This window comes from Nicotiana sylvestris, chromosome 11 (assembly GCF_000393655.2).
Source record: "Nicotiana sylvestris chromosome 11, ASM39365v2, whole genome shotgun sequence".
Lineage (NCBI taxonomy): Eukaryota > Viridiplantae > Streptophyta > Magnoliopsida > Solanales > Solanaceae > Nicotiana > Nicotiana sylvestris.
In genome coordinates, this window is record NC_091067.1 from 57,862,147 (window position 1) to 57,934,235 (window position 72,089).

The 72,089-nt window shown below is 37.8% G+C and overlaps 2 protein-coding genes across 8 annotated transcripts; both read right to left on the reverse strand.

Moving 5' to 3' along the window:
• Positions 1–328: 328 nt before the first annotated feature.
• Positions 329–27,336, reverse strand: LOC104216226 (transcription initiation factor TFIID subunit 4b-like). Of its 3 annotated transcripts, none has more exons than XM_009766234.2 (16): positions 27,035–27,336; positions 25,430–25,535; positions 25,169–25,274; positions 22,440–23,017; positions 22,246–22,341; positions 22,093–22,165; positions 21,222–21,994; positions 5,110–5,240; positions 4,909–4,996; positions 4,666–4,801; positions 2,727–2,782; positions 2,592–2,648; positions 2,303–2,443; positions 2,139–2,204; positions 1,746–2,010; positions 329–673 (listed from the first exon to the last, which is right to left on the reverse strand). In XM_009766234.2, exons 2-16 carry the CDS (start codon positions 25,466–25,468, stop codon positions 528–530), a joined length of 2,751 nt encoding a protein of 916 aa, XP_009764536.1. In that variant the 5' UTR covers positions 25,469–25,535; positions 27,035–27,336; the 3' UTR covers positions 329–527. The 3 variants fall into 3 exon arrangements, with proteins under 3 accessions (XP_009764536.1, XP_009764535.1, XP_009764537.1); XM_009766233.2 differs by having other exon boundaries at positions 25,430–25,543; XM_009766235.2 differs by lacking the exons at positions 25,430–25,535; positions 27,035–27,336 and having other exon boundaries at positions 22,440–23,030.
• Positions 27,337–28,325: 989 nt separating this feature from the next.
• Positions 28,326–47,554, reverse strand: LOC138882191 (transcription initiation factor TFIID subunit 4b-like). 5 transcript variants are annotated; one of them, XM_070162615.1, is made up of 8 exons: positions 47,248–47,552; positions 45,640–45,753; positions 45,379–45,484; positions 42,650–43,227; positions 42,456–42,551; positions 42,303–42,375; positions 41,432–42,204; positions 28,326–28,559 (listed from the first exon to the last, which is right to left on the reverse strand). In XM_070162615.1, the coding sequence occupies exons 2-8, from the start codon at positions 45,676–45,678 to the stop codon at positions 28,548–28,550; spliced, it is 1,677 nt and encodes a 558-aa protein (XP_070018716.1). In that variant the 5' UTR covers positions 45,679–45,753; positions 47,248–47,552; the 3' UTR covers positions 28,326–28,547. The 5 variants fall into 5 exon arrangements, with proteins under 5 accessions (XP_070018716.1, XP_070018714.1, XP_070018713.1 ...); XM_070162613.1 differs by lacking the exon at positions 28,326–28,559 and adding an exon at positions 38,625–38,802 and having other exon boundaries at positions 45,640–45,745; positions 47,248–47,554; XM_070162612.1 differs by lacking the exon at positions 28,326–28,559 and adding an exon at positions 38,625–38,802 and having other exon boundaries at positions 47,248–47,554.
• Between the last annotated feature and the right edge of the window lie 24,535 nt (positions 47,555–72,089).

The following is a 72,089-nucleotide window of genomic DNA, read 5'->3' on the forward strand; positions in this document are numbered from 1 at the left end:
GAAATGAGAGGTTAAGTATAACTTATATCCCAACAGTCACATATTTACCCTGGCCATTTTCTTTTCTTTTCTTTTTTATGAATCAAAATTTTCATTACTAAACCCCAAGTCGGTGTCAAAGGAAAACAAGCATGTCTTTCTATTTACTGGTCAGAATAAAGTCGTCATTCCAATTAATATCTTCTTTTCTCGCAAGAAGCTTCTCACAGAAAACATGTTTTGAACGTACAACCAATCAAAACGGAAACACTATTGTTAATGTTTCTCTTTTTTTGTTGGTGGTCTTGTCGTGGGAGGGGGTTAATATGCGCTATTGTTAATCTGAAAATTACGTAAACTGTCAGCATATATTACAACATTTACTTATAAACGACCACATGGATATTGATTCACTAATACTTTCAACTACAGACATCAAAAACTGCCTCTAATTGAGACCAATTTTGTAAGCTCAATCCCCCCGGCCCCACAGTCAACTATCAACACTTGGCTCCTAAACGTACTAATTCAGCTGGAGCATCAGACCGTCATTTTTCATGGAAGCGGTATATCAATGTAGACTTAAACATTTGAGGTTCTCTTTCAAGGACGGCTATCACATCCTTGACAGTAATATTACGAGGAACCCTGGCGTGTACTGCAACTTGACTTTTGCCAACTCTTCTAACAGCACCTACACAGGACATGTTGATAAAAAGATACCTCAAATTGTCAAAGATTATTAAAGCAATGAAATATATAGCAGGAAGGAAATAGTGACTGCCTAAACCAGAGAACCACTCTGAATAAGAAACATCACCCTTTAAAAGGGCAGCCTGGTGTAAGCTCTGGCTATGCACCTTACCTTGTATTTCTACAATTGGACGTGTTTTCTTGAAACAATGACTGGTAGAGTGAAGAGCTATGATCCTACTGATCCCATAATAAAATATTAAAAAAACCACAAGAGAACTTTCCATGTCCTGAATCAATTTAGAAATAGAAAAGCACATCAAGCAGATATGCTTGAAGCCTTGGGGAAAATGTAACATTCTGATTCATTGCTTCCAAAAGAAATTTCATTCCTCTTGCTGATTCAAATATCCATTAACTCTTGTTCCACTATTTTCAAACCCCAACATATTTCACCCTCCCCCCCCCCCCCCCCCGTTTTCAGATCTAGTTACCAAGTGTTCATTCTTGGCAGAATGTCTACAGGTAGTTAGTAGGAGTTTATCGTCACGGAAATCTACTAAAGTTAGCAGTTCTAGATCAAGGGAAATCTACTATCAACATACCAGTTTACCAGTTTTCAATCAATACTGAGGATGGAATAATGATATCACATAAGGGTAAGAAAAACACAGTGCTAGTAGAATGGTCAAAGCTCATGCCACCGCAAATTGACTAGTGTGTCATCCTTTCTCAATCATCCAGATGCCCACCCAGTCATCAGGCTCCTCATTGACAGGGTTTCATTTACCAGAAAATGCCACAGGCCAGGAAACTGACAATTTCATAAGAGAACATGTGGAAATACAAGCATAGAAATGGCCCGGGGAGCAGGGCAATCAAGCAAGTTCTCTTGTGCAAAGGAAAGCTAAAAAATTAATTTCAGAGAGCTAGCCTTGGATGGGGAGCCACTAATCAGGCCAAGGAAGTCATCACTGCATCTAAATCACCTTGAGTATGAGGAACATCATCCATATTTAGAATGCTCTTGAGACGAGAAACTGCGCTCAATATTATACCATTTTCATACATACCAAGTGTAATAGGGGCAGTTGACTGGCTTCTGTTCTTAGCTTCTTGATTGTCTCTCAGATTTCTTGTGGGAGTTGATAAGGACCTCCACTTCACATCTTTACCAGGCTGTGAAGGAGACACCATGTCGAGTGCCCCTTCTCGCTTCTGCCTGGCCTGTTCAGCCATTAATTGCCACTTCGACATCATATCATCTCCTCCAACTGCAGCTCGAGCAGCAACATTTGCAGCTGTTGTCCGCAACTTGTCATCCTCTTCCTTGTTTCTCTGCGAAGGTCCAAAAGTCGGGACGACGGATTGTAAGGTCTTTTAAAGGAAGAAATGACCTTTGGTACCATTAGCTTATCTTGGAACTGCCCGTAAAATACAAATAGGGGGGTGAAGAGAGAAAGTACCTTCATTGACCTTATGCGACCTGCATCCTTCTCCTTATCACCATCATCTCCAATATCACCCTCCGGCTGATATAAAGGTCATCAAAGTTAGAAACTTTGTAAATGAACACTGACAAGAAAAAATTAGATGAATTAACCACCAAGCAGAAACAAGAGTAACTAACTTCATTTGCCACTTGTAATTTTTCTGCTTCTGCCTGCTTCTTTTCCCATTCTTCCCGAACTTTCCGGTTCATTAACATTATTTGTTGACCAACATCTGAGGTGACAATTGTTCTATGTCTTGACTTCTCAATATTGACCCTCTGCAAAAATAAATGGAACTCCATCTCATATTTTTCTGGTATAAATCCTATATTCAAAAAATTTCACATGTAAAAGGAAAAAAAAAAAGGTCATCCTTATAGACATTTTGTAATTAAATTTTTACCAAAGATAGGATAGAAAGTTAACCTGTTTCGATAGTCTGATGAGACTGCTCATAAGTCCACGCATCCTTTCCTCCACACACTAGAAGTTAAACATATAGATGTCAAGGATATCGCAACACAAATTAGAACAACAAAAACAAGAAAGATATAATCTCACCAATGATAAGCATCTTTCGACATCACTGCTCATATTCTTTAAACCACATTTTGCCACTGTCAGAAACACAGAGAAGAAGGGAAACAAAACCACAGATTTCAGTTCAGCAGCAAGACAACTTTAGCACCCCAGAAATTTTCAAAATGTTTAAGGCCTAATTAGAAGGTTATCAAGAGCTAAACACATCGTTTGACATGCCAACAATGGAAACCAAAAAAAAATGGGAGGTTGAAAATATGTATGCCGTGATTTCTAAGTGTATTGAACTGGTAAAATGACCAAAGGAACAAAAAAAAGATTGGAAATTTTCCCTGCACATGCTTTCAGAATGCACCGCACGCCCATAGCATGGGGGAGTTGAAAATTTTGGAAAGGGGTTCCAGGTGGAGGTAGAATTCTTAGCCTCCACCACATGCCTATCGCATGCTCGGTCACAGAACCCAGGGCAAAACTCATGCCGTGAGCACGCCATGAGGGAGGCCTATGGAAGCTGACTCCCTCGTACAATGGTCATGCGCCACATGGGTTCCTGCTTGGCCAGATATAGAGGGCATGCGATACTCATGTGCCACATGAGTACCGCATGAGGCCAAGCGACGAGGAGAGAGAAATGAAATACGCCTCCACTCCATTATGTTTTTGCACTATTTCCTTATTAATCCGTGTCAAAAAGAAAGACACATTTTTATATTTCTTTGATGAGAATCTTTTATAGCCATTGTAACATAGGATATCAATTAATAACATTTTGTCTCGTGCATCTCACATGGTATCAGAGCATTGGTGAGATAATTATCGTTGTGCGTCATTCCAACGACATTCGGGAAGAAATCAGTCGTCACCGTGCGATTTTCCGGTGACCTGAGAAGTTGTTTGCGTCAAAACCACTTTTTACCGGTGTTGTGCATAAACCAACACCACCAAAGTGTTCTCCATCCCCGGGCAACCAAACCCCATAAAACCCCACCGGAAAACACTCTCCATGCGCCCTCACGTGCCAGTCAAAGAAAAAATTCCGGCGAGATCTGCTCCAAGCGACGGCTCGTAGGGCCCTTTTCGGCAACATTTTGAAAATATTTCTTTAGGATAGCCTGCTCTCCTCACAATTCTGAGCCTACCCATCAGGTACAAATAAAATTCCGACAACTTTTATATTTTTCCGGCGTGAACAGTGATTTTTCCGGCGTGAACATTATAACGGCATTCGTATCACAAGACTGATTCACAATCCATTGGATCCAATGCAATCCAGATGGTTTCTTTATCGGATTATATTGAGTTCCTTCAATATAAAGCATCTAAACAGACATCTTCAGGGATAGCCTCCGTTGTTCAAACAAATAGTAGCGTGACTTGTGTCTCCCAATCTTCAACCTCTAAGTCTTGAGTCATTGATTCAGGTGCATCTGATCATATTTCTGGTAACAAATCTCTTTTCACTAGTATTTCATATTCTTTATCTCTTCCAACAGTCACAATGGTTAATGGGTCTCAAACCATTACAATTGTAATAGGTCAAGCAAGTCCACTTCCTTCCTTACCTTTAAATTCAGTTTTTTATGTTCCCGGTAGTCCTTTTAATCTCATAGCCGTTAGTCGATTAGGATGCGCCATACATAGTTGAGTCGAGTTGTAATTAAGGTTATTCACATTGCACGTATGAAAGCAGTACTATTGATATGTATATTTTCATTATATGGGCCAGATGAGCCAAGGCTTACATGTTTCATGCATGGATTTACAAATTGTTTTGAAATGGTTTAAAGTACATATGGTCGGGTAGATCATGTGGGTTGGTTTGCTCGGTAGGGTAGAGTGTTGAGTGTCGGTCGCGTGATCCCGTGGATTTTGGGGTGTGAAAACAGCTTCCTCTATCATCTAAATTACAATATTAAGTTGCATGTCCAGAGAACTGAAGAATTACAGAGAAGGATTTAACTTATTCCAGTCAATTTCTTTTGAAGCGGAATTTTCTGCAGAATCAGCCTTTCCTCTTCTTCTCGCACAGCTTGATGAGATGCTTCAGAAACTCGACTGTCTTCCTTGGGCCCAGAAAATAGTTGTTCTTCCTCCTCCTGTTGTGAGCATTACAAATCAATAGGTCATACTTTTTAATATCAACATTCAATAACTTGTGTGGCGATTAAAGAATGGTTTTCTCTGAACAAAAGAAAGGTATTACCTTTAGATTAACTCCACTAACAGCCGTAACATCATTAAGTTGTTCAATGCTCTGATCTGGAAAGGCTCCAGACACCTTTTGCTTCTTTCTGTGGACAATACAGAGATAAAAACAGGATAAAATTAAGTCAACGCTTTGAAGAAATAACACTAAGGTGCTACATCAGTAAATTGTCAGACTAGCTATAGAAAGTTTGTTTACCCTGAAGGTGGAGGAGAGAAACCTTGCGTAACGAGAGGCTTCTTCTGCCCGATAGTAGGCATTTTCAAGGGTATCTTTCCATTGTTTGCGGGCCCAATGGGAGATATCACAGAAGGTGTTCTAGAATTCAACTGAAAGAACAAAATAAGGAAAGCAGGAAAGACAATTTTATATTTTTGCCAAAAATACAAGCGAATACCAGATAGGCTAAAATGCTGCAGAAAATCGAGACAGGAACACAGAGATGTGCAGACCTAATTTAAACCTCCCCCACCCCCACCCACCTCCTACCTCCCAAGTGTTAAGTCTTTGTGAAAGAAATCAATAAGTTTATATGGTCAGTTAGTCTTCCAATGTCCAGCAACAACAACAACAACAACAGACCCAGTATAATCCCACAAGTGGGGGAGGGTAGAGTGTACGCAGACCTTACCTCAGCCTTAAAAAGGTAGAGAGGCTGTTTCCGGTAGACCCTCGGCTTAGGGAGAAAAAAGGGAAGGGGCAATAACAAGCAAACCAATCTGACAACCGAAGCGAAAATACAAAACTAACGCTAATTAATGCAAACAGAAAACCGAAACAAGGCAGCAATAAGTAATAACAGCAATCTAGGCATAAAAAGAAATACCTGAACGCCACTAAGAAATGTATCAAAACTACTGTGACAAACAAGGACAACACTCGGCTACCTAACCCTCTACCTTTATTCTCAACTTCCACACATTCCTATCCGTGGTCATGTCCTCAATCAGCTGGAGCAACGTCATATCTCGCTTAATCACCTCACCCCAATACTTCTTCGGCCTGTCTTTACTCCTTTGTTGGCCCTCCAACGCCAGCCTCTCACACCTCCTCACAGGAGCATCAGTGTCTCTCCTATTAACATGCCCGAACCATCTAAGTCTTCCAATGTCCAGCAAAAGAGAAAAACATCTCCCAAAGAATAAAAAGCCCAAGAAAGGAAGTGTTTCGGTTGTGTGAATTGACTAAGAAAAAGGAACTCATATCAATGTATAATTATGAAGTGAGGTTTGATGTATTATCATAATAAAAGGGAGGTTTTTCGAGAGATTGTCTTTCTAACGACATGAACAACGAATCGATTAACAAGGCCCTTGAAACTCATAAATAGAAAGATAAATAGATTCATGCAAGTCATCAAATAATGAGGTTCAACAGAGTTGAGCTGTTCGCAAACAACACATGCAATCACGCATTAGAATATAACAAAAGCAAGCAGTTTAAGAATCTATCGTGTAAACAATGATACTACTTTCTTCTTGTCCTTAGTTTTACTTTTTCCTTTTAGTGATAGAGGGGGAGGGGAGAGAAATATGCCAACTTCAATTCTTATTTTTATTAATCTAAGACGGAATGAAATGAACTCATATAGAGTGGAATGGTCAATGGTCATCCAGGCGACCCCAATCAATTTGGGAAACCAACAACAGCATGATGCCTCAGTCTCAAACAAGTTGGGGTCAGCGATACAAATTCTCCTTCCTTTCATTTAGCTCAACTCATCACCATCATTACCAAAATTAAAATAAAAGTGCAAGTAAAAAAGACAAATTTATATAAAAATAATAGGTAATAACAACAATAATAATAGGAGTTCTCTATCAAGTCTAAAACCTATTCCCAACTAGTAGGCATCACCTATATAAATATCTCTTCCATTGTGCCCTGCCTTTAGCTAGTTCTGCATTGATTCCAAGGATTTGTAGGTCTTTCGAGACAATTTCCTTCCATGTGATTTTAGGTCTACTCGATCCCCTTTAACACCTTCCCCCACCATAGTTTCACACCTATGGACCAATACATCTGTAGGTCGACGCAAGACAAGGCCAAGCCATTTCAAGCAACTTTCTCTCATTTTATCCTCAATGTGTGCTACTTGCACCCTCTGGCAAAATGCGATCATTTTTAACCTTATCTAATCTTGTGTGACCGCACATCAATCTTGGCATACGCATCCCTGCAACACTCATCTTGGGAAACCATGCATTGTTATTCATTGATTCTTTTTATTTTTACTTTTTTAATTGTGATAGGTAAAGTTTTAAAAGTTAATAATCTATTCTAATTGGTGGAAGAAATGACTTAAACTTATTCAGGAAACGACTAACATTTTAACAAGTTTAAATTGAATTCCACATGCATGCATTGGATAAACTAATACATGATTTCATAGTACGACTAATGTGAGTCTTTTCCCCTAAGTGTTAAGCTAGAAAGAGAACATTTTAAATCTTTGAAGGGTTTATGAACATAAGGGTTTTCTTGAAAAATACAAAAACAAAGAAAATGCTCTCAGGCACACTCCCCGAGGCGCCTGAGAATCATGAATCCTAGGATTTCACCACCACCATCCAAGAGCCAACCTTGCCGCGACAATACCCCAAAAAACATCTCCGGCATACGACCCCCCCACGCGCGGCAGAGCTCCGGCAACCTCTCATCCACGCGCCGGCGCTTGAGGCCTTTCCAGGCCTGATCTCAAGTTTTTTTCTTCAGACAGCCTCTTCACAAGGCTGTTCCGACCCCAACCATCCACCAACCTCCAAATTCCGATCACTTTTACTATTCTCCGGCGACGGGTGAGGCTTTTTCCGGCCAGATTTCACTCCCTCTTCTTCAGTCAGCCTCTTAGCGAGGCTTTTAGGGTAGCCGCATTTAGCTACGATGGACTATACAGAGAAAAGCTCCTATTTCTCTCTAGAATCTAGAAAACTGGAAAACATGTCTTTCATCAAAGCTGCCTCTTGGCCAGCCCTAGAACTTGGGGGAAGATGCCATCGAAAGCTCGACGTAGGGGAGGAGCCGTACTTCTCATTGTCCGAGGAGCACACTCTCAGGCGCAAGGGTTTCTTGGAATCTTTTCTGGTTGGATCTTTCTCCAAATGGGTTGGTTCTCTAGAGGGTGTTAGGAACTGGGCAGCAGAGGCATGGAACGTCAAGGACGGGCTGAAAATATCGCAACTTAAGGACACGCAATATCTCTTTCGATTTGTCGACGAGTCTCAAACTTCAAAAATTCTTGTCAGAGGAAACAAGTGGTTCGATGGGAACTTCTTAAAGCTAGACAGATGGGTGGAGCACGATCGGTGTCTCGACCCTCGTATCACCGGCGAAACATTGGTGATCAACATGGTGGGTCTCCCGATGCATCTTTGGTGTCTTGACCTATTCAAGAAGATTGGGGAAATTTGTGGGGGCTTTATTGATGTCACTTGCAGCCTACACAATCTCTCGAGAGTGAGGATTGTGGTGAGGAAAGGGGGTAGAATCCCTGTCTCCACTGTAGTGGAAGATGGCTACTTGAATTATAGGGTTTGGTTGAGCCCTGAATTTCGCCGTATCTTTATGCCTGTGATAGTGGCGGAAGAAAAAGGTAGGTCAAATAGAAGAGAAGGGAGGGGAAATCAGTCTTTGAGGGGAGGGGAGGGCTCACCGGATCAGTGGGCTAAGCAGGAATCAGAAGTTAGATCGAGAAGAGACGGGGGGTTTGAATTTGGGAGAAGAAGACAATTTTATCAGGAGGAAAAGACGTGAATGCCCTTGGGTTAGTGATGCGAGCTGCAAAGGCAAAATGGGCCGGTCCTCTTTTAATTATCATAGGGCCGGGCAAACATGGGCCCAGCAACTTTTCCCAATTCTATTAGAATTAATCCTAAGGGGCCCAAATTATTTCAAGTTGCGTCTAATAAGGCTCCTAAGCATATGGGAACAGTCGCTCATTCTTCTTCTGCCAATGGTGCTTCACACAGTGATATTTCTTCTCTGAGCTCTAGTGTCTTGTGCCCCTCTTTGATGGTCGTTGCTTCAGGGGCAGCACCGGCTAAAGCTGGTGGTGTTATTCCACGGCCTCCCGCCTCTGATGGACCCAGCTCCATCGCCCCCTCATCTTCTCCTGTGCTTAGCTGTGTTGAGGTTACACTGCAAGCTTCTTCTTCTTCTGGGGAGATTGTTGCGCATGCCCCAATTGATGTTAGTGTCTGTCCAACAATTCTAGTTAATATGCCGACAAGGGTTCCGTGTTCTTTTTCTTCCCGTTGCACTGTTGCCGTTTCTGGACATTCCTATAGCAGCGAGGTGTTAATCTCAGAGGTTGGTGCCTCTCAAGGAAATGGTGAGATCCTTCCGGCACCTAAAGTTTTTATTGCTAGCAATGTTATGGTCTTGTATTCCTACGGTAAGAGCAAGGAAAAGGTACATATAGAAGATACATGTCCAATTTCGTCACGGATTGGAGGAGGGGATATGTCCTTCTGGATGGAGGATAAACTATTAAACTTCGGGAAGTTCTTAGGTGTTTCTTTTGAAGGGAAGGAAGATGGGGTGTTAGAACTGTTGAGGGAGATTAAGCAACAGTCTTTTTATGATGGTGCAGGGAGGGAGTTGGGTCAAGGTGTTAAGCAAAATAATTTAGGGGATGTAGTGGTGTACCAGAGAAGGGGCCGGGTGTGTGACAGGGAGGAAGGGAGCTCGGCTAGGGAGGGGGTGGGAAAAAGGGGGATATTGTTACTTATGGAAGTTAAGATTCTTTCATGGAATGTGAAGGGGATGAATGACTCAAACAAAAGGGTCATCATCAAAGTGGGAGTTAGAGAGCGGGATACCAACCTAGTTTGTTTTCAGGAGACCAAAATGGAAGTTTTGTCGGATGCGATTGTGAGGAGTGTCTGGGGAGGTAGTTGGGTAAAATATGACTGGGTCCCAACAGCGGGAAGCGTCGGGGGCATTCTTCTTATGTGGGATGATAGAAGCTTGGAGGTAAAGGAGATTAAGAAAGGAGTTTTTTCTTTAGCAGCTCTTGTCAAAGATAGAGTGAGTGAGGTGGAGTGGGAATTTGGGAGAGTGTACGGACCGGTAGGAGAAGGGTCCAAGGTGTCTTTCTGGGAGGAACTGGCCAGTGTTATAGGGGAATGGGACATTCCATGGGTTCTAAAGGGGAGACTTTAACACTATTAGATTCCCGGAGGAGAGATTAGGGTGTAGCCTGATTTCGAGGACCATGGAGGAGCTTTCTGACTTCATCAATGATCATTTTCTCATTGACCTTCTACTGTTAGGGGAAAGGTTTACTTGGGCCAAGGGTGGAGGATTCCAACTCAAGGTCTAGACTTGATAGATTTCTGATATCGCCCTCCTGGGATGAGCTGGTGCTGAATGTGCTGCAGATTCCTTTACCTAAGCTGACTTTGGATCATTTGTCTATCTTGCTAGATGGATGTAAAGGGAGGGAGGTGCGTGCTCCTTTCAAATTCGAGAACATGTGGTTGAAAGTGCCAGGATTTGGTAACAAAGTGAAAGAATGGTGGACAAGCTACGGGGTATTAAGGACACCTTCACTCTGTCTTTCGAAGAAACTTAAATTGCTAAGGGAGATATTATTAGGTGGAATAAAGAGTTTTGGGGAGGGTAAAGGTTAAAATGAGGAAGTTTATGCATGAATTGGGGGAATTAGAGAGAGGGGAAGGGGTGGGGGAGTTAGATGAATCTGAGAAAGCGAGACTGTGGGAAGTTAAGAGGGAAATAGTCGAGTTAGCAATAGCTCAGGAGACTAGTTGGCGGCAAAAATCGAGGGCGCTCTGGTTAGAGGAGAGGGATTCGAATACCAAGTTTGTCCACAGGGTTGCGGTTGCAAATCGAAGGAGGAACTTCATAGAGTCCTCAGTTGTGGATGGGGTAAGGATTGAGGGAGAGGAAGAGGTAAAAGGGGCGATAGTGGGGTTCTATGAGAACTTATACAAAGAGGAAGTTAGTTGGAGGCCTACTCTAGGGGGATAGAATTCAACCACATAGGAGAGGGAGACAGTGAGCGGCTAGAGAGGGCTTTCGAGGAGGAGGAGGTGCACGAGGCTGTGTCGAGTTGTGCTGGTGATAAGGCTCCCAGGCCTGATGGTTTCTCTTTGGCCTTCTTTCAGCTCTGTTGGGACACCATTAAGGGGTAGTTGATGGAAGCCATCGAATGCTTCCACGTGAATGGTGTTTTCAAGAGAAGTATCAATGCTTCTTTTATTACTATTGTGCCTAAGAAAGAAGGTGCATCTTGTATCAGAGACTACAGGCCTATTAGTCTCGTGGAGCGCATTTAAAATATTATTTCTAAAGTGCTATCCAATAGACTCAAGAAGGTTCTTGGCGTGTCTGTTTCGTCTTCCCAGAATGCGTGTGTGGAAGGTAGGCAGATCCTGGACGTTGCTTTGGTGGCAAATGAACTTGTAGACTCTAGAAGGAAAAATAGAGAACCCGGCTTACTATGTAAGTTGGACATTGAGAAGGTTTTCGACCATGTCAATTGGGAGTTCCTGAATTTCATTATGTTGCGGATGGGGTTTGGGGTAAGATAGAGGGGATGGATCAAGTTCTGCATTTCCTCAGTCAGATTCTCTATCCTGGTTAATGGTAGCCCGTGTGGTTTCTTTGGCAGCTCTAGGGGTCCCAGGCAAGGCGACCCCCTATCCCCTATGCTATTCATTCTAGTGATGGATGCTCTGAGTAAAATGATGGATTGTGCGACTGGCGGAGGCTTCCTGAGAGGATTCTCAGCTCCAATCGGGGCGCCGAGTGCCCGAAGAGTCTCTCATTTGCTTTTTGCGGATGATACCCTGGTTTTATGTGATGCCGACATGGATCAGTTGACCTACCTGAAGCAGGTCCTGATGTGGTTTCAGATAGTATCAGGACTCAAAATCAACCTCGGCAAGTGTGAGATTTTCCCGGTGGGTGAGGTTGCTAACATCGATGTTGTCTTATGTTCTCAGATGTAAGGTGGGCTCTCTTCCCACTACTTACCTAGGTCTCCCATTGGGCGCTTCGTGTAAGGATACTAAGGTTTGGAATCCAGTAATTGAAAGGGTTGAAAAAGATTAGCAGGCTGGCAGAAATGGTACTTGTCAAAAGGCGGTAAGGAAGTGCTTATCAAAAGTACCTTATCGAGTATGCCCACCTATTACTTGTCCATGTTGCAAGCTCATGTGAGCATCACAGAAAAACTGGAGCAGATTCAAAAGAATTTTCTTTGGGATGCGGCGGGCGGAACAAGAAAGTTTCATCTAGTGAATTGGCAGACAGTCACTTCCCCAAAGAAGTGGGGTGGACTTGGAGTAAAGAAATAAGGGTATTCAACAGAGCTTTGTTAGGGAAGTGGCTGTAGAGATTTGGGGTAGACGAGCATGCTCTATGGAGGGAGGTCATAGTAAAAAAGTATAATTCCATGGGAGGGGGTTGGAGAACCAAGGCGATCACAGCACCTTTCGGGTGTGGCATGTGGAGGAGCATCATGAAGAATTGGGAAGCCTTCAATGGCAACATCACCTACAGGGTGGGACATGGAAGGAGAACCAGCTTTTGGAATCATAGGTGGTGTGGAAAGAATACACTGAGGGTCTCTTTCCCCCACGTCTTCAGAGTTTCAAACCAGAAGGAATCGATGGTTCAACAGATTCGTAAAGAGCATGAAGGGGGGGTAGTATGGGACCTTTCATTTAGAAGGAACATGCAAGATTCGGAGATTGCGGAGCTCCAAAATTTGTTGGCACTGCTATATAGGCAAGACAGGCCCCAGCCATCTTGTGATTCTTGGAGATGGGGGTTGCGTGGCGATGGTTTGTTCACCGTAAAGTCCTTTTACCAGAGTATGTTAGTGAGAGAGGTCACTTCTCCATACTACTCGATCTGAATTCCTAAGGCGCCCACGAAGGTGTGCTTTTTTGCATGGCTAGTGGCGAGGGAAGTGATCTTGACTTCGAAAAATCTACGAAAGAGAGGAATTACACTTGTTTGTTGGTGCTACATGTGTAAAAGCTCAGGGGAAGAAGTTTATCATCTTTTGTTGCATTGCCATGTGTCCTCGAGTTTGTGGAGGGCAATCCTGAATCTTTTTGGTATTCAATGGGTGATGCCAGGCACTGTAAAGGAAATGTTATATAGCTGGGCCGGTTTCCGTAGAAGAAGAAAGCAAAAGGCGTGGAAGTTCGCACCGTTAGCTCTTATGTGGATAGTTTGGGGGAGAGAAATAGGAAAGCTTTTGAGGGGATTGAGTCTCCTTTTCACATCTTAAGAATAGTCTTTTATCTTTGATCGCTTTTTGGTGCACTCATATAGCCCCTACTTGTATAGAAGATTGGGCGTCATTTGTAGAGAATCATGTTCTGATATAAATTCTCTACTTTTTGGTATACTTCTTGTATACGGGAGTTTCTCCCTTTTGATTAATACAATTTACCTTATCAAAAAAAATCTTTGAAGAACAACATTGAGCCAACAGAGAATAAGTTACCAGAAATAGATAAATTAGATGCATTAGACATGTTCACCCAGGCGTGCTGTTGAGTTGGGAACCCTATAGAAGACTAAACATTTCTAGATGAACAATCCACAAAACTACATGTACTCACAACCAACATATAGCAATGTGAACTAATAAAACAATTGGAAGCAATAATGTTAAATCACATGGTAGAAACTAGAAAGAACATGGCCAAGCATAAACGGATATTAGAAGTGTGAGGAAAATATAGAGATTAAAAGCATTATGATGAAGCAAAGGGTGTAGTGCTACATGACTAAGTGCTTATAAGTTGCATAAACTGAAATCACACCTTGTTTACAAGTGTGAAGAAGCTTGCAACCAAATATACTAACTTGTGAGCAACAGTCGCATCGCTTCTTCGACTCAGGTTTTCTTTTTTCTTCTTTTTTCTTTCTTCTTTCTTCTTCCGGCAGTAAGCCTCAATTTTCCGGCGCCTTTTGCAGCAGTAAGTCCTCTCTTCTTTCTTCTTTCTTCTTTCTTCTTTCTTCTTTCTTTTTTCTTCTTTCTTCTTTCTTTTCTTTTTCTTTTTCTTTTTCCGGCGGTAAGTCTTCTTTGTTCTTCTTCTTTCCAACAACTGGTTTGCGGCAAAAATATTTTTCTTTTCTTTCACCTATGTTTTCGCTCTTTTTTGCTCTTCTTTCTTCTTTTGTTTCTCTCTTTCAATTTATTTTTTTCAGTTTAGTACACAATTAATTGCATATTAACTTCTCTCTATTATTACAATTATAACTAACTGTTATTTTCTCTCTTTAATTACAATTAATTTTTCTATAAACAGTATATTGAAATATTTGCTTTATATGATTTCATGCTTTTTTCTTGGGCAGACAGCTTAGCTTTCCCCATACCTGCATTTTTCCTTCTTTTTTTCAGTTTTAGAGTAGAATTCTTCGACTCAGGTTTTCTTTCTTCTTCTTTCTTCTTTCTTCTTTCTTCTTCCGACAGTAAGCCTCAATTTTCCGACGCCTTTTGCAGCAGTAAGTCCTCTCTTCTTTCTTCTTTCTTCCTTCTTTCTTTTCTTTTTCTTTTTCCGGCGGTAAGTCTTCTTTGTTCTTCTTCTTTCCAACAACTGGTTTGCGGCAAAAATATTTTTCTTTTCTTTCACCTATGTTTTCGCTCTTTTTTGCTCTTCTTTCTTCTTTTGTTTCTCTCTTTCAATTTATTTTTTTCAGTTTAGTACACAATTAATTGCATATTAACTTCTCTCTATTATTACAATTATAACTAACTGTTATTTTCTCTCTTTAATTACAATTAATTTTTCTCTATAAACAGTATATTGAAATATTTGTTTTATATGATTTCATGCTTTTTTCTTGGGCAGACAGCTTAGCTTTCCCCATACCTGCATTTTTCCTTCTTTTTTTCAGTTTTAGAGTAGAATTAATTGCATAATGACTTAATAATTTTTTCCTATGAAGTACGAACAGTATTGAAATGGCGTCATCTGATGGAAATAAAAAAATGATATAGCTTGGAATTATGCTATACAAGGCTCAACATGATCCGCAATTAAATGTGTGCTTTATGAAAAAACTTACCATGGTGGAATAACTCGTCACAAACAACATTTGGTTGGTGGGTTTAAAAATGTAGTACAAGGTCCTCTTTGTCCGGTTGATGTTAAGGAGAAAGTAAAAGCATTTGTCGAAAAGAAAAATGTGGCAAGAACCCAAATGAGCTATAAATCATCTGTGAATTTTATTGATGAAGATGATGAAATGGGACCTTCCCACCCCACCCCCCACCAAAAAAAACTCAAAAAAATATCTTCAAATAGTTCTAGTGGATTATCCACGACGCAAACAATGACAAAAGGTCCTCTCAATCTTTATTTCTCGGCAAGACAGCAGGAAATGGGAAAGGGTAATTCTGATTCGGGTTTAGAAGCCAAGAAGATTTTAAGGAATCGCGTCATAAGTGCTTTTGCAACATGGATGTACGATGCAGGACTCCCTTTCAATTGTGTTAACTACAAAACTTTTGATAAATTCATTGAGGCCGTAGGACAATATGGCCCACGAATGAACCCTCCCAGCTATCACGAAGTTAGAGTAACTCCTCTAAAAAAAGTGAAGAAGATAGATAAGATTGTCGAGGAACATAGAGTGGAATATTACAAATTTGGATGTTCCATTATGATGGATAAATGGACGGCATGAAATAGAAAAATGGTCATAAATGTGTTGGTGAATTTTCCAAGAGGTAGTGTTTTTCTTGTATCTTATGATGCTAGCAACTCTTCTACAAATTCCACCAAAATGTACAACTTGTTTGCAAAGACTATTAAGAAAATTAGGAAGGAAATGTTGTATAAGTTGTTATCAATAACGGTAGTGAGAATGTTAGTGCGGGTAAGATGATGCAGGTTGTGTATCCACACATTAATTGGACTCCATGTGCTGCTCATTGTATCAATTTGATGTTTGCTGACATCTTCAAGGAAACCTCATATATTTCAGGTAACTTTAATATAATTGTCTTTAAAGCTTTAACTTTATTTATACTTGTGTCTTATTAACTATTAAATTATTATTGTTACTTTTACAGTTTTCATTAAGGTCGTTAAGATATATTCTTACATTAGTCAGAAGCCATTGTTGGTGAACTTGATGAGGAAATTTACAAATGAAAGAAATTTGGTGAGACTACCCAAGACAAGATTTGCAACGACTTTCTTGACTTTGCATAGTTTTTTCTTGCGAAAGAGAAAACTTGAGAAAGCTAGTTCTTTCAATCGAATGGAAAGAAAATAGCTATGCAAGGGAAGCTAACTTTGTCCGGACACTTAAAGTTGGTGGTCCTTTGATTAAGGTACTTCGTACGGTGGATGGGGAAATAAAACAACCAATGGGCTATCTTTATGAAGCTATGGATAGAGCAAAAGAAACTATTGAAGCGTCAATTGAGGGTGATTTGAGAAAATATGAGAAAGTTTTCGAGAACAATGATAGAAAGTGGTCGGATCAACCTCATTAATCTTTGCATGCAGCGGGCCATATTTTGAAGTCGTGATTGTTTTGCAAGAATAATAAAGATGGCACTTAAGATTCAAAAGTGTGGGTTGGATACCAAAATAGAATCGAGAAGTTGGTCCCTGATTCCGCAATAATAGATCAAATAAGGGAGGAGTTTGGTAAGTACACACAAGCAGATGGGTTATTTGGTTTACAGATGACTATTAGAGCTAAAGACATAAGGTCACTAGGTAACTTTAATATGGATGTCCTTAGAGCTTTACTTTAAGTTATTTGATTTATTTTTGTACTTATTAACTTTTAAAATATTTCTATAGTTCAATGGTGGATGCAATTTGGTTATCAAACTACAAACTTGCAAAAGTTTACTATCAAAGTACTAAGTTTAACTTGTAGCGCATCTGGATATGAAAGAAATTGGGGCGTGCTTGAACATGTAAGAAGCAGATTTATTATATTAATGTTTTCTATATTGTATTATTATTATTAGTATCTATTAATTACTCTCTACAACTTATCCGCAGATTCATTCCAAGAAAAGGAATAAGCTTGAGTTATCGCATCTCAATGATCTAGTGTATATTAAATACAATAGAACATTGAAGAGTCGTTATGACGCTAACGACGCTGGCGATACCATTGATCCAATTTTGTTGGATAATATTGACGAAGCAAATTAACGGTTAACTGGAGCCCCCCAAAATCATGATGATGAACAAGTGTGTAGGAGATGATCTCAAGTGGGGTACTGTTTTTATGGCGCCTGGAGTTGTGGAGAATATCTATGGTCTTCGGGGGAGTTCTTTAAGGCCTCATTTGCTTTTTTAAAGATTAAGACGTCTGAATCTGAATACACATCTGAATATCAAGATGTGTATTAAGATTAAGACATCTGAATCTGAGTACACAACTGGTTATTAAGATATGTATTAAGATCTGAATACTAATTAAGACTGTTTGATTTTTAACATCTGAGTATATAAAATTTATTTTTATTTAAAAATTAATAAACATAAAATTCATATGAAATACTAATTAATCTAATATTCTATCAATAAATATATCGTTTTTAAAATATAATAGTTGCTGGTGGTGATGGCTAACGGAAGTGCTTGTGAATGCCGACTAGAGGCGGTGGTTGGTGGTAGTTTTGGTTGATGGTGGTAATTCAAGGTAGTAGCTGGTGGTGATTGGTAGTGGTGGCGATTATGATTGAGCATGGTGGTGGTGGGTGATGATAGTTAATAATAGCGTATGGTGGTAGTTGTGATTGAGGAAGGTGGTAGTGGGTGATGGTAGTTTATAATGATGGACAGTGTTGGCTATGGTTGTTGATGGTGATGGGGTGGTTAACTGTGGTAGTTGAGGTGGATGATTGTTGGTTGTGGTTGAGAATGATGCTGGTGGGAATGGTAGGGATGGTGGGTGGTTATGATTGAGGATGGTGGTGGTCGAGTATGGTGGTGGTGGATGGTATAGTGGTAGTTGATAATGGTAATAATGAATATGGATGATAGCATCTTAATGAAATTAAGTCTCTGTTATAGATCTTAATCATACAGACCTATTCAGACCCATTAAGTGGTTGTGAAGTAAAAAAACAAACACACTTAATGATTAAGATCTGAATAATTAAGATTCAAACTTTAAAAACAAATGCACTTAATGTCTGAGATCTGAATGATTAAGATTCAGACATCCATAAGTGCAAACAAATGAGGCCTAAGTTCAAATAACAATGGAAAAGGAGTAGCTACAAGATCAAGTTGGTCCCTAATTGATAAAGACTCTGAGGATGAAGAAGATGATAGCCAATATAATGCTAACAGTTTTTAAATTCAAGAATTTGAAAATCTTGAACAAGAATAGATGTTGCTTGTTTTAATTTATGAATTTACTATGACTATCTATTGAGTTTTTGAATAGATTTATTTATTAATATGCTATTGCTGTTGAGTTATTTACAACAACAACGACCCAGTGAAATCTCACTAGTGGGGTCTGGGGAGTTTTTAGTTATTTATATATGCAAATTTAATATTTTATTTTTTTGTATTAATTGGCACTTCACATCAAAAAGGTGAGCACTACGCTTCTCGCTTCTCGCCTTAGTGAAGCGGGCCCTCATCGCTTTTTGTCGCCTCACGCTATCCAAAACACTGGTGTATGCAGACGTTACCCCTACCTTGTGAAAGTAGAGAGGTTGTTTCCGATAAATCCTCAGCTCAAGGAAAGCATAATCATAACAGTTTTGAAAAAGAAATACGGTAGTGGAGAAACCAGGGACAGAGAAGAAGTAACAATATCCAGAAACATAAGATAACAGAAGCAAAAGAAATAACAGGTAGTAATAGAAATCTAAGAATAGAAAATACGAGAATACTACTAGTTCTACAGGTATGGAAAGGAAATACATGTATGAAAAAGAAATACACTAGACTACTTACTAACCTACTATAATACTCCTTGACCTCCACACCCTCCTATCAAGGGTCATGTTCTCGATATGTTGAAGGTGTGTCATATCCTACCTAATCACCTCTCTCTAATACTTCTTCGGCTCATATCTACCTCTCCCTGGACCCATCAGAGCTAACCTCACACCTCACTGGGGCATCTGTGTATCTCATCTTCACATGCCCAAATCATCTCAGCCTTGTTTCCCGCATCTTGTCCACTACACAAGCCACTTCCACTTTGTCCCAAATATCTTCATTTCTAATCATATCTCTCCTAGTATGTCTACACATACGTCTCAACATCCTCATTTACGATACTTTCATCTTCTGAACATGAGAGGTCTTGACAGGCCAACACTTCGCCGATACAACATAGCCGGTATAATAACCTCTGTAAAAATTACCTTTAAGTCTTGGTGGCACATTCTTATCACACAAGACGCCAGATACGAGCCTCCATTTCATCAACCCCGCTCCAAAGATGTGTGACATCTTCGTCAATCTCCGCATTACCTTGGATTATAGATCCAAGATATTTGAAACTTCCTCTCTTGGGGATGACTTGTGTATCCAGCCTCACTTCTACGTCAGCTTCCCAAGTCACTTCACTGAACTTGCACTCCAAGTATTTTATTTTAGTCCTGCTCAATTTGAAACATTTAGACGGGTATGCCTCCAAACCTCTAGTCTAGTGTTAACACCACCTCACATTTCGTCAATCAACATTATGTCATCTGTAAATAACATGCACCAAGACACCTCCTGAATGTGTCGCGTCAACTCATCCATCACCAGGGCAAATAAGAACGGGCTGAGAGTTGATCCCTGGTGCAACCCTCTCACGACTAGGGAGTGTCCCGAGTCTCCTCCCACTGTCCTTACCCGGGTCTTAACTCCATTGTATATGTCCTTAATCGTGCATGCAACTAGAAACGCCTCTAGCCTCCAAACATCTCCTACGAACCTCTCTTGGGGCTTTATCGTATGCTTTTTCTAGGTCGCAGAACACCATATGTAAGTCCTTCTTCCTCTCCCTATACTGCTCTTTGTACACCATATAGCTAGCAGACATAGGAAAGGTAGTGATAACTAAGTGAAGGAATGCAAAGTACAAAAAACAGTTGAAACTAAACCACTAAGCTATCGAGTAATCGTGGAAGCTTCCAGATATCTTCATACCCTCTTTTTATACTATAATATAAATCAGTGCTGCATCATAACCAAGCAACATGAGCAAGGCAACACCATGAGAACCAATTCAACAATAGACAGTAAAACATGTATTAAACAAAAAGAAAGCAACTGGAAACATCATACTCCCTCTCTTTCTCTCAATTTCTTGCTCCCCCCCCCCCACACACACCCCACCCAATTCTTCTGGTTTTCACTAGAAACGGGTTTTGGTCTCGCTTCTTTAAGGCATTTTTTATCCCAATTTTCTTGGCAAAATCATTATTTCGTCCATTTACTTTGCATATTTAACTTTTTAACTTGTTGGATACTGCGACCATAAAATATAACATGCTTTCTGTTTGTTTTTTTTTAACTTTACTATTTAGATGACTTTTTTTTCTTTTTCTTGCCAAATTCAAACCAAAATAGTTAATTAAAAAGAAAAGAAATCGAGTGAATGACCTAGTTTTCTCTACCCTCGCCCCCTCCTCCTCCAGGAGACCTTGTCCATCACCACCCGCTCCCTAGCGCCCTTCCCATAGCACCTTGTTCTTTGTCCCCTGCCCCTCACCTCTCATGCCCCGCCCCGCCCAGCACCTGTCATCCCCCGCCACATTCTCCCTCCGCTCCCACCACCCATCCTTCTCGCCTATTCCCAGAAAAATCAGCAGTGTCACGGAAAAGCCATTCACCCATGTCCCTCTATCAAGAATGAGCCCCTCCTGCTCTCTTAATTTTTTCCCCTTCTCATTTCATTTTTCTTCCTCCTATTTTTGGGCTTCTTGAAAGAAAAATGAAAAACCATTTACACACTGCTATTTGTTACTAAATTAGATGAAAAGCCCCTAAGCCAAAAACTAAAAGTTTATGTGCAATGTTGGATGATAAAGAAATTAAAACTAGACACATTATATAATAAAAGAACTACCATTCTTTTTTCCTTTTGTATGAGAAAACTTTGAACTCCACAATTTCTTCAGAAACTATATTGAGCTATCGGGAGTCTAAAGCATGTTTTGCAGTAATTAAAATTTCTTGATAAAAAACAAAATCAAACATAGGACTCCAAGATAGACAGGTTTTTGGGTTTCTCTGTCCACGGATACAATGACTAAAAGCATATCAGTGTCATTAAAAAAAGAAGGAAAAAAAAAAAGCAGGATGAGGAAACAAGATAATTACCAATGTATTAGGGTCCATTTGAGATGACACTGAAGGGGAGAGTAAATTTGAAGGTTTGATGCTAGTGGTTGTTGAGATACCCATTCTAGAAGTCTGCATTTTAAAAGCTTCAACCTTTGAACTCACTGAGCTGGAATTTCCTTGTTCTACTTGAACTGATGCGAAGGATGCCAACTGTGATTCACGCCCCTGGTCATGCAAATGATCAATTGGTTCAGGCTTTAGATTGGTCATTGGTGTCGAAAGAAGAATTTTCTGCTCTTTATTGGTGGACCGTGAGCATTGAAGTGAACTCTGTTGCATTGTTGATGTATTTGACACATGAGAAAGACTTCCACCTGGTATTCTTTTGGGTTCACCAAATGAATTTTGTCTTTCAAGCTTAGGTGCCTTTATCATATTCACGGCATGTGTTGAGGCTCTTAATGGAGTTGCATTTCTATTTGGATAAGCCGGAATTTGCCTTATCTGTATATCATTAGATGGCTGTTTGACTGGTGTCCCCACAGATGAACTAACATTAGTTACAGAATATGGACTATAGGTGTCCCCAATATTTGCAAACTTGGGAAAAGATGCCTGTGAAAAGTGCAAATGCTGCTGTTGTTGCTTATTAAGACCCTTTACTGGGAATGCTGAACAATCTCTTTCTTGTTTTACAGCAAACAAACTAGAAGAAGAAATTTGGCTTCCTGGTGTTCCATGCAAATCTGCTTGGTTTTCCACCTCATGCAATTTTTTAGCATTACTATCACCTGCCAAGTTGCTTGAATCTGTGGATGTTTGCAGAGCAGCAGCACAATGATAAGTAGGGTCAGAAAATAAGTTGGAATCTTCTGATTTGTATGAATGTTATTGAGAACACAGTTACCATCAGTTCGATTTTGCTGGTGTTGCTGTGGTGAAGCCTGAGACTGAGGTACAGCCTGATCATTTCTAGCTGCCTGATTTAAGCATTCATGTAAAATAAGTGCACAAACACGGAATGTAATTTAATTATTAGGAAATGCTGCTTCTTTTGTACCTGAGATTGGAATTTGTATACAGCCATTTTGAGCATCTGCTCACCTATTATACTTCTCATGTGTCGTATAAAACCTTCCTTAGTGATTTCATTTTTCTGATCACATTCCAACATTACTTAAGAAAAACAAATAATACCATAACAAAAAGAAAAGGATAAATGATACAGAAAACTAGTTGGCTCTAACAAACTACCCTGAGTTTAAGGTAGAGAGTCTGAAGATGCATCGCCCTGTCTTTGTCGAGTTGGCGTTGTATGTGAGGGATAAGGATGGCAAAAGGCACTTGTTTGCCCTGTTTAACTACATCGATTGCTGGTTGGCTACTCAAACCAGTTGCAGATTTTGGTTGATTACTTGTCTTTGCTGCCATCAATTGCTGACCGCTAGTCCCTGTTGGAAATGACTGCATAGATTGTTGATTACTCAATCCCTGCAAGTTTAGATGCCGGGAATCTAAATTTTCAGGATTCTTTTCAGATCTCTTCAAATTCAACACCTCAGAGGCGTGAAGTGTGTTTTGTTCAGCCCTCAGTAGTTGATAAGCATCTTTGGCATGTATATGCTGCAAATGAAGGGAATTGAGCTCCTGTGAGGAATCATCTTCGTGTTGTTGAGTAGGAGCATCTATACCATGTTGCTTTAGTTCCATATCAGATGAATCTCCCTCCTTTTGCTGCATGTTCTGCGAATTTTGAAGACTCTGATGATCGGCATTTTCATCATCGCCAGAAGTTTGCCATGGAGCAGACTGATTTAAGGTGCAACAACTTCCTGAGACAATTTACTGCATGTTAACATTGTTAAAAGATGAGATATTTTTCTCAGAGAAGAAAGAGTAATGTACTGTTAAAGGGCATTAGCACCTTCATCTTTGTGTTTCCACAAGTCAAATCAAGAGGGACCTGATATCCCTCCTCTTAGACACTACCTACCCTAGCCCACTCCTATACAACAGGGGGAAAAAGAGGGGAAAAGAGAAATGAAGCAAGTGATAAAGGTGCAGGAGGATTCTAGTTCCAGCCACAAAAAGGAAATAGTTTTCATAGAAAGTGACTTTGCCAGTGGAATGTTTGTTTTGGTAATGCATGAACAACCTAAACGAAATTCCAAACTGGAACCACAACATTACTCTATTCAAATAGGCATCTTTAATACTGCATTTTAGGTAGAGGAGAAATCTATTTACGCATTATTCACAAAACTAAATCACGTCTTTTATACTTGCGCAACATTTTGGTGAACACACCAATAAGAATCACATATTATGACGCGTATACGGCTACATATATGCATGTAAAATCATATAGACTGACAACCTTTTCCAATCTTCCGTATTGAAATGGTTGCATATCCCTAGAGAACTACAGAACTCTCTCGCCTTTCTTGCCACCATTTCCCTTGAGGCCTTTCTCTTTTAACTTTGAGTTGATAATAATTTTGTATTTTCTCAAATATATACTCCTTCCGTTTCAATTTAAGTGAACCTATTTGACTGGGCACAGAGTTTAAGAAAAAAGAGGACTTTTGAACTTGTGGTGTAAAATGAGACACATATATTTTGTGTAGCTATAAATCATTGCATAAAAGTAAATTGCTTCCAAATATGGATAGGGATCATTCTTTATGGCATGGACTAAAAAGAAAATATGTTCACATAAATTGAAATGGAGGGAGTATTACTTTTCAATGATTAGAGAAGTAAATACCATCTATTCGTTGATTACCAGTGTTGAAGTGCGTGATATTTCCTAAAAGCTTAAGTTGTTAGAGGGATAACACTTTTATTTATTTAATTGTGTCTTCAACATGCCCCATCACGTGCGAGCTTGATCTTTTTCATGGGCCATGCACGTGGAAATTCTTAATAATGGGTGTTGGTGAGACTCAAACCCAGTATCTCTGCTCTAATACCAAGTTGAAGTGTGTGACCATCTCATTTAAAAGCTTAAGTTGTTATAGAGAGCGTACTTTTGTTTATTTAATTATGTCGTCAACATAGAAACATGGCCAATGAAATTTCTTATTATGACCTTGCTCTCAATCATTAGAAGTGACCAAATCCACAACTTTCCCAACACAGAATTAAGATCATGTTGACCTACTCCACAAACCAAATTTTACAAAAGGAATGTTTAAAATTAAACAAGCCATAAAAAAAACAGGACTGACTAGCAAACCCTTCCCAAAAGTTGTTCATTACCCACGGACTACATTTTACTATAAGCATGGCTGAGAAATAGTAGGATCCTTGGAACTAAACAGACACTACTAAAAAAAACTGACATTGCTACTGTAATCTTGAAATATGGTAACCAAGCACATTAAGAAAATGTAGCTGGCAGAAAAGGAACAACAAGAATCGTTCAGATGGCATGTGGCATGCATATAAATCCTGCTTAATTTTACCTTTTACCATTCAACTACTAGGGTAACCCTCAAATCATTTCTTTTTTACTGCATGCCTTGTGAGACAACCACACATGTTAAGATATCATTTCACCGCATGCCTTGAATGGTTTAATTAACTGACATCTAATTCCTGGAGCTTTGTCCAAGGCTTATGGGCAAAATAAGCTTTCTTTCTACCGTAGAAGTTATGTGTCATCATTTTCTATTATTTGTAGTATTCTCTAATCATCACTCTTCAATATTGATACATGGACTCCCCCCCCCCCAAATTCCACTCCCAAACACAAGCCGATATATCCCAATCTTTGAGAACAGAATCCTCCTAAAATAATTTTTATACAAGTCTATATCTGCTAGAGGTAATCTATCGCTCGGATTCGCGAATGTTGATCCAATCTTCATAAAAAACTCTATCGAATTAAAAATACACCGTAAATTATATAAACCATATTGGTAAATTTAAGAAAGATTAATACAACATTGTGCAAAGAAAAGCCAAATGATATATGATACCTCTACCAGAATCTGATGGCTGAGATGTTGAACTGTCTCCTTTAATATTCTTATTTAAGGCAGCAGTGAACGCCTCCAAATCTGCCTCCGAATGCATTGACTCATCCTGCGGACATTATTCAGTATGAATTTGCTCCCCGGCAATTATAATAAAAAGGAAGAAAGAAGATCCAGAAATTGGAATTTTTAATGCGCAACTCTTTTGACGAGTTGAGTACTACAGGGATAAGCTAAATATAGGATATGGAAGGAAAAGAGGACCTCATCTTCCTCAAGGAGCTTCATCATGGAAGGGTCCATTTCTGCAATTATGCAGGAACTTTTGTGTATGTTTGAGGTAAATGAGCTCCGTTGGCTGGGCTTAAATCTGCAGGTCTTTGATGAGGAAAACTGGTTAAATATGTCAGTCAGAATAATTCATGCATTTAAAAATTAGGGAGATTTCTTAATAGCTCATTTTACAAAGTGTATGATAGTCTTAACAAGAGAATCCAGAAAGAAGAAAGGATTTTCCCATCTTAATAGATGAACTGCCTGACAAGCATAATCTTTATGGCTTATGGTTTTTAAATAAGATTTCCTGCGGTTAATGGATAACCATTTGTTATCAATGGAGAATTTCTTTTGATCTTAATTCAGGTGAACCGAAACCATAAACTGGAGGCTTATTATCAATTGGGTCACTTAGCCATGCTTCATAATTAGAAAAACAAGCACCGTTGGAGATACATTTCTTCCCTTTTTCCTTTTATATTTTCCATTTTTTCATCAAATAGTAGTAAGAAAACGTACTCTCTCCATTTCATTTAATAAGACTGCATTTGATTGGATACAATCAGATCATTTTAAGATTTCATGCTTTCTTTTTTAAAATTGACAATTTCTTCAACAGGACTATAACTTCGTATCTTTGCGAATAAAGGCAATAACCACCAAGTGTCTCAATCTTAAACTAAGCTGGACTCAGCTACATGAATCATCTGCACACATTCTGCTCTATTCGGGTCCAAAACACTTTTTGCTTATAAATAATCTCTCGCCAAAGGCAACTTAAACATTCTCTAAATCTCACGTTATTCTTACACTAGCATCCAAGCTCTAACCAGACTCAAAAGGCTCTTGACAAACAACAGACATAAGTATAATAAAAATAACTAGCACATTAATCCCGAGTCCTAACTGTATTTTTATGATCGAGAAATCTCCGAGGACTAGTGACAGCCTGTTAAAACTCAGTGGCTGCCCCTCTACCATTCTCCGCTTAAATACAAAACCTTTATCTTTGACAGGTTTCAAACTCGTGACGTGTGTCCAACCCACATATCATGTGTTGCGTTCTAACCACTAGACTAAAGCCTTGGTGGCGATCTTGACTAAATGCTTTGCTTCATTCTTTCCAATCCCACCACCTCACTAACTACTAAGTATACGACTACTGGACAAACTAAGTTGATAAAGATAGTACATGCCCCGCTAATAGGAATTTATTTCTTATAAAAAGAGGTACTTTCTTTTTGAAGTCTAATATCAATACAAACATAGCTAATAGTTATTGCTTAATGGTACTTAATTCAAAAGAAAAAAAAGGTGGGTGGGGGGGGGGGGGGAGAGAGAACGAGCTCTTACTACCAATAAAGTATAAACAAGTAATACAATCCCGTTTATCTGGAGGTGTAAAAATTAGCGAATGTGTATGTGACTAAGAACTCAAAACCTACCAAACAAACAAAAACGTAACCCTAACTTTGTGGCTTTTAAATTCGAATGTGATAAACAACTTTCAAACATCTTGTAAGCATACAGAGGAACATTACCGCATGAAAAATGATAAACCCAAATATTGTTAGGGAAGAAGCTCAAAAATACCTATATCAAAGAGTCTGACGAAGCTGCCGAAGACTGGATTGTCCCTAAAACGTCTAGCGAAACCATCTCCATAGGTTGGTTCAAGAAAAAAGGGAAAATTTTCATCTTAAGAAGAATTAAGTACTACTTGTTTGGGTAAAACAGCGCGGGAGAGGGAGAGTAGAAACAAGGAGAATGATTATCCTTCGAAAAGCGGGTTCGGAAAGAAAAGTTTTGAAAAAGAAAAGCTTTACCAATCAAAATAAAGAGGGTACGAAAAGCGGGTAACCCTCCCGTTAAAATATGACCCTGTTGGCCAAAGTGCCAAAAGTTTGCTTAGATGATCAACATTTCTATTTAAGTAGTGTCTGGGCACGTGTATATTAAGTGATGTAGTATCCGATTATATTTCTTGCACCTCTCAAGTGAAAGACAGCTTGAGATTTGCAAAAATGAAGATGATTGGTCATTTATTAGGGTCATTGGACATTTTTATTCGGTGTTAATAGTAAATTTTTTATTACCATGTTCCAAGAAGTGTTTCTAATAAGTTCATCTCGAACTTAAAATATTTCTAACGTCCAAGATAACAAAATGGTTTACGGTTGCACTCTTAGTAACGTAAAAGATACACATAACAAAAAATAAAATAGATAAAATTAAGGCCAAACAATTCGAACTCAATTAAATTCTACTCATCTCCAAATTACGACTATTTTACATAATATATATATAACTCAACAACAAAAGATAGTTAGAACTCATATCAGAAATCAATTGATAAACAAAGATAAGGAGGAACATGAGAGGTTTGTATGAATACAAATATTTTTTGCTATTTAAATAAAAGTGAATTTACAAGTCGATTTCGCTGAAAATTAATAATATGAAAGTTTAGTAGATAAATAGAAGAAGATGACTGAAGAAAGAAGATAATGGTCTGGTGAAAAAGTAGTAACAAGCCGAGCTTGAAGCATTAACAGAGAAGATGGAAAAGGTGATTGCTTATTTTACCATGTTTTTGAGTCAAAATTTTCATACTACGGTCTACGTACCATGTATTGTGTCTGAGTACTCCATGCATCCAACATCTTATGTACATATGCCTTTTAATTGTTTCTTTTCTATTGTAAAGAGCAAAGTTTGTTGTACTAATAACAATTTGTCTTTCAAATGTCACGACCCTAAACCCGATCTCGGTCGTGATGGTGCCTCTCGTAAAGACAAGGCCAGCCAATTAAACTCAATTCACTTGTTAAAGCAGTTAAACAATATAAAAGCAGTCTAAAACATGCTTTATTGATAATAAATTACGGAAATACAACATGACACAGCCCTAACCGGGGTGTCACAAGTTACGCGCATCTAACAATACTAAATCCTCAATGTAACTACAGAGTTTTAAATACTGAACTAAGAACATAAAGGAAATAGATAGGGAGGAGCTCCAGGCTGCAAACGCCAACAGCTACCTAAAGACTCCTCGAAGATCCGCCTGAAGCTGGAATGAATCAGAACTCGGGAGCGAGACCAGCTACGCCTGAATCTGCATACAGGGGTGCAGGGAGTAAAGTGAGTACTCCAACTCAGTGAGTAACAAATATAAATAACGATAAAAGTAAGAAAACACGTAAGCGCAAGGCATTCTATAACGAAGTAGTAAAATCACTTAAAATCAGTAAAACCAGTAAAAATCAAGTAAAATCCTCTTTCAACCAGTAAACAGGTAATTTGACAGATAATTAAGATAAAGTAAACAAATAGAGGTTCACCCCTCGGGCACAGTATCAACAAATCTGCCCCTCGAGCAACATCTCAGATCAGTACCAGCCCCTCGGGCTCAATCTCACATCAGAATGGGTACTCGCGCTCACTGGGGGTGTGCAGACTCCTGGAGGGGCCCCTTACGGCTCAAGCGCAATAACAAGCCATCTTATGGCATCAAAACTAGGCCCTCGACCTAATATCAATCAAGCCACTTGTGGCATATATATCTCAGGCCCTCGGCCTCAAATCAGTATTAGTGTTTCCTCACAACTAGGCCTTCGGCCTTACTTAGTCAAAAATACTCACAAGCCCCTCGGGCAATAGTAAAACAGTATTTCTCAGCCCCTCTTTGATGGTCGTTGCTTCAGGGGCAGCACCGGCTAAAGCTGGTGGTGTTATTCCACGGCCTCCCGCCTCTGATGGACCCAGCTCCATCGCCCCCTCATCTTCTCCTGTGCTTAGCTGTGTTGAGGTTACACTGCAAGCTTCTTCTTCTTCTGGGGAGATTGTTGCGCATGCCCCAATTGATGTTAGTGTCTGTCCAACAATTCTAGTTAATATGCCGACAAGGGTTCCGTGTTCTTTTTCTTCCCGTTGCACTGTTGCCGTTTCTGGACATTCCTATAGCAGCGAGGTGTTAATCTCAGAGGTTGGTGCCTCTCAAGGAAATGGTGAGATCCTTCCGGCACCTAAAGTTTTTATTGCTAGCAATGTTATGGTCTTGTATTCCTACGGTAAGAGCAAGGAAAAGGTACATATAGAAGATACATGTCCAATTTCGTCACGGATTGGAGGAGGGGATATGTCCTTCTGGATGGAGGATAAACTATTAAACTTCGGGAAGTTCTTAGGTGTTTCTTTTGAAGGGAAGGAAGATGGGGTGTTAGAACTGTTGAGGGAGATTAAGCAACAGTCTTTTTATGATGGTGCAGGGAGGGAGTTGGGTCAAGGTGTTAAGCAAAATAATTTAGGGGATGTAGTGGTGTACCAGAGAAGGGGCCGGGTGTGTGACAGGGAGGAAGGGAGCTCGGCTAGGGAGGGGGTGGGAAAAAGGGGGATATTGTTACTTATGGAAGTTAAGATTCTTTCATGGAATGTGAAGGGGATGAATGACTCAAACAAAAGGGTCATCATCAAAGTGGGAGTTAGAGAGCGGGATACCAACCTAGTTTGTTTTCAGGAGACCAAAATGGAAGTTTTGTCGGATGCGATTGTGAGGAGTGTCTGGGGAGGTAGTTGGGTAAAATATGACTGGGTCCCAACAGCGGGAAGCGTCGGGGGCATTCTTCTTATGTGGGATGATAGAAGCTTGGAGGTAAAGGAGATTAAGAAAGGAGTTTTTTCTTTAGCAGCTCTTGTCAAAGATAGAGTGAGTGAGGTGGAGTGGGAATTTGGGAGAGTGTACGGACCGGTAGGAGAAGGGTCCAAGGTGTCTTTCTGGGAGGAACTGGCCAGTGTTATAGGGGAATGGGACATTCCATGGGTTCTAAAGGGGAGACTTTAACACTATTAGATTCCCGGAGGAGAGATTAGGGTGTAGCCTGATTTCGAGGACCATGGAGGAGCTTTCTGACTTCATCAATGATCATTTTCTCATTGACCTTCTACTGTTAGGGGAAAGGTTTACTTGGGCCAAGGGTGGAGGATTCCAACTCAAGGTCTAGACTTGATAGATTTCTGATATCGCCCTCCTGGGATGAGCTGGTGCTGAATGTGCTGCAGATTCCTTTACCTAAGCTGACTTTGGATCATTTGTCTATCTTGCTAGATGGATGTAAAGGGAGGGAGGTGCGTGCTCCTTTCAAATTCGAGAACATGTGGTTGAAAGTGCCAGGATTTGGTAACAAAGTGAAAGAATGGTGGACAAGCTACGGGGTATTAAGGACACCTTCACTCTGTCTTTCGAAGAAACTTAAATTGCTAAGGGAGATATTATTAGGTGGAATAAAGAGTTTTGGGGAGGGTAAAGGTTAAAATGAGGAAGTTTATGCATGAATTGGGGGAATTAGAGAGAGGGGAAGGGGTGGGGGAGTTAGATGAATCTGAGAAAGCGAGACTGTGGGAAGTTAAGAGGGAAATAGTCGAGTTAGCAATAGCTCAGGAGACTAGTTGGCGGCAAAAATCGAGGGCGCTCTGGTTAGAGGAGAGGGATTCGAATACCAAGTTTGTCCACAGGGTTGCGGTTGCAAATCGAAGGAGGAACTTCATAGAGTCCTCAGTTGTGGATGGGGTAAGGATTGAGGGAGAGGAAGAGGTAAAAGGGGCGATAGTGGGGTTCTATGAGAACTTATACAAAGAGGAAGTTAGTTGGAGGCCTACTCTAGGGGGATAGAATTCAACCACATAGGAGAGGGAGACAGTGAGCGGCTAGAGAGGGCTTTCGAGGAGGAGGAGGTGCACGAGGCTGTGTCGAGTTGTGCTGGTGATAAGGCTCCCAGGCCTGATGGTTTCTCTTTGGCCTTCTTTCAGCTCTGTTGGGACACCATTAAGGGGTAGTTGATGGAAGCCATCGAATGCTTCCACGTGAATGGTGTTTTCAAGAGAAGTATCAATGCTTCTTTTATTACTATTGTGCCTAAGAAAGAAGGTGCATCTTGTATCAGAGACTACAGGCCTATTAGTCTCGTGGAGCGCATTTAAAATATTATTTCTAAAGTGCTATCCAATAGACTCAAGAAGGTTCTTGGCGTGTCTGTTTCGTCTTCCCAGAATGCGTGTGTGGAAGGTAGGCAGATCCTGGACGTTGCTTTGGTGGCAAATGAACTTGTAGACTCTAGAAGGAAAAATAGAGAACCCGGCTTACTATGTAAGTTGGACATTGAGAAGGTTTTCGACCATGTCAATTGGGAGTTCCTGAATTTCATTATGTTGCGGATGGGGTTTGGGGTAAGATAGAGGGGATGGATCAAGTTCTGCATTTCCTCAGTCAGATTCTCTATCCTGGTTAATGGTAGCCCGTGTGGTTTCTTTGGCAGCTCTAGGGGTCCCAGGCAAGGCGACCCCCTATCCCCTATGCTATTCATTCTAGTGATGGATGCTCTGAGTAAAATGATGGATTGTGCGACTGGCGGAGGCTTCCTGAGAGGATTCTCAGCTCCAATCGGGGCGCCGAGTGCCCGAAGAGTCTCTCATTTGCTTTTTGCGGATGATACCCTGGTTTTATGTGATGCCGACATGGATCAGTTGACCTACCTGAAGCAGGTCCTGATGTGGTTTCAGATAGTATCAGGACTCAAAATCAACCTCGGCAAGTGTGAGATTTTCCCGGTGGGTGAGGTTGCTAACATCGATGTTGTCTTATGTTCTCAGATGTAAGGTGGGCTCTCTTCCCACTACTTACCTAGGTCTCCCATTGGGCGCTTCGTGTAAGGATACTAAGGTTTGGAATCCAGTAATTGAAAGGGTTGAAAAAGATTAGCAGGCTGGCAGAAATGGTACTTGTCAAAAGGCGGTAAGGAAGTGCTTATCAAAAGTACCTTATCGAGTATGCCCACCTATTACTTGTCCATGTTGCAAGCTCATGTGAGCATCACAGAAAAACTGGAGCAGATTCAAAAGAATTTTCTTTGGGATGCGGCGGGCGGAACAAGAAAGTTTCATCTAGTGAATTGGCAGACAGTCACTTCCCCAAAGAAGTGGGGTGGACTTGGAGTAAAGAAATAAGGGTATTCAACAGAGCTTTGTTAGGGAAGTGGCTGTAGAGATTTGGGGTAGACGAGCATGCTCTATGGAGGGAGGTCATAGTAAAAAAGTATAATTCCATGGGAGGGGGTTGGAGAACCAAGGCGATCACAGCACCTTTCGGGTGTGGCATGTGGAGGAGCATCATGAAGAATTGGGAAGCCTTCAATGGCAACATCACCTACAGGGTGGGACATGGAAGGAGAACCAGCTTTTGGAATCATAGGTGGTGTGGAAAGAATACACTGAGGGTCTCTTTCCCCCACGTCTTCAGAGTTTCAAACCAGAAGGAATCGATGGTTCAACAGATTCGTAAAGAGCATGAAGGGGGGGTAGTATGGGACCTTTCATTTAGAAGGAACATGCAAGATTCGGAGATTGCGGAGCTCCAAAATTTGTTGGCACTGCTATATAGGCAAGACAGGCCCCAGCCATCTTGTGATTCTTGGAGATGGGGGTTGCGTGGCGATGGTTTGTTCACCGTAAAGTCCTTTTACCAGAGTATGTTAGTGAGAGAGGTCACTTCTCCATACTACTCGATCTGAATTCCTAAGGCGCCCACGAAGGTGTGCTTTTTTGCATGGCTAGTGGCGAGGGAAGTGATCTTGACTTCGAAAAATCTACGAAAGAGAGGAATTACACTTGTTTGTTGGTGCTACATGTGTAAAAGCTCAGGGGAAGAAGTTTATCATCTTTTGTTGCATTGCCATGTGTCCTCGAGTTTGTGGAGGGCAATCCTGAATCTTTTTGGTATTCAATGGGTGATGCCAGGCACTGTAAAGGAAATGTTATATAGCTGGGCCGGTTTCCGTAGAAGAAGAAAGCAAAAGGCGTGGAAGTTCGCACCGTTAGCTCTTATGTGGATAGTTTGGGGGAGAGAAATAGGAAAGCTTTTGAGGGGATTGAGTCTCCTTTTCACATCTTAAGAATAGTCTTTTATCTTTGATCGCTTTTTGGTGCACTCATATAGCCCCTACTTGTATAGAAGATTGGGCGTCATTTGTAGAGAATCATGTTCTGATATAAATTCTCTACTTTTTGGTATACTTCTTGTATACGGGAGTTTCTCCCTTTTGATTAATACAATTTACCTTATCAAAAAAAATCTTTGAAGAACAACATTGAGCCAACAGAGAATAAGTTACCAGAAATAGATAAATTAGATGCATTAGACATGTTCACCCAGGCGTGCTGTTGAGTTGGGAACCCTATAGAAGACTAAACATTTCTAGATGAACAATCCACAAAACTACATGTACTCACAACCAACATATAGCAATGTGAACTAATAAAACAATTGGAAGCAATAATGTTAAATCACATGGTAGAAACTAGAAAGAACATGGCCAAGCATAAACGGATATTAGAAGTGTGAGGAAAATATAGAGATTAAAAGCATTATGATGAAGCAAAGGGTGTAGTGCTACATGACTAAGTGCTTATAAGTTGCATAAACTGAAATCACACCTTGTTTACAAGTGTGAAGAAGCTTGCAACCAAATATACTAACTTGTGAGCAACAGTCGCATCGCTTCTTCGACTCAGGTTTTCTTTTTTCTTCTTTTTTCTTTCTTCTTTCTTCTTCCGGCAGTAAGCCTCAATTTTCCGGCGCCTTTTGCAGCAGTAAGTCCTCTCTTCTTTCTTCTTTCTTCTTTCTTCTTTCTTCTTTCTTTTTTCTTCTTTCTTCTTTCTTTTCTTTTTCTTTTTCTTTTTCCGGCGGTAAGTCTTCTTTGTTCTTCTTCTTTCCAACAACTGGTTTGCGGCAAAAATATTTTTCTTTTCTTTCACCTATGTTTTCGCTCTTTTTTGCTCTTCTTTCTTCTTTTGTTTCTCTCTTTCAATTTATTTTTTTCAGTTTAGTACACAATTAATTGCATATTAACTTCTCTCTATTATTACAATTATAACTAACTGTTATTTTCTCTCTTTAATTACAATTAATTTTTCTATAAACAGTATATTGAAATATTTGCTTTATATGATTTCATGCTTTTTTCTTGGGCAGACAGCTTAGCTTTCCCCATACCTGCATTTTTCCTTCTTTTTTTCAGTTTTAGAGTAGAATTCTTCGACTCAGGTTTTCTTTCTTCTTCTTTCTTCTTTCTTCTTTCTTCTTCCGACAGTAAGCCTCAATTTTCCGACGCCTTTTGCAGCAGTAAGTCCTCTCTTCTTTCTTCTTTCTTCCTTCTTTCTTTTCTTTTTCTTTTTCCGGCGGTAAGTCTTCTTTGTTCTTCTTCTTTCCAACAACTGGTTTGCGGCAAAAATATTTTTCTTTTCTTTCACCTATGTTTTCGCTCTTTTTTGCTCTTCTTTCTTCTTTTGTTTCTCTCTTTCAATTTATTTTTTTCAGTTTAGTACACAATTAATTGCATATTAACTTCTCTCTATTATTACAATTATAACTAACTGTTATTTTCTCTCTTTAATTACAATTAATTTTTCTCTATAAACAGTATATTGAAATATTTGTTTTATATGATTTCATGCTTTTTTCTTGGGCAGACAGCTTAGCTTTCCCCATACCTGCATTTTTCCTTCTTTTTTTCAGTTTTAGAGTAGAATTAATTGCATAATGACTTAATAATTTTTTCCTATGAAGTACGAACAGTATTGAAATGGCGTCATCTGATGGAAATAAAAAAATGATATAGCTTGGAATTATGCTATACAAGGCTCAACATGATCCGCAATTAAATGTGTGCTTTATGAAAAAACTTACCATGGTGGAATAACTCGTCACAAACAACATTTGGTTGGTGGGTTTAAAAATGTAGTACAAGGTCCTCTTTGTCCGGTTGATGTTAAGGAGAAAGTAAAAGCATTTGTCGAAAAGAAAAATGTGGCAAGAACCCAAATGAGCTATAAATCATCTGTGAATTTTATTGATGAAGATGATGAAATGGGACCTTCCCACCCCACCCCCCACCAAAAAAAACTCAAAAAAATATCTTCAAATAGTTCTAGTGGATTATCCACGACGCAAACAATGACAAAAGGTCCTCTCAATCTTTATTTCTCGGCAAGACAGCAGGAAATGGGAAAGGGTAATTCTGATTCGGGTTTAGAAGCCAAGAAGATTTTAAGGAATCGCGTCATAAGTGCTTTTGCAACATGGATGTACGATGCAGGACTCCCTTTCAATTGTGTTAACTACAAAACTTTTGATAAATTCATTGAGGCCGTAGGACAATATGGCCCACGAATGAACCCTCCCAGCTATCACGAAGTTAGAGTAACTCCTCTAAAAAAAGTGAAGAAGATAGATAAGATTGTCGAGGAACATAGAGTGGAATATTACAAATTTGGATGTTCCATTATGATGGATAAATGGACGGCATGAAATAGAAAAATGGTCATAAATGTGTTGGTGAATTTTCCAAGAGGTAGTGTTTTTCTTGTATCTTATGATGCTAGCAACTCTTCTACAAATTCCACCAAAATGTACAACTTGTTTGCAAAGACTATTAAGAAAATTAGGAAGGAAATGTTGTATAAGTTGTTATCAATAACGGTAGTGAGAATGTTAGTGCGGGTAAGATGATGCAGGTTGTGTATCCACACATTAATTGGACTCCATGTGCTGCTCATTGTATCAATTTGATGTTTGCTGACATCTTCAAGGAAACCTCATATATTTCAGGTAACTTTAATATAATTGTCTTTAAAGCTTTAACTTTATTTATACTTGTGTCTTATTAACTATTAAATTATTATTGTTACTTTTACAGTTTTCATTAAGGTCGTTAAGATATATTCTTACATTAGTCAGAAGCCATTGTTGGTGAACTTGATGAGGAAATTTACAAATGAAAGAAATTTGGTGAGACTACCCAAGACAAGATTTGCAACGACTTTCTTGACTTTGCATAGTTTTTTCTTGCGAAAGAGAAAACTTGAGAAAGCTAGTTCTTTCAATCGAATGGAAAGAAAATAGCTATGCAAAGGAAGCTAACTTTGTCCGGACACTTAAAGTTGGTGGTCCTTTGATTAAGGTACTTCGTACGGTGGATGGGGAAATAAAACAACCAATGGGCTATCTTTATGAAGCTATGGATAGAGCAAAAGAAACTATTGAAGCGTCAATTGAGGGTGATTTGAGAAAATATGAGAAAGTTTTCGAGAACAATGATAGAAAGTGGTCGGATCAACCTCATTAATCTTTGCATGCAGCGGGCCATATTTTGAAGTCGTGATTGTTTTGCAAGAATAATAAAGATGGCACTTAAGATTCAAAAGTGTGGGTTGGATACCAAAATAGAATCGAGAAGTTGGTCCCTGATTCCGCAATAATAGATCAAATAAGGGAGGAGTTTGGTAAGTACACACAAGCAGATGGGTTATTTGGTTTACAGATGACTATTAGAGCTAAAGACATAAGGTCACTAGGTAACTTTAATATGGATGTCCTTAGAGCTTTACTTTAAGTTATTTGATTTATTTTTGTACTTATTAACTTTTAAAATATTTCTATAGTTCAATGGTGGATGCAATTTGGTTATCAAACTACAAACTTGCAAAAGTTTACTATCAAAGTACTAAGTTTAACTTGTAGCGCATCTGGATATGAAAGAAATTGGGGCGTGCTTGAACATGTAAGAAGCAGATTTATTATATTAATGTTTTCTATATTGTATTATTATTATTAGTATCTATTAATTACTCTCTACAACTTATCCGCAGATTCATTCCAAGAAAAGGAATAAGCTTGAGTTATCGCATCTCAATGATCTAGTGTATATTAAATACAATAGAACATTGAAGAGTCGTTATGACGCTAACGACGCTGGCGATACCATTGATCCAATTTTGTTGGATAATATTGACGAAGCAAATTAACGGTTAACTGGAGCCCCCCAAAATCATGATGATGAACAAGTGTGTAGGAGATGATCTCAAGTGGGGTACTGTTTTTATGGCGCCTGGAGTTGTGGAGAATATCTATGGTCTTCGGGGGAGTTCTTTAAGGCCTCATTTGCTTTTTTAAAGATTAAGACGTCTGAATCTGAATACACATCTGAATATCAAGATGTGTATTAAGATTAAGACATCTGAATCTGAGTACACAACTGGTTATTAAGATATGTATTAAGATCTGAATACTAATTAAGACTGTTTGATTTTTAACATCTGAGTATATAAAATTTATTTTTATTTAAAAATTAATAAACATAAAATTCATATGAAATACTAATTAATCTAATATTCTATCAATAAATATATCGTTTTTAAAATATAATAGTTGCTGGTGGTGATGGCTAACGGAAGTGCTTGTGAATGCCGACTAGAGGCGGTGGTTGGTGGTAGTTTTGGTTGATGGTGGTAATTCAAGGTAGTAGCTGGTGGTGATTGGTAGTGGTGGCGATTATGATTGAGCATGGTGGTGGTGGGTGATGATAGTTAATAATAGCGTATGGTGGTAGTTGTGATTGAGGAAGGTGGTAGTGGGTGATGGTAGTTTATAATGATGGACAGTGTTGGCTATGGTTGTTGATGGTGATGGGGTGGTTAACTGTGGTAGTTGAGGTGGATGATTGTTGGTTGTGGTTGAGAATGATGCTGGTGGGAATGGTAGGGATGGTGGGTGGTTATGATTGAGGATGGTGGTGGTCGAGTATGGTGGTGGTGGATGGTATAGTGGTAGTTGATAATGGTAATAATGAATATGGATGATAGCATCTTAATGAAATTAAGTCTCTGTTATAGATCTTAATCATACAGACCTATTCAGACCCATTAAGTGGTTGTGAAGTAAAAAAACAAACACACTTAATGATTAAGATCTGAATAATTAAGATTCAAACTTTAAAAACAAATGCACTTAATGTCTGAGATCTGAATGATTAAGATTCAGACATCCATAAGTGCAAACAAATGAGGCCTAAGTTCAAATAACAATGGAAAAGGAGTAGCTACAAGATCAAGTTGGTCCCTAATTGATAAAGACTCTGAGGATGAAGAAGATGATAGCCAATATAATGCTAACAGTTTTTAAATTCAAGAATTTGAAAATCTTGAACAAGAATAGATGTTGCTTGTTTTAATTTATGAATTTACTATGACTATCTATTGAGTTTTTGAATAGATTTATTTATTAATATGCTATTGCTGTTGAGTTATTTACAACAACAACGACCCAGTGAAATCTCACTAGTGGGGTCTGGGGAGTTTTTAGTTATTTATATATGCAAATTTAATATTTTATTTTTTTGTATTAATTGGCACTTCACATCAAAAAGGTGAGCACTACGCTTCTCGCTTCTCGCCTTAGTGAAGCGGGCCCTCATCGCTTTTTGTCGCCTCACGCTATCCAAAACACTGGTGTATGCAGACGTTACCCCTACCTTGTGAAAGTAGAGAGGTTGTTTCCGATAAATCCTCAGCTCAAGGAAAGCATAATCATAACAGTTTTGAAAAAGAAATACGGTAGTGGAGAAACCAGGGACAGAGAAGAAGTAACAATATCCAGAAACATAAGATAACAGAAGCAAAAGAAATAACAGGTAGTAATAGAAATCTAAGAATAGAAAATACGAGAATACTACTAGTTCTACAGGTATGGAAAGGAAATACATGTATGAAAAAGAAATACACTAGACTACTTACTAACCTACTATAATACTCCTTGACCTCCACACCCTCCTATCAAGGGTCATGTTCTCGATATGTTGAAGGTGTGTCATATCCTACCTAATCACCTCTCTCTAATACTTCTTCGGCTCATATCTACCTCTCCCTGGACCCATCAGAGCTAACCTCACACCTCACTGGGGCATCTGTGTATCTCATCTTCACATGCCCAAATCATCTCAGCCTTGTTTCCCGCATCTTGTCCACTACACAAGCCACTTCCACTTTGTCCCAAATATCTTCATTTCTAATCATATCTCTCCTAGTATGTCTACACATACGTCTCAACATCCTCATTTACGATACTTTCATCTTCTGAACATGAGAGGTCTTGACAGGCCAACACTTCGCCGATACAACATAGCCGGTATAATAACCTCTGTAAAAATTACCTTTAAGTCTTGGTGGCACATTCTTATCACACAAGACGCCAGATACGAGCCTCCATTTCATCAACCCCGCTCCAAAGATGTGTGACATCTTCGTCAATCTCCGCATTACCTTGGATTATAGATCCAAGATATTTGAAACTTCCTCTCTTGGGGATGACTTGTGTATCCAGCCTCACTTCTACGTCAGCTTCCCAAGTCACTTCACTGAACTTGCACTCCAAGTATTTTATTTTAGTCCTGCTCAATTTGAAACATTTAGACGGGTATGCCTCCAAACCTCTAGTCTAGTGTTAACACCACCTCACATTTCGTCAATCAACATTATGTCATCTGTAAATAACATGCACCAAGACACCTCCTGAATGTGTCGCGTCAACTCATCCATCACCAGGGCAAATAAGAACGGGCTGAGAGTTGATCCCTGGTGCAACCCTCTCACGACTAGGGAGTGTCCCGAGTCTCCTCCCACTGTCCTTACCCGGGTCTTAACTCCATTGTATATGTCCTTAATCGTGCATGCAACTAGAAACGCCTCTAGCCTCCAAACATCTCCTACGAACCTCTCTTGGGGCTTTATCGTATGCTTTTTCTAGGTCGCAGAACACCATATGTAAGTCCTTCTTCCTCTCCCTATACTGCTCTTTGTACACCATATAGCTAGCAGACATAGGAAAGGTAGTGATAACTAAGTGAAGGAATGCAAAGTACAAAAAACAGTTGAAACTAAACCACTAAGCTATCGAGTAATCGTGGAAGCTTCCAGATATCTTCATACCCTCTTTTTATACTATAATATAAATCAGTGCTGCATCATAACCAAGCAACATGAGCAAGGCAACACCATGAGAACCAATTCAACAATAGACAGTAAAACATGTATTAAACAAAAAGAAAGCAACTGGAAACATCATACTCCCTCTCTTTCTCTCAATTTCTTGCTCCCCCCCCCCCACACACACCCCACCCAATTCTTCTGGTTTTCACTAGAAACGGGTTTTGGTCTCGCTTCTTTAAGGCATTTTTTATCCCAATTTTCTTGGCAAAATCATTATTTCGTCCATTTACTTTGCATATTTAACTTTTTAACTTGTTGGATACTGCGACCATAAAATATAACATGCTTTCTGTTTGTTTTTTTTTAACTTTACTATTTAGATGACTTTTTTTTCTTTTTCTTGCCAAATTCAAACCAAAATAGTTAATTAAAAAGAAAAGAAATCGAGTGAATGACCTAGTTTTCTCTACCCTCGCCCCCTCCTCCTCCAGGAGACCTTGTCCATCACCACCCGCTCCCTAGCGCCCTTCCCATAGCACCTTGTTCTTTGTCCCCTGCCCCTCACCTCTCATGCCCCGCCCCGCCCAGCACCTGTCATCCCCCGCCACATTCTCCCTCCGCTCCCACCACCCATCCTTCTCGCCTATTCCCAGAAAAATCAGCAGTGTCACGGAAAAGCCATTCACCCATGTCCCTCTATCAAGAATGAGCCCCTCCTGCTCTCTTAATTTTTTCCCCTTCTCATTTCATTTTTCTTCCTCCTATTTTTGGGCTTCTTGAAAGAAAAATGAAAAACCATTTACACACTGCTATTTGTTACTAAATTAGATGAAAAGCCCCTAAGCCAAAAACTAAAAGTTTATGTGCAATGTTGGATGATAAAGAAATTAAAACTAGACACATTATATAATAAAAGAACTACCATTCTTTTTTCCTTTTGTATGAGAAAACTTTGAACTCCACAATTTCTTCAGAAACTATATTGAGCTATCGGGAGTCTAAAGCATGTTTTGCAGTAATTAAAATTTCTTGATAAAAAACAAAATCAAACATAGGACTCCAAGATAGACAGGTTTTTGGGTTTCTCTGTCCACGGATACAATGACTAAAAGCATATCAGTGTCATTAAAAAAAGAAGGAAAAAAAAAAAGCAGGATGAGGAAACAAGATAATTACCAATGTATTAGGGTCCATTTGAGATGACACTGAAGGGGAGAGTAAATTTGAAGGTTTGATGCTAGTGGTTGTTGAGATACCCATTCTAGAAGTCTGCATTTTAAAAGCTTCAACCTTTGAACTCACTGAGCTGGAATTTCCTTGTTCTACTTGAACTGATGCGAAGGATGCCAACTGTGATTCACGCCCCTGGTCATGCAAATGATCAATTGGTTCAGGCTTTAGATTGGTCATTGGTGTCGAAAGAAGAATTTTCTGCTCTTTATTGGTGGACCGTGAGCATTGAAGTGAACTCTGTTGCATTGTTGATGTATTTGACACATGAGAAAGACTTCCACCTGGTATTCTTTTGGGTTCACCAAATGAATTTTGTCTTTCAAGCTTAGGTGCCTTTATCATATTCACGGCATGTGTTGAGGCTCTTAATGGAGTTGCATTTCTATTTGGATAAGCCGGAATTTGCCTTATCTGTATATCATTAGATGGCTGTTTGACTGGTGTCCCCACAGATGAACTAACATTAGTTACAGAATATGGACTATAGGTGTCCCCAATATTTGCAAACTTGGGAAAAGATGCCTGTGAAAAGTGCAAATGCTGCTGTTGTTGCTTATTAAGACCCTTTACTGGGAATGCTGAACAATCTCTTTCTTGTTTTACAGCAAACAAACTAGAAGAAGAAATTTGGCTTCCTGGTGTTCCATGCAAATCTGCTTGGTTTTCCACCTCATGCAATTTTTTAGCATTACTATCACCTGCCAAGTTGCTTGAATCTGTGGATGTTTGCAGAGCAGCAGCACAATGATAAGTAGGGTCAGAAAATAAGTTGGAATCTTCTGATTTGTATGAATGTTATTGAGAACACAGTTACCATCAGTTCGATTTTGCTGGTGTTGCTGTGGTGAAGCCTGAGACTGAGGTACAGCCTGATCATTTCTAGCTGCCTGATTTAAGCATTCATGTAAAATAAGTGCACAAACACGGAATGTAATTTAATTATTAGGAAATGCTGCTTCTTTTGTACCTGAGATTGGAATTTGTATACAGCCATTTTGAGCATCTGCTCACCTATTATACTTCTCATGTGTCGTATAAAACCTTCCTTAGTGATTTCATTTTTCTGATCACATTCCAACATTACTTAAGAAAAACAAATAATACCATAACAAAAAGAAAAGGATAAATGATACAGAAAACTAGTTGGCTCTAACAAACTACCCTGAGTTTAAGGTAGAGAGTCTGAAGATGCATCGCCCTGTCTTTGTCGAGTTGGCGTTGTATGTGAGGGATAAGGATGGCAAAAGGCACTTGTTTGCCCTGTTTAACTACATCGATTGCTGGTTGGCTACTCAAACCAGTTGCAGATTTTGGTTGATTACTTGTCTTTGCTGCCATCAATTGCTGACCGCTAGTCCCTGTTGGAAATGACTGCATAGATTGTTGATTACTCAATCCCTGCAAGTTTAGATGCCGGGAATCTAAATTTTCAGGATTCTTTTCAGATCTCTTCAAATTCAACACCTCAGAGGCGTGAAGTGTGTTTTGTTCAGCCCTCAGTAGTTGATAAGCATCTTTGGCATGTATATGCTGCAAATGAAGGGAATTGAGCTCCTGTGAGGAATCATCTTCGTGTTGTTGAGTAGGAGCATCTATACCATGTTGCTTTAGTTCCATATCAGATGAATCTCCCTCCTTTTGCTGCATGTTCTGCGAATTTTGAAGACTCTGATGATCGGCATTTTCATCATCGCCAGAAGTTTGCCATGGAGCAGACTGATTTAAGGTGCAACAACTTCCTGAGACAATTTACTGCATGTTAACATTGTTAAAAGATGAGATATTTTTCTCAGAGAAGAAAGAGTAATGTACTGTTAAAGGGCATTAGCACCTTCATCTTTGTGTTTCCACAAGTCAAATCAAGAGGGACCTGATATCCCTCCTCTTAGACACTACCTACCCTAGCCCACTCCTATACAACAGGGGGAAAAAGAGGGGAAAAGAGAAATGAAGCAAGTGATAAAGGTGCAGGAGGATTCTAGTTCCAGCCACAAAAAGGAAATAGTTTTCATAGAAAGTGACTTTGCCAGTGGAATGTTTGTTTTGGTAATGCATGAACAACCTAAACGAAATTCCAAACTGGAACCACAACATTACTCTATTCAAATAGGCATCTTTAATACTGCATTTTAGGTAGAGGAGAAATCTATTTACGCATTATTCACAAAACTAAATCACGTCTTTTATACTTGCGCAACATTTTGGTGAACACACCAATAAGAATCACATATTATGACGCGTATACGGCTACATATATGCATGTAAAATCATATAGACTGACAACCTTTTCCAATCTTCCGTATTGAAATGGTTGCATATCCCTAGAGAACTACAGAACTCTCTCGCCTTTCTTGCCACCATTTCCCTTGAGGCCTTTCTCTTTTAACTTTGAGTTGATAATAATTTTGTATTTTCTCAAATATATACTCCTTCCGTTTCAATTTAAGTGAACCTATTTGACTGGGCACAGAGTTTAAGAAAAAAGAGGACTTTTGAACTTGTGGTGTAAAATGAGACACATATATTTTGTGTAGCTATAAATCATTGCATAAAAGTAAATTGCTTCCAAATATGGATAGGGATCATTCTTTATGGCATGGACTAAAAAGAAAATATGTTCACATAAATTGAAATGGAGGGAGTATTACTTTTCAATGATTAGAGAAGTAAATACCATCTATTCGTTGATTACCAGTGTTGAAGTGCGTGATATTTCCTAAAAGCTTAAGTTGTTAGAGGGATAACACTTTTATTTATTTAATTGTGTCTTCAACATGCCCCATCACGTGCGAGCTTGATCTTTTTCATGGGCCATGCACGTGGAAATTCTTAATAATGGGTGTTGGTGAGACTCAAACCCAGTATCTCTGCTCTAATACCAAGTTGAAGTGTGTGACCATCTCATTTAAAAGCTTAAGTTGTTATAGAGAGCGTACTTTTGTTTATTTAATTATGTCGTCAACATAGAAACATGGCCAATGAAATTTCTTATTATGACCTTGCTCTCAATCATTAGAAGTGACCAAATCCACAACTTTCCCAACACAGAATTAAGATCATGTTGACCTACTCCACAAACCAAATTTTACAAAAGGAATGTTTAAAATTAAACAAGCCATAAAAAAAACAGGACTGACTAGCAAACCCTTCCCAAAAGTTGTTCATTACCCACGGACTACATTTTACTATAAGCATGGCTGAGAAATAGTAGGATCCTTGGAACTAAACAGACACTACTAAAAAAAACTGACATTGCTACTGTAATCTTGAAATATGGTAACCAAGCACATTAAGAAAATGTAGCTGGCAGAAAAGGAACAACAAGAATCGTTCAGATGGCATGTGGCATGCATATAAATCCTGCTTAATTTTACCTTTTACCATTCAACTACTAGGGTAACCCTCAAATCATTTCTTTTTTACTGCATGCCTTGTGAGACAACCACACATGTTAAGATATCATTTCACCGCATGCCTTGAATGGTTTAATTAACTGACATCTAATTCCTGGAGCTTTGTCCAAGGCTTATGGGCAAAATAAGCTTTCTTTCTACCGTAGAAGTTATGTGTCATCATTTTCTATTATTTGTAGTATTCTCTAATCATCACTCTTCAATATTGATACATGGACTCCCCCCCCCCCAAATTCCACTCCCAAACACAAGCCGATATATCCCAATCTTTGAGAACAGAATCCTCCTAAAATAATTTTTATACAAGTCTATATCTGCTAGAGGTAATCTATCGCTCGGATTCGCGAATGTTGATCCAATCTTCATAAAAAACTCTATCGAATTAAAAATACACCGTAAATTATATAAACCATATTGGTAAATTTAAGAAAGATTAATACAACATTGTGCAAAGAAAAGCCAAATGATATATGATACCTCTACCAGAATCTGATGGCTGAGATGTTGAACTGTCTCCTTTAATATTCTTATTTAAGGCAGCAGTGAACGCCTCCAAATCTGCCTCCGAATGCATTGACTCATCCTGCGGACATTATTCAGTATGAATTTGCTCCCCGGCAATTATAATAAAAAGGAAGAAAGAAGATCCAGAAATTGGAATTTTTAATGCGCAACTCTTTTGACGAGTTGAGTACTACAGGGATAAGCTAAATATAGGATATGGAAGGAAAAGAGGACCTCATCTTCCTCAAGGAGCTTCATCATGGAAGGGTCCATTTCTGCAATTATGCAGGAACTTTTGTGTATGTTTGAGGTAAATGAGCTCCGTTGGCTGGGCTTAAATCTGCAGGTCTTTGATGAGGAAAACTGGTTAAATATGTCAGTCAGAATAATTCATGCATTTAAAAATTAGGGAGATTTCTTAATAGCTCATTTTACAAAGTGTATGATAGTCTTAACAAGAGAATCCAGAAAGAAGAAAGGATTTTCCCATCTTAATAGATGAACTGCCTGACAAGCATAATCTTTATGGCTTATGGTTTTTAAATAAGATTTCCTGCGGTTAATGGATAACCATTTGTTATCAATGGAGAATTTCTTTTGATCTTAATTCAGGTGAACCGAAACCATAAACTGGAGGCTTATTATCAATTGGGTCACTTAGCCATGCTTCATAATTAGAAAAACAAGCACCGTTGGAGATACATTTCTTCCCTTTTTCCTTTTATATTTTCCATTTTTTCATCAAATAGTAGTAAGAAAACGTACTCTCTCCATTTCATTTAATAAGACTGCATTTGATTGGATACAATCAGATCATTTTAAGATTTCATGCTTTCTTTTTTAAAATTGACAATTTCTTCAACAGGACTATAACTTCGTATCTTTGCGAATAAAGGCAATAACCACCAAGTGTCTCAATCTTAAACTAAGCTGGACTCAGCTACATGAATCATCTGCACACATTCTGCTCTATTCGGGTCCAAAACACTTTTTGCTTATAAATAATCTCTCGCCAAAGGCAACTTAAACATTCTCTAAATCTCACGTTATTCTTACACTAGCATCCAAGCTCTAACCAGACTCAAAAGGCTCTTGACAAACAACAGACATAAGTATAATAAAAATAACTAGCACATTAATCCCGAGTCCTAACTGTATTTTTATGATCGAGAAATCTCCGAGGACTAGTGACAGCCTGTTAAAACTCAGTGGCTGCCCCTCTACCATTCTCCGCTTAAATACAAAACCTTTATCTTTGACAGGTTTCAAACTCGTGACGTGTGTCCAACCCACATATCATGTGTTGCGTTCTAACCACTAGACTAAAGCCTTGGTGGCGATCTTGACTAAATGCTTTGCTTCATTCTTTCCAATCCCACCACCTCACTAACTACTAAGTATACGACTACTGGACAAACTAAGTTGATAAAGATAGTACATGCCCCGCTAATAGGAATTTATTTCTTATAAAAAGAGGTACTTTCTTTTTGAAGTCTAATATCAATACAAACATAGCTAATAGTTATTGCTTAATGGTACTTAATTCAAAAGAAAAAAAAGGTGGGTGGGGGGGGGGGGGGGGGAGAGAGAACGAGCTCTTACTACCAATAAAGTATAAACAAGTAATACAATCCCGTTTATCTGGAGGTGTAAAAATTAGCGAATGTGTATGTGACTAAGAACTCAAAACCTACCAAACAAACAAAAACGTAACCCTAACTTTGTGGCTTTTAAATTCGAATGTGATAAACAACTTTCAAACATCTTGTAAGCATACAGAGGAACATTACCGCATGAAAAATGATAAACCCAAATATTGTTAGGGAAGAAGCTCAAAAATACCTATATCAAAGAGTCTGACGAAGCTGCCGAAGACTGGATTGTCCCTAAAACGTCTAGCGAAACCATCTCCATAGGTTGGTTCAAGAAAAAAGGGAAAATTTTCATCTTAAGAAGAATTAAGTACTACTTGTTTGGGTAAAACAGCGCGGGAGAGGGAGAGTAGAAACAAGGAGAATGATTATCCTTCGAAAAGCGGGTTCGGAAAGAAAAGTTTTGAAAAAGAAAAGCTTTACCAATCAAAATAAAGAGGGTACGAAAAGCGGGTAACCCTCCCGTTAAAATATGACCCTGTTGGCCAAAGTGCCAAAAGTTTGCTTAGATGATCAACATTTCTATTTAAGTAGTGTCTGGGCACGTGTATATTAAGTGATGTAGTATCCGATTATATTTCTTGCACCTCTCAAGTGAAAGACAGCTTGAGATTTGCAAAAATGAAGATGATTGGTCATTTATTAGGGTCATTGGACATTTTTATTCGGTGTTAATAGTAAATTTTTTATTACCATGTTCCAAGAAGTGTTTCTAATAAGTTCATCTCGAACTTAAAATATTTCTAACGTCCAAGATAACAAAATGGTTTACGGTTGCACTCTTAGTAACGTAAAAGATACACATAACAAAAAATAAAATAGATAAAATTAAGGCCAAACAATTCGAACTCAATTAAATTCTACTCATCTCCAAATTACGACTATTTTACATAATATATATATAACTCAACAACAAAAGATAGTTAGAACTCATATCAGAAATCAATTGATAAACAAAGATAAGGAGGAACATGAGAGGTTTGTATGAATACAAATATTTTTTGCTATTTAAATAAAAGTGAATTTACAAGTCGATTTCGCTGAAAATTAATAATATGAAAGTTTAGTAGATAAATAGAAGAAGATGACTGAAGAAAGAAGATAATGGTCTGGTGAAAAAGTAGTAACAAGCCGAGCTTGAAGCATTAACAGAGAAGATGGAAAAGGTGATTGCTTATTTTACCATGTTTTTGAGTCAAAATTTTCATACTACGGTCTACGTACCATGTATTGTGTCTGAGTACTCCATGCATCCAACATCTTATGTACATATGCCTTTTAATTGTTTCTTTTCTATTGTAAAGAGCAAAGTTTGTTGTACTAATAACAATTTGTCTTTCAAATGTCACGACCCTAAACCCGATCTCGGTCGTGATGGTGCCTCTCGTAAAGACAAGGCCAGCCAATTAAACTCAATTCACTTGTTAAAGCAGTTAAACAATATAAAAGCAGTCTAAAACATGCTTTATTGATAATAAATTACGGAAATACAACATGACACAGCCCTAACCGGGGTGTCACAAGTTACGCGCATCTAACAATACTAAATCCTCAATGTAACTACAGAGTTTTAAATACTGAACTAAGAACATAAAGGAAATAGATAGGGAGGAGCTCCAGGCTGCAAACGCCAACAGCTACCTAAAGACTCCTCGAAGATCCGCCTGAAGCTGGAATGAATCAGAACTCGGGAGCGAGACCAGCTACGCCTGAATCTGCATACAGGGGTGCAGGGAGTAAAGTGAGTACTCCAACTCAGTGAGTAACAAATATAAATAACGATAAAAGTAAGAAAACACGTAAGCGCAAGGCATTCTATAACGAAGTAGTAAAATCACTTAAAATCAGTAAAACCAGTAAAAATCAAGTAAAATCCTCTTTCAACCAGTAAACAGGTAATTTGACAGATAATTAAGATAAAGTAAACAAATAGAGGTTCACCCCTCGGGCACAGTATCAACAAATCTGCCCCTCGAGCAACATCTCAGATCAGTACCAGCCCCTCGGGCTCAATCTCACATCAGAATGGGTACTCGCGCTCACTGGGGGTGTGCAGACTCCTGGAGGGGCCCCTTACGGCTCAAGCGCAATAACAAGCCATCTTATGGCATCAAAACTAGGCCCTCGACCTAATATCAATCAAGCCACTTGTGGCATATATATCTCAGGCCCTCGGCCTCAAATCAGTATTAGTGTTTCCTCACAACTAGGCCTTCGGCCTTACTTAGTCAAAAATACTCACAAGCCCCTCGGGCAATAGTAAAACAGTATTTCTCAGCCCAAACATCATTTAAAATATCATTTAGGTTTTAAAACTGAGTAAACATGGCTGAGTAGTAAAACGGTAGAAAATAACATAACTGAGTTCAAGTAATGAATCAAAACAGTGAGGAATTTGTAATAAAAATCCCCGAAGGGTTCAAATAGTTGGCACGAAGCCCAAATATGGCATTCAGCCCAAATCATGATGATAGCAAATAAGATTCAATCAAATACACAGTAAAATCATCAACCGGGACGGACCAAGTCACAATCCCCAATAGTACACGACCCCACGCTCGTCATCAAGCATGTATTTCACCTCAATATAGCACTACGATGTGCAATCCGGGGTTTCAAACCCTCAGGACATCATTTACAATCATTACTCACCTCAAACCGGCTAAATCTCTAGCTCGCGACGCCTTTGCCCCTCGAATCGGCCTCCATGAGCGTCGAATCTATCCAAAATCAGAACGAGGACGTCAAAATATGCTAAGGGAATAAAGCCCAAGCGAAAACAATCAATAAAAGGCACAAATCCCGAAATTACCAAAACCCGACCGCCAGGCTCGCATCTCGGAATTCAGAAAATTTCACATCAATAGATTCCTTATCTCCCCACGAGTTCATACATATCAAAAGTTCTCAAATCCTACCCCAAATGGTCCTCCAAATCCCCAATCATAAGTCCAAAATTCCAAGCCCTAGTTCTTCCATTTTTAGCTTAAGTTTCCATGATTTTCTAGGTAGAATTCACATAATAATCGAGTTTTAAGTCCGAAAATCTTACCTCCCAACGATTCCCCTTGAACCCTCTTCAATCTCCTTTAAAAATCTCCCAAAATGGCCAACTATGGAGGAAATGAGCCCCAAAATCGCGGACAAGACGAGTTAAAAACATTCTGCCCAGGCCTTAATTTCCTTCTTCGCGAACGCGGTTGTCGCACCTCCTTTTTCCGCGCCCGAGAGGGTGCAAGGGAGTTTTCTCCAATTAAAGGACAGTCGAAACGGGATTTGTTTGTTTGTTTCAGAGTCGCCACCTGGGAATTTTAAGGCGTCCCAAGTCACCAATTTTAATCCCTGAATCGAGGAGAATATGACTCTGTTTATTATTCTGCGAACCAGAAATCCGGATAAGGAATTCTGTTAACCCGGGAGAAGGTGTTAGGCATTCCCGAGTTCCGTGGTTCTAGCACGGTCGCTCAACTGTTATATTTGGCTTGATTATTTTGATTTATTAAATACATTTTTATTGCATGATTTTATTGTTACCGCTTCTATTTAAATTGTTTATAATTAAAGACCCTTCTTCGAATCGAATCACGCGTACGTGTATTCGTTTTTAATATTTTTTAACGTGAAAATCGTGTCACGCGTACGTATACACAATGATATTGATAATATAATTTATTTATTTATTTTTTCGAAATTTTTATTTATTTATAAAAATAGACTTAAGTTCGAAATTGTGCTTAAAATAAAATTAAGAATGTCCGTCGCTCTTGTATCATTAAATATTGAACCGCACATCTCGAGTTATATGAAATTAATAATGATATTCTCCGAGAAATCCCTTTTATTAAATATTCGATCGAAGTTGCGCGAACGCATAATCCGAATTGCCTTTAGAAATATAATTAGGTTACGCGAACGTATCCCTAATTACAAAAATATTCTTGATGGTAGTATAAATTTGTTTACAAATTGTTTATTATATCCACTTATTTTTATATGAAAGCCATAGAGAAACATTGATTTAGACGTCTCTATATTTCTTGAAAAAAACATTCAAAAGTTATTATGTGTTCACTGCAAATCTTATTTTACGCATATGAATTATATTCCTCCAAGCCATTCAAATTATAAAGAATTAATGATATGAAAAAGAAACAAACAACAGGTAACTAAAAAATACTATCATTTTTTATCGTGGATACAACATTAATATATCAAAAAATCGAATCGCATATAAAAATGGAAAAAGAATTAATTTGATAAACAAATAATAGTTCCTGAAGAATTTTCATTGTTTCATTTCAGGCGAACTCTTCTTCTATATATCTTTTACATAAAATGCCACGATTCGTTTATAAATCCTATGTCCTTCTTATGTATTTGTTTTAGTCCAAAGTTGCAATGGTTTGGTTAATGTTTGCAATGGAAGATAAGAGTCAAGTTGATAAGAAAGAGAACTATTATACAAATTGATTCAATAAAATTACATCACATGCAATATAGTTATACGTTTGAACCATTCCTAATATTGTATCAACTCACCTTCCACATATGATTATATATATACTCATCATCATGCTATATATGAACATACAACTTATATCAATCTAAAAAATCAGATTTTTTACAAGATATACTAATAATGTAATTTATTGATACTTCCATTCTACTTTGCATTTAGCTAACAATATTACGGGATGTAATTAATGGCCCATTTTATGCCATGTTCGCTACCTTGATATTTTAATCATGACTTCACTTAATGAAAATTCCGAAATAGATGATATTATTACAACACTTAAACGAATTTTAAGAGGTAACAATTATCTTATATTCATTACGCCAAACGTACTACTATATTAATCAACTGAAACAAAACCAAATTTTTAACTACTAAACTTGAATGAATGGAAAACAGAATTATAATTCCCGAACTTCATTAATTTGTCATGTTGAAGCTTTTCGTGACATGAATTTACAGATATGTACCTGATATTGGAAGCAAAAGAAAATGATGATGAGAATCAGCAGCAATAATAACAGTACAATAGCAACAACTGCCCAACAATAGTAACAACCCAGTAACAGACCGGTGGAGTAGTAATCCCAAAAACAAAAGCTTTAAGCTTTAAATGAAACAACAACCATTAATACTAATTTCAAACAAAGAAAGAAAGCAGTAGATTTTTTAGCTTTTATTTTTATTTTTGAAAGCTTAAATATTTTTCGGAATTTTTCTCTCTTCTATTCTCTGTCCGTTTTTTTCTCTCTATCTGTATTCTTCTTCTCTCTGTGTTGTCTTGTGTTCAAGACTTCACATATATATAATCTCATCCCATAAATCTTTTAATCAATTAAATCAATACTTTTTCTCTACCCAACCCATTATCTTTCCACTCATCCCCATTACATTAAATAAACATATCACACCACCCCATTATATTTTGTCCCCCATGCTTTATTTAAAATAATGCAAGATTCCCCTTTAATTTAAATCTTGTCCCCCCTTTATATTAAATAATCATATCACAACCCACCCCATTTCATTTTGTCCCCCATGCTTCAAATAAACAATTTCAAAATGTACAATTCCTAAACTACCCCTTCCGACCTTACTGAAATTACCAAACTACCCCTGAACGTACTACAAATTTACCAAACTACCCATCAGCTATAACACATCAATTAATCAAACTTAACCAAAATATAGACAATATGATCAATTTCTAACAATGTTCAAACAACAATATGAACATGGATGAACATCATAACAACAATATCACATGAACACGATTTTAACAACATTTCAACAACAAATCACATGAACACGAATTGAACAACAAAGAACAACTAAAATTTGATTGAACAATATTTTAGCAACAAACAATCCTATTTTCGGATTCAACAACAACAACAATCAAAGTATGAAGATTTCTAAATTCAATCATATTGAACTTAAAATCAACTCTAACAACATTACAACAAACAATTCTTATATTAAACTTAAAACAAGATTATGAGAACAATTCAAGCAATAATCATAAATGGTAAACAAGAAATCAAACTATACAAAATTCGGATTCAAGATCATCCAAACAAAGTATGAACATGAATGAATCTATTTTAAGACAACAAACATGACGGATTAAACGATTAAAACAATATATTCCTTTAATACAACTAAATTCTTTAAACAAATAACAAGATCGACGAAGAAACAATTATGAACTTAAACTTGAACTTAACAATATTAACAATTTCTAACAATACATAAACACATGAAACAAATTGAAGAAATAGTTGATTAAATTTCAATTTGAATCTAACAAACATCAAACTAACAAATACTTACTTAAACAATAATACAAACATGAAATAAACATGAAAACAACTAATTAAACTTCTATTTTGAAATCTGAAAATTAATTTAACAAACAACATGAACACAATAGAAAATTATTTCAAAGATGAACAACGAACAAAACAAGGATTAAATCATTTAACGATTTTGGATCCGGAAAATATCAAACAAAATATGAACAAAAATAAAACTCAAAAACAACTAACCGGAGATGAATCAACGACGAACTTTGATTGTAAACAAATCTGTCCAAGCCTCGACCAAAGCTCGAACGAAGGACGACGAAGACGAAGAAGAAGTAGAAGCAGCGGCGGAGGAAGGAGGAGCAGCGGCAGCGTCGCGGACAGCCATGGCTGCTCGTCGCAGCTGGACACGGGCAGCAGCTGGTCGTCTACTGCTGCTGCGTTCAGCAGCTTATGGAGAAAATGGAGCAGCAGTTCGGGAAGCCATGGACGACGCAGAGGCAGCAAGAAAAAGCAACAAACATGGCGATGGGTTGACGACGAAGACGCAGCCATGGACGAGCCTTTTGAGCTTGACATGGAGAAGATGGGCTTCTTGGTGGTGTGTGCGCTTGTGTCGAAGGAGATTAAGCTGCTGGAGCTTAGCCATGGCAGCCATGGATGTGTGTTTTAGAGTTTGGAGAAGAAAGAAGAAAAGAAGAAGAAGAATGATAGGGGGGGCGGATGACTTAGGTCATTTTTAGGGTTTTTGTTTTTTTTTTTGTTTTGTTTTGTGTCTTTGAAATGCAAGATAGGGGTATTGGGTCTTTTGGGTTATGGACTGGGTCGACCCAGTTCGAAATGGACTGGGTCGTAGGGAAGATTGGGCCATTTTTTGGGCCTATGTCTTGAAATTGAAGAAGAGGCCTAATTCCGACTTTCTTTATATTTTCGCTCTCTTTTCTTCTTTTATTTTTTCTAAAACTAAATTATAAAAATACTTAAACTATTATTAAGAACTAAATTAAGTTATAAAAGCGCAAATTAACTCCCAATAACAATTAACGCACAATTAAGTATTAATTAAGCATAAAATTGTATATTTGGACATTAAATGCTAAAAATGCAAACGATGCCTATTTTTGTAATTTTTAATTTTTGTAAAACAATTTTAATTACTAACAATTGTAGAATTAAATACTACATGCAAAATGCGACATATTTTTGTATTTTTTATTAATTTAGCGAATAAACACGCACAGACAAATACAAATAATTCTTCAAAATATCACAAAATATCACAAAATTGCACACCAAAGAAAAATCATTTTATTTTTGAATTTTTTGGGAGTAATTCTCATATAGGGCAAAAATCACGTGCTTACAGCTGCCCCTCTTTGCCCGAAGACACGAAGGGTTTTCGTGCAAAGATAAAGCGAGCGATTTTTGCCCATTCGAGTACTCCGTTGAAGCATTTTTTGAAAAAGATTTGACCGAACCTTTGCTTCAAAGGTTTCCTACATATCCTGGGCTAAACAGGAATCAGGTCAATGTAGTTCGGAAAAGTTTGGTAGCTGGGACTACCGTTGGACTGCACTGTTACTGTTGTTGCATGCTATTACTACTGCTTACCGATCTCCTTGTTACAACGTGCTTAAAAGAAAACAAGAAGCTAGGCTAGAGTACAATTTGTTTTTGTTGCCTTGCTTCCTTGTCTGCTTGCATTTCTTCCGGTACTTTTCTTCTTTTGACACATGCACTTGAGTTTGTGCTGTGACCTCTTGTTGCAACCTTCTGCTTCCCGGTGCCGGGGAATTTTATTGTTTCCTGCTGGGGATTCCTATTGTAACCCTCTGTTTTATTGTTCTCTGACTTGATCTTGAAATGTATGCCTCTGTTATCTGGGCGGGCTCCCAACTTCAATACTTGAAAATTAAAGACTTGAAATGTATGCCTCTGTTATCTGGGCGGGCTCCCAAGTTCAATGCTTGAAAATTAAAGACTGAAATGTATGCCTCTGTTCTATGGGCGGGCTCCCAACTTCAAACAACAAAAATGAATGTCATTCCTCTCTTCAGGCGGGCTCCTGACTTCAACAACAACTTTGAAAATAATTCGCCATTCCTCTCTTCAGGCGGGCTCCTGACTTCAAATCACACATCGCCATTCCTTTCTTTAGGTTGGCAAGATTTCAACAACTTTTTTTAAAAAAAAACTGCTTTTATCCTATTCGAGGGCGGATGAACCCAAAATATCCTATTCGAGGGCGGATGAACCCAAATATCCTATTCGAGGGCGGATGAACCCAAAATATCCTATTCGAGGGCGGATGAACCCAAAATATCCTATTCGAGGGCGGATGAACCCAAATATCCTATTCGAGGGCGGATGAACCCAAAATATCCTATTCGAGGGCGGATGAACCCAAAATATCCTATTCGAGGGCGGATGAACCCAAATATCCTATTCGAGGGCGGATGAACCCAAAATATCCTATTCGAGGGCGGATGAACCCAACAATATCCTATTCGAGGGCGGATGAACCCAAATATCCTATTCGAGGGTGGATTAACCCAAAATATCCTATTCGAGGGCGGATGAACCCATAATATCCTATTTGAGGGCGGATGAACCCAAAATATCCTATTCGAGGGCGGATGAACCCAAAATATCCTATTCGAGGGCGGATGAACCCAAAAATATCCTATTCGAGGGCGGATGAACCCAACAATATCCTATTCGAGGGCAGATGAACCCAAAATATCCTATTTGAGGGCGGATGAACCCATAATATCCTATTCGAGGGCGGATGAACCCAAAATATCCTATTCGAGGGCGGATGAACCCAAAATATCCTATTCGAGGGCGGATGAACCCAAAATATCCTATTCGAGGGCGGATGAACCCAAAAATATTCTATTCGAGGGCGGATGAACCCAAAATATCCTATTCGAGGGCGGATGAACCCAAAAATATCCTATTCGAGGGCGGATGAACCCAAATATCCTATTCGAGGGCGGATGAACCCAAAATATCCTATTCGAGGGCGGATGAACCCATAATATCCTATTCGAGGGCGGATGAACCCAAAATATCCTATTCGAGGGCGGATGAACCCAAAATATCCTATTCGAGGGTGGATGAACCCAAATATCCTATTCGAGGGCGGATGATCCCATTTTCAACATCTTGGAATTGTCTTACCTCCGACTGTTTTTCTCCAAATCTTGTTGTCTTGCTATCTCTTAAAACTTGAATTGATTTCCTCGTTCTTCCGAGAAAATTTTCGACCATGACAGAAAATCTTCTGCCCTAGTTTTGATGCTTTTCCTTGTTCTCCAGGTGGACGCCTGACTTCTGATATTTCAACTCTTCTTCTTTGTTCTCCAGGTGGATTCCTGATTGCTATTTCAACTGTCCTTCCTTGTTCTCCAGGTGAACGCCTGATTTCTGATAATTCAACTGTTTTCCCTTGTTCTCCAGGTGGGCGCCTGATTTCTTCTTCGATTTTTCATCCTCATTCTCCAAGTGGACGCCTGACTTCTTTTCCAATTTTTTCATTTTTTTTATTTATTATTATCCTAGGAGAAAATTCATCAGACTAGGATTTGATATCTTATCTTAGGAGAAAGATTCATCTGACTAAGATTTTATCTTGGGAGAAAAATTTCATCAAACCAAGATTTTGACTCTAGGAGATAAATCGTCAGACTAGGTCCATTTGTTGTGATCTTAGGAGAAAGATTCATCCGACTAAGATTTTATCTTGGGAGAACAATTTCATCAGACCAAGATTTTGACTCTAGGAGATAAATCGTCAGACTAGGTCCATTTTGTTGTGATCTTAGGAGAAAGATTCATCCGACTAAGATTTTATCTTGGGAGAACAATTTCATCAGACCAAGATTTTGACTCTAGGAGATAAATCGTCAGACTAGGTCCATTTTGTTGTGATCTTAGGAGAAAGATTCATCCGACTAAGATTTTATCTTGGGAGAACAATTTCATCAGACCAAGATTTTGACCCTAGGAGATAAATCGTCAGACTAGGTCCATTTTGTTGTGATCTTAGGAGAAAGATTCATCCGACTAAGATTTTATCTTGGGAGAACAATTTCATCAGACCAAGATTTTGACTCTAGGAGATAAATCGTCAGACTAGGTCCATTTGTTGTAATCTTAGGAGAAAGATTCATCCGACTAAGATTTTATCTTGGGAGAACAATTTTATCAGACCAAGATTTTGACTCTAGGAGATAAATCGTCAGACTAGGTCCATTTGTTGTGATCTTAGGAGAAAGATTCATCCGACTAAGATTTTATCTTATCTTGGGAGAAAAATTTCATCGGACCAAGATTGTATCGGGAGGTAAATTCATCAGACTAGGACTTTTTATCCTAGGAGAAAAATGTAGTAAAGATTAATGATTTGAGAAACTTACCTTCGTAATTTCTTCTTTTCTTTTCTCCTTCCTTCGCGCTGCTTTGTTCTTGCTTGCTGGGGATAATACCACTGCGGTAGTTTTCTTTCTTCCCCTCCTTCAAATTCAATTTTTTTTTTCTTTTTTTTCAGAATTTATTTTCTCTCAACACTGCTGGGGATAAAAGTGTTATCTTTTTGGGATAACGTTGCTGGGGAATTTTTTCCCTTCAAATCGATGCTTCATTCTTCTGGAAGCTCCTAGGGATGATAATGGTTTTTGTTTTTCTGAGCACAAATGTCATCCCTTTGTTCTGTCTGTTGGGGATCAATTTCCTCCATTGGAAACTTATTATAATGGGGCAACACTGGTTCAAAGACCACTTCCCTTGAGACTGGTGTTATTTTTTATTCTTCCTCAAATGGTACCTGACTTCCAGAAAATTTTCCAAATGAAAGGAAAATTTTCTGCCCCAGTTTTACAGTCTCCCTTGTGGCATGCATTTCTGTCATCAATGCCATTTATTTTACCTGTTTCAAAACAAAATTTGTTAGCTTAAAGCGTGGTAGTTGGTTGTGATACTCCACTGGGACGGCTTTTCCCTTTTTCCTTCCTTGCTCTGCATTCCACAAGGGACGATATTATTTGCTGGGGATAATCCTTTTCTGCTGGGGATATCCCTCTTGACACTCGTTGATCTTTTTTTCAATTCCCTTTTGCTGGAGATATCTTTCTTGATACTGGCCTCGCGCTTGTTCCTTGCTGACTATACCATTTGTATGTACTAGTCAGATCTTATCTTGGAAAGCTGATGGCCTATTTTGAAGTCATTTCCCACTGGTTCTGACCAAACAGACTCTACTGGGGAAATTTCTATGAAAGGAAAAGATAAAAGGGAACAGAATAAAAGACAACGGAAAAAGATGACTCTTTAACAAAAGAAACTATAAATAAAAACCTATCAAACGCAAATACCGACTCTAATGGTCATGACATGCACATGTGGCCTATCCTCTGCCGTCAATCGTCTTTCAAGACCTTCAATTGGCAATTCCTCATCTGATTCCCAATCTTATTCGACTTGTAGTGCCCGAAGGGTTTTCACTATCAAGCCTCTCTCATTTTGGTTTTTCTCTCAGCTTTCATCGCCTTATGGTGTCCGTGAAGATTTTCACCGATAAGACTCTCTCATTTATATCACTTTCCAGTTGGGGATTTGGAGTGTTGCCGGTATGACTCTCTCTGCTGGAGATTAGAGTCCTTTCTGTTGTGGAACAGAATGTTATGTTCGCCGGTAAGACTCTCATTTGTTTGACTTGGCATCTTTTGCAGACTGGTCAGAAGGTCTTTCTTTGGACCGTAATGTGGGTTTTTTGGATAGGCTTAAAAAGAAAGGGTATTAAAGTCTCAAAAACAAAATAAATTTGGGGTTTTAAAATTACAACCTTCGGAACCAATTTTGCTTACAACGAGTACAACTCTTGCCCCAGTTTCTTGCTTGGGGATTATTTATTTATTATTTTTATTTTTAAATTTTTTTGGTTACACTATGCATACTACGCACATTATGCGCACTATGCACCCTATGACCGAGCCGTGAAGTGCCTACGTATCCTCTTTGAGGAACCAGGTCAAACGTAGTTCCCAATTCCTCTTTTTCATTTGACTTTCTTTTGTTTTTTTTTCATTTTTCTTTTTCTTTTTTCGTTGTTTTTTTTTTTTGATTTTTTCTTTACCTTCCAGGCTCGTATTTCCTAGTCATTGCTATTGATTCCGAACGAGGGGTATGAAAGAAAATAAATAAGGCTCAAAAGGGGTAACGAAGGATAAAGTGTTTAGGTAGCAGAACAAAATGCCTTCGTCATTCCAGTCTTCAAAACATGCCGAGTGCAAACAACACTATTGAACATAGATTTATAGTCTCTTCCGATGGTGCTGGATTTGACAATTATGTTAAACACTTGCTTTTTCATTTGTCATTTCTAAAGCACCGTTGGGCGACACTCTCATTCTCATGAACGACTCTCATGCCAATTTGGCGAATCTTGCATTTAACGGTTTTCTTTAAGTTTTACTTGCCCCAGTTCCACATGACTCGGGCTTCAAATAATCTCAAACCGTTCTTATTTCCCTTAAATGCTTTGATCACCTCTCCAGGGTTTTATGATTAACTTTAAAGACTAGGCCCAAACTGTGTGCGCATGTCATGTCCCTAGAATCGGCATTGAACGAAAATGACAAAAGGACTAAATAAAAAGATGACTGGAAATAATAAAAGACCGGCTTTTGTATTAGACTTCCGGCGAAATGGTTAGAAAAACAAACAAAACAACCAGAATAAAATCTTAACACAACATCAACGAGACTTAAACAAACTGATACGACAAAAATGGAAAGATAAGAAGGTTTGACACAAGACAATATTCGGATTACAACCCTAAGAATAATCCGGACAACAGAAATGACAACAAAATAAGCCACCACAAGTTTCTCTCTTGTTAACCAAGGAACGGTGTGTCCTCCCATTTTATCAAAGTTGGCATCTTTAGCCACTGAGCTTTGCAGTATTGTCCAGACCATTTCCAACTTCGATATCATTATCATCGGTTAGCGGCTTTTCGGGATGACTCTAAAATCCCATGTTACCAGGCATCCTCCCCATAAAGTGTGCATCATGATGTGCAGGTAAAGGATTCTGCGCGATATTCTGGGTGTCATTACCTTGGATTACAATCAGATTTTCCTGGATCATCCTTTCTATTTCTTTTTTCAAATCCCGACAACTTTCAACATTGTGCCCCTGGGCATTGGAATGGTATTCACACCTTTTAGAAGGGTCAAAGCTTCTTGCACGTGTGTCCAGATGATTTGGAGGAATAGATGCAATCATGTCGTGATGCTTTAACCTCTCAAATAAGCTTTCATAGGACTCTCCTATTGGTGTAAAATTATCTTTCAACCTTCGTTCCCCTTTATACTTCTGGCTTGGATGTGGGTTATAGGGCACCTGAAAGTTATGTGGAGGCTTCTGGAGATTTTGTGATGCTCGTGCTCGCCTTCTGGGGCGTTTTTGGTGGCCGGGCAACATACTGAGGTGGAACAATAGAGTGTTGTGGGTTCTGAGGGGGATAATATTGCTCAGGGGATTCATAGATAACTTTAGGAGGCTGCTCATACCTTCGAGATGTTCTCCTAGGACCTCTTCTTGACCCTGATATCATCATGATTTCTTCAATCTTCTCATTTGTGTCGCAAAAATTATCAGACTCAACCCGGACAGCATGAGTTGCAGCTTTAAAAACTGCTTGACTTATAATTTTTCCTGTCTTAAGACCATTCTCTATTATTTCTCCCATTTTGATTGCTTCTGAAAAGGATTTGCCAACTGCGGACATCATGTTCTGAAAGTAATCTGGCTCTTGCGCTTGAAGGAAGACAGTTATTAGCTCGTGGTCATCCATGGGTGGCTTAACTCGAGCTGCTTGCTCTCTCCATTTAATGGCATATTCCCTGAAACTTTCACTTGGTTTCTTCTTCAGGTTTGAAAGGGAAATGCGGTCTGGGGCAATGTCGATGTTGTATTGGAACTGTTTGACAAATGCTTGTGCCATGTCGCCCCAGACATACCAGCGAGACGTGTCTTGATCCATAAACCATTCAAAAGCTACTCCCGTAAGGCTTTCCACAAAATAAGCCATCAACAATTCTTCATTTCTTCCCGCACCTCTCATTTGATTGCAATACATTTTCGGTGGGCAATGGGATCTCCATGTCCATCGTACTTTTCAAATTTGGGAGTCTTGAAACCAGGCGGAAAGTGGACATCGGGGAACATACATAGATCTTTGAAGGCAACACTCTTTTGGCCAGACAACCCTTGCCTGTTTTTCAACCATTGTTCTAAGTTTTTCACCCTTTGGGTTAATTCTTCTTGTACCATCTTTCGGGCAGACTCTTCAATCTTTGAAGGAAGATCTAACGAGTACGGGTGGTACTTAGGAGAGTGGTACTGCTCTTGTTGTGTCGCAAATTGTGACTCATGACGAGGCTGTCCTTGCCCACAGGCCCATGCTTGACACACTCCGGTCATTTGCTGTTTCAGTATTCTATTTTTTTCCGGCACAGTAGACTCTTGTTGAACCCTCTGAACAAACCGACCAACTCAACTTTCTTCACAATTCAAAATAAAACATGTTAGAATGGACTCAGTCGGTTCTTATTACTAGCAACATCTTTTTTTTCTTTTTTTTTTCCGATTTTTTTTCATTCATTTTTTCATTATTTGTTGTGGTCGAATATTATGGAGATTGCCTATGTATCATGACCCCGCATGAATCAGACCTTGCGTAGTTCGGACCAATAAAAGATAAACAATATTAATCATTTTTTTTCAATTTTCATATTAAAATAAACTGGGTTTTAAAGGTTTGAAGATGACCTACAAACTCGAAAATCAAACAACCCACATATTCTAATTAAAGATTTATAACCTCGAAACAAAAAGGTCAGCTTCCTTTCCCCGTTTGACAAATGCAACCAAATGGCTATTTTTGCAAATGTGGCCCCTTCCAAATCTCACATGAATTTTAAGGCCGGGGAGGATTATTTTGACACTTTACAAACTTGTTCGTTCTTTTACGAAAATAGCCTTTCGACAACTGAAAGATACTCTAAGGCTATTTTGGCAAGAACGGTTTAAGACACTGTCGAAGCTAGCTCGGCTTATTTTTGACTAAAAAAAATTCACCTGACCGTTGACTCTTTTTTTTTTCAAATTACAATAAAAACCAGGTGTTGCAACACGGCCTTTCAGCGCCTCGGGGACGAAGATTTTTTAAGGCTGTGTGGGTCAACTGAACCAAATTTTAAAAAATGACCCAAAGGTGGCTGTTTATGCAAAGTCAGCCTTCCGGCGTCCCTTTCGGGAACATTCGGCTATGTCTTGATAAAACAGCGTCACCCGACTTCTTTATGACAAAACTAAAATTTGACATATATATTTTTTTGGCTATTTTGTTTTAGCAAAAAGTGGAGGCTGGACACTACCCGACTTATTTATGAAAAAATTAAAATTTTGACATGTTTTTTATTTATTTATTGGTTTTTGGCTATTTTAGCAAAAATGGGGGTTGGACCCGATGAGGGTTGCCTACGTATCTCACATCCGGTGAGAATCAAACCGGCGTAGTTCGGGCATCGTGAATAAGTAAATGAACTAATATTTTTTTTTATTGGAACTGTGAAAGAACTGCTCAAAGGAAGTATATATATATTTTTTTGATTGATTTCTTTTTGAAAGAAAAACTCGTAAAAATTCCTTTTCTTTTGATTTGAACTTTGAGAATTTCAAAAGGAAGTTTTTTTTTTTTTTTTTTGAATTTCCATTTGTCTTTTTTTTATTCTAAAAAAAATATTTTTGGAATTTTTCTTTTGATAAAAGAAATGCTTCTAAAAAATATTTTTTGAATTTTGAATTTTCTTTTCAATTTTGAAAGAGGAATCAAAATATTTTCGGATTTTTTTTCTTAAAAGAAAACATTTTTATTATTTTTGTTTTATCAACAATGGAAAATAAAGATATTTATATTATTTTTTGCAAGACATATTTTTTGGAATTTTATTTTAAATTTTCTTGGCAAGAAAAATACTCTTTGCAACAAATAAAGATATATATATCTTTTGGAAATAAAAAAAACTTTTCGGATTTATATATATATATATATATATATATATATATATATATATATATATATATATATATATATTTGCGACAAATAATGAAAGACCTTTTTTTTATTTTTTTTTTATTTTTTGCATTTTCATAAGCAAATAAAATAAAATAAAAACCATTTTAAAAATAAGACTCTTTTTTTTATTTTCATTTTCTATTTTTCCTTTGCTTTTAATAAAACAAACTAATAATTTTTTTTTTTTTCATTTTCTCAAAATTTCGGCAGAGTTTTGACAGTTATTTGGGCATTGGCTTTTTTTCAAAAATAAACAGTCAATTCCCTAACAGCTATTTTTTTTTTCAATTTTAAAATATTATTCATCATATTCAAAAGTCAGTCAACACACAAATCCGGATCAAATAAATGCGCAAGTAGCAGCAAGTAAGATGCATCAGGATGGTCATTTTTTTTTGGTACACCTGTCCTAGACAGACCCAACCCCTGTGTTGAGTCTCCAAAGTCAAATGCACGTGATGCAAACAATCGCTCCTACTAGGGATCCGGCATGAAGCTGAGTTATTCTAAGTGAAAAAACCTGAGGCATATTGATCTAGCCCTGGCTTACCCAAACGGACAGTTTGAGCCGAAGCGGGGGCAACGTACCGGGAGCACGAAAGTCTACCCGGCCTAGTTACTTGTCCCAACTTCGTCTTATTTGGTATGACTTTAACAGAAAGGTGGGCCACGCGCACGTGTGCACCATAAATTTAGAAGACTCAGAAAGAAGGGGGTTTCGTAGCAGTTGTATATATTCATAATTCAAATAATATTAAAGCGGTAAAAGTGTCATTTAGCACATTGGGCATATATAAAAAAATCAGATAATAAATAAAGCCAACTATAACAGTTATTTTAAGCTCGAATTCTTAAACCCTGAACCAGTGGTTCTGGGTTTTATTCCCCAGCAGAGTCGCCAGAGCTGTCGCACCTCCTTTTTTCGCGCCCGAGAGGGTGCAAGGGAGTTTTCTCCAATTAAAGGACAGTCGAAACGAGATTTGTTTGTTTGTTTCAGAGTCGCCACCTGGGAATTTTAAGGCGTCCCAAGTCACCAATTTTAATCCCTGAATCGAGGAGAATATGACTCTGTTTATTATTCTGCGAACCAAAAATCCGGATAAGGAATTCTGTTAACCCGGGAGAAGGTGTTAGGCATTCCCGAGTTCCGTGGTTCTAGCACGGTCGCTCAACAGTTATATTTGGCTTGATTATTTTGATTTATTAAATACATTTTTATTGCATGACTTTATTGTTACCGCTTCTATTTAAATTGTTTATAATTAAAGACCCTTCTTCGAATCGAATCACGCGTACGTGTATTCGTTTTTAATATTTTTTAACGTGAAAATCGTGTCACGCGTACGTATACACAATGATATTGATAATATAATTTATTTATTTTTTTTCGAAATTTTTATTTATTTATAAAAATAGACTTAAGTTCGAAATTGTGCTTAAAATAAAATTAAGAATGTCCGTCGCTCTTGTATCATTAAATATTGAACCGCACATCTCGAGTTATATGAAATTAATAATGATATTCTCCGAGAAATCCCTTTTATTAAATATTCGATCGAAGTTGCGCGAACGCATAATCCGAATTGCCTTTAGAAATATAATTAGGTTACGCGAACGTATCCCTAATTACAAAAATATTCTTGATGGTAGTATAAATTTGTTTACAAATTGTTTATTATATCCACTTATTTTTATATGAAAGCCATAGAGAAACATTGATTTAGACGTCTCTATATTTCTTGAAAAAACATTCAAAAGTTATTATGTGTTCACCGCAAATCTTATTTTACGCATATGAATTATATTCCTCCAAGCCATTCAAATTATAAAGAATTAATGATATGAAAAAGAAATAAACAACAGGTAACTAAAAAATACTATCATTTTTTATCGTGGATACAACATTAATATATCAAAAAATCGAATCGCATATAAAAATGGAAAAAGAATTAATTTGATAAACAAATAATAGTTCCTGAAGAATTTTCATTGTTTCATTTCAGGCGAACTCTTCTTCTATATATCTTTTACATAAAATGCCACGATTCGTTTATAAATCCTATGTCCTTCTTATGTATTTGTTTTAGTCCAAAGTTGCAATGGTTTGGTTAATGTTTGCAATGGAAGATAAGAGTCAAGTTGATAAGAAAGAGAACTATTATACAAATTGATTCAATAAAATTACATCACATGCAATATAGTTATACGTTTGAACCATTCCTAATATTGTATCAACTCACCTTCCACATATGATTATATATATACTCATCATCATGCTATATATGAACATACAACTTATATCAATCTAAAAAAATCAGATTTTTTACAAGATATACTAATAATGTAATTTATTGATACTTCCATTCTACTTTGCATTTAGCTAACAATATTACGGGATGTAATTAATGGCCCATTTTATGCCATGTTCGCTACCTTGATATTTTAATCATGACTTCACTTAATGAAAATTCCGAAATAGATGATATTATTACAACACTTAAACGAATTTTAAGAGGTAACAATTATCTTATATTCATTACGCCAAACGTACTACTATATTAATCAACTGAAACAAAACCAAATTTTTAACTACTAAACTTGAATGAATGGAAAACAGAATTATAATTCCCGAACTTCATTAATTTGTCATGTTGAAGCTTTTCGTGACATGAATTTACAGATATGTACCTGATATTGGAAGCAAAAGAAAATGATGATGAGAATCAGCAGCAATAATAACAGTACAATAGCAACAACTGCCCAACAATAGTAACAACCCAGTAACAGACCGGTGGAGTAGTAATCCCAAAAACAAAAGCTTTAAGCTTTAAATGAAACAACAACCATTAATACTAATTTCAAACAAAGAAAGAAAGCAGTAGATTTTTTAGCTTTTATTTTTATTTTTGAAAGCTTAAATATTTTTCGGAATTTTTCTCTCTTCTATTCTCTGTCCGTTTTTTTCTCTCTATCTGTATTCTTCTTCTCTCTGTGTTGTCTTGTGTTCAAGACTTCACATATATATAATCCCATCCCATAAATCTTTTAATCAATTAAATCAATACTTTTTCTCTACCCAACCCATTATCTTTCCACTCATCCCCATTACATTAAATAAACATATCACACCACCCCATTATATTTTGTCCCCCATGCTTTATTTAAAATAATGCAAGATTCCCCTTTAATTTAAATCTTGTCCCCCCTTTATATTAAATAATCATATCACAACCCACCCCATTTCATTTTGTCCCCCATGCTTCAAATAAACAATTTCAAAATGTACAATTCCTAAACTACCCCTTCCGACCTTACTGAAATTACCAAACTACCCCTGAACGTACTACAAATTTACCAAACTACCCATCAGCTATAACACATCAATTAATCAAACTTAACCAAAATATAGACAATATGATCAATTTCTAACAATGTTCAAACAACAATATGAACATGGATGAACATCATAACAACAATATCACATGAACACGATTTTAACAACATTTCAACAACAAATCACATGAACACGAATTGAACAACAAAGAACAACTAAAATTTGATTGAACAATATTTTAGCAACAAACAATCCTATTTTCGGATTCAACAACAACAACAATCAAAGTATGAAGATTTCTAAATTCAATCATATTGAACTTAAAATCAACTCTAACAACATTACAACAAACAATTCTTATATTAAACTTAAAACAAGATTATGAGAACAATTCAAGCAATAATCATAAATGGTAAACAAGAAATCAAACTATACAAAATTCGGATTCAAGATCATCCAAACAAAGTATGAACATGAATGAATCTATTTTAAGACAACAAACATGACGGATTAAACGATTAAAACAATATATTCCTTTAATACAACTAAATTCTTTAAACAAATAACAAGATCGACGAAGAAACAATTATGAACTTAAACTTGAACTTAACAATATTAACAATTTCTAACAATACATAAACACATGAAACAAATTGAAGAAATAGTTGATTAAATTTCAATTTGAATCTAACAAACATCAAACTAACAAATACTTACTTAAACAATAATACAAACATGAAATAAACATGAAAACAACTAATTAAACTTCTATTTTGAAATCTGAAAATTAATTTAACAAACAACATGAACACAATAGAAAATTATTTCAAAGATGAACAACGAACAAAACAAGGATTAAATCATTTAACGATTTTGGATCCGGAAAATATCAAACAAAATATGAACAAAAATAAAACTCAAAAACAACTAACCGGAGATGAATCAACGACGAACTTTGATTGTAAACAAATCTGTCCAAGCCTCGACCAAAGCTCGAACGAAGGACGACGAAGACGAAGAAGAAGTAGAAGCAGCGGCGGAGGAAGGAGGAGCAGCGGCAGCGTCGCGGACAGCCATGGCTGCTCGTCGCAGCTGGACACGGGCAGCAGCTGGTCGTCTACTGCTGCTGCGTTCAGCAGCTTATGGAGAAAATGGAGCAGCAGTTCGGGAAGCCATGGACGACGCAGAGGCAGCAAGAAAAAGCAACAAACATGGCGATGGGTTGACGACGAAGACGCAGCCATGGACGAGCCTTTTGAGCTTGACATGGAGAAGATGGGCTTCTTGGTGGTGTGTGCGCTTGTGTCGAAGGAGATTAAGCTGCTGGAGCTTAGCCATGGCAGCCATGGATGTGTGTTTTAGAGTTTGGAGAAGAAAGAAGAAAAGAAGAAGAAGAATGATAGGGGGGGCGGATGACTTAGGTCATTTTTAGGGTTTTTGGTTTTTTTTTTGTTTTGTTTTGTTTTGTGTCTTTGAAATGCAAGATAGGGGTATTGGGTCTTTTGGGTTATGGACTGGGTCGACCCAGTTCGAAATGGACTGGGTCGTAGGGAAGATTGGGCCATTTTTTGGGCCTATGTCTTGAAATTGAAGAAGAGGCCTAATTCCGACTTTCTTTATATTTTCGCTCTCTTTTCTTCTTTTATTTTTTCTAAAACTAAATTATAAAAATACTTAAACTATTATTAAGAACTAAATTAAGTTATAAAAGCGCAAATTAACTCCCAATAACAATTAACGCACAATTAAGTATTAATTAAGCATAAAATTGTATATTTGGACATTAAATGCTAAAAATGCAAACGATGCCTATTTTTGTAATTTTTAATTTTTGTAAAACAATTTTAATTACTAACAATTGTAGAATTAAATACTACATGCAAAATGCGACATATTTTTGTATTTTTTATTAATTTAGCGAATAAACACGCACAGACAAATACAAATAATTCTTCAAAATATCACAAAATATCACAAAATTGCACACCAAAGAAAAATCATTTTATTTTTGAATTTTTTGGGAGTAATTCTCATATAGGGCAAAAATCACGTGCTTACAGCGGTCAAACCCTCGCGTTCGCGAAGCACAAACTTACTTTGACCAACTTTTCCTCTATGCGAATGCGACACGACCATCACGAACGCGATGCTTCCTCTACCTTACCCATCGCGAACGCGCTCACTCTTCCGCGAACGCGATGAACACTTGACCTCGAACTCATCTGACCCAAATTCCACTACGCGATCGCGAAGACCTTCTCGCGAACGCGATGCACCACTTCCTAGCCTTCCGCGAATGCGAAGCCCTTCTCACAAACGCAAAGACTTAATCCTTGCCTTCCTCAACTGCCTCTTCGTGACCGCAAGGCTCCACTCGCGAACGCGAAGGGTAAAATCCCTACAACAACTGAATAGATTTTTCTGCAATTTTCTAAACTCCGAAATGATTCGATTGACCACCCGAAACTCACCCGAGGCCCCCGGGACCTCAACCAAAGGCACCAACGCATCCTAAAACCTCATTCAAACTTGTTCCAATCATCAAAACACCCCAAACAACATCAAATCACCCAAAACACATCGGATTCAAGCCTAAGTTTCTAAAATCTTCCGAAATACGCTTTTGATCAAAAACCTAACTAAACCACGTCCGAATGACCTGAAATTTTACACACACATCCCAAATGACATAACGAAGCTACTGCAACTCTCAGAATTTCATTCCGACCCCTATATCAAAATCTCGCATATCAACCGGAAATCGCCAAAATCTCAACTTCGCCAATTCAAGCCTAAATCTACTTCGAACCGAACCTCCAAAACCCATTCCGGTCATGCTCCTAAGTCATAAATCACCTTCTAAAGCTAACCGAACCATCAGAACTCACATCCGAGCCCTCTAACACATAAGTCAACATCTGACTGACTTTTCCAACTTAAACTTCCTTAAAAGAGATTAAGTGTCTCAAACCTTACCAAAATCATTTCGGATTCGATCCGACCAACCCGATACCACAAAACATGGATAACGAAGCATAAAGAAGTAGAAATAGGGGAAACGAAGCGATAACTCATGAGATGACTGGCCGGGTCATCACATCAAATCTCTAGAACGACAGGAAAATAGGATATAACGAATAATTACAAAGAAAATAACCATGCACTTGTATTAAGAAACATATTTTCTTACTAATATATTTATTTGCAACAAATTATTTGTGTAGAGAGACTGGTAAGAAATTTAAGAGATTGTCCAAATAAAGATAGTGAACCCAACTTCTTCTCAATCACTAATTCCTACACATCAAATATTATTATATCTTTCAATTGCTAGGTCATTAAGATGAGATACAGTTAACCATGTCACCTAACAACGGCTGATCTTTTATTAGGGAAAACTATCTATGGTTTGAAAGTATGTTAATGTCATATTCACTTCTTGGGGCGAACATAGAAATATATGCAAATTTTACTATTTATCTTCTAATAGGAACCATGCTGAAATCTTGATAATCTGGAATGGTGGAGCACAAATGGTACTTCATCATTATGATGGTGAGTTCAAAGGTTTCACCAAGCGGGCATTACATGTTAAATTAAGCTTTTAGTTCACATGATGTATCTAAATGCAACAACATTCAAAGCACTACCAAATTATAAATTTGTCTATTATGTTGGATCATCAAAATGCTTTTATTTTATGAACTTTAAACAGACACTACTAAAAATTCGAAAAAAAGCGACCAACAATTTGCGATCAAAATTGATCTGTCAAGAAAAGCGACCAACTATTGGAGAAAATTATTAAATAATTATTCTAAATACATTAGCGACAAAGGTTGGTCGCTTTTTGATCGATAATGTGGTCAAAATGTTGACCGGACTGGTCAGACTTGCTTGGTCAAAGAAATATTGAAATTAGCGACCAAATTTGGTCGCTAAAGTGGGATCTAGTTATAAAATTTTAATAATTATATTATTATTTTAAAAAATTATAAAAAATAAATAAATATAATTTAAAATTAGCGACCAAAGTTGGTCGCTTACGAAAGGGGAAGCAGATAGAGACCAACTTTGGTCGCTAATCTGGGACCCAGTTATAAAATTTTAATAATTATATTATTATTTAAAAAAATTATAAAATATAAATAAATATAATTTAAAATTAGCGACCAAAGTTGGTCGCTTATGAAAGGGGAAGCAGATAGAGACCAACTTTGGTCGCTAATCTGGGACCCAGTTCTAATATTTAACAATTATATTATTATTTTAAATATTATATAAAATATAAATAAATCTGATTTAAATTTAGCGACCAACTTTGGTCGCTAATTTTAATTTCTGGATAATTAGCGACCAAAGTTGGTCTCTTTTCAGGTCAACATTGGTCAAAATTAAAAATCACTTTTATATTTACTATCTAAATAATATAAATGTAATCCGTTAACACTTTTGTAATACAAGAGATGAATACATTAAAATATACTCTACATGTTATATATGTAGTTAAAATTGTACAACGAAGCGTGTTATATGTATATATATATATATATATATATATATATATATATATATATATATATATAGAGAGAGAGAGAGAGAGAGAGAGAGAGAGATAAGTCGAGACGTTTTGTTTTAATATTCAATAATGCATCTGAGTAGGTTATAAGTCGATGAATCAATTTACAAGTGTATAAATCCCTAAAATAACCCGACCCTATGTTACTAGCGCTTCATGTATATATATATATATATATATATATAAGAACATGAAGCGCTAGGAACACATGGTCGGATTATATATATATATATATATATAGACACATACACACAGACACTTCACTTTAATACTATAACGTATATATAACTTGTTATAGTATATGTTAGTGTATGTATATCTATAACACACACACTTCGTGCTGCTTTAACTACATATATAGCATGTTATAGTATATGATAATGTATTCATTATTTGTATTATAACAGAGCTAATGAATTGCATTCATGTATATTTGATGAAAAATTACATATATTAATTAGGACCCTCACAAGTCTATCAATCCCTAAATATATATTGATAGACTTGTCAAGATCCTAATTAATATATATAATTTTTCATCAAATATACATGAATGTAATTCATTAACTCTGTTATAATACAAATAATGAATACAATATGATATATTATAACATGCTATATATATATAGTTAAAGCAACACAAAGTGTGTG

Bases quoted from the DNA above. Each gene is read 5' to 3' on its own strand.
- LOC104216226 (XM_009766234.2), bottom strand. From the start codon at position 25,468: ATGGACCCTTCCATGATGAAGCTCCTTGAGGAAGATGAG. The intron at 23,018-25,168 runs GTATCATATATC...AAATTGTCTCAG, and splicing joins GCCATCAGATTCTGGTAGAG to GAAGTTGTTGCACCTTAAAT. The intron at 2,444-2,591 runs GTTAACTTTCTA...TTATTTTTGCAG, and splicing joins TCATCAGACTATCGAAACAG to AGGGTCAATATTGAGAAGTC.
- LOC138882191 (XM_070162613.1), bottom strand. From the start codon at position 45,678: ATGGACCCTTCCATGATGAAGCTCCTTGAGGAAGATGAG. The intron at 43,228-45,378 runs GTATCATATATC...AAATTGTCTCAG, and splicing joins GCCATCAGATTCTGGTAGAG to GAAGTTGTTGCACCTTAAAT. The intron at 42,205-42,302 runs GTAACTGTGTTC...AAACATCCACAG, and splicing joins CCAGCAAAATCGAACTGATG to ATTCAAGCAACTTGGCAGGT.